General features: G+C 36.5%; 2 protein-coding genes across 2 annotated transcripts; one reads left to right on the top strand and one right to left on the bottom strand.

Moving 5' to 3' along the window:
• The first annotated feature begins 2,821 nt into the window (after nt 1-2,821).
• On the top strand, nt 2,822-36,463 carry LOC132095207 (transmembrane protein 163a-like). Its single transcript, XM_059500010.1, has 8 exons — nt 2,822-3,150; nt 7,773-7,892; nt 28,865-28,908; nt 29,308-29,399; nt 30,922-31,018; nt 33,697-33,808; nt 35,618-35,759; nt 35,854-36,463. Exons 1-8 carry the CDS (start codon nt 2,949-2,951, stop codon nt 35,912-35,914), a joined length of 870 nt encoding a protein of 289 aa, XP_059355993.1. The 5' UTR covers nt 2,822-2,948; the 3' UTR covers nt 35,915-36,463.
• Nucleotides 36,464-55,865: 19,402 nt separating this feature from the next.
• Nucleotides 55,866-57,231, bottom strand: LOC132095206 (ADP-ribosylation factor-like protein 4C). Its single transcript, XM_059500009.1, has one exon. The coding sequence runs from the start codon at nt 56,888-56,890 to the stop codon at nt 56,312-56,314; it is 579 nt and encodes a 192-aa protein (XP_059355992.1). The 5' UTR covers nt 56,891-57,231; the 3' UTR covers nt 55,866-56,311.
• Between the last annotated feature and the right edge of the window lie 4,491 nt (nt 57,232-61,722).

Here is a 61,722-nt window from a genome sequence, read left to right as displayed (position 1 = left end):
TTCCCAAAAATCATGTGGTTATAACTCACATTATCAGTTATTGTTTGGTTTATTCCTCGCCTTGAATTTGAGGGACCAGATCTGTCAATTTGTGCCAACCTGCCTGTATCCTATAGGCCTACCTCTCAGAGATGATCAGATCATAAAAAATCATTAGTCATCCTGCCACTGCTTTCCCCATTGTGACTGACCTGCCTAAGTTTAAAAGAGCAAGGTGACCAAAATAATAAAATTATGTAGAGGGTTGAATGCAATACAATTGTGATATTGACAAGGAACTAGCGTCAACTATGGCGTCGCTCCTACAGTGTTGTGACCGTTTCGGAGTGATATATGATAAGTCTGATTTTGAAGATCTAATTTCAAAATGTTACTGCATATTGTAGTGTTTTTTTGCAAATTCAGTGACTACTCCACACAGCTGATCAACACAGGACCAGTTGACCATGTTCTTGGCCTCCGTCACCTTGACACGAATTAGGGTTACTCATTTTTGGAGGTGCACACCAAAGGAGAAGCTTGTTTATTTTGGAACTGTCTTTCACGTGGATATTTTGGTGGTACATTTTGTAAATTTTTATAAAATATTATGTGAATCCTAACTTTGAATTTAAATGTTTTCATGAATGTAAAAAGAAAATTGATAATTTTTAAATCTGAAAAAATTCTGTTAGCTAAATGTATTCACAAATGTAAATTTTATGCAGCCCTTTTTTTAAAGATTTAAACATGAAATGAAAATATATTTTGAGTATTGAGTTCTATAAGAAAAACTTAAAAGCCATACAGGCTGCGCAGTGTTTAAGGACCTTAATCTGGAATGAAAGACTTTAGGAAATTGGACTGAGGGACTCTGGAAATGTTATAACAATGATGATGGTTGTTTTTTTTAACAGCCTTTTGATTATAGTGGGCAGGCCACAGTGGCCGGCCTTTAACATATTTTCAATCATTAAATCTGGATGTTTACGAATGTTTAGATTGTGGCAAAATTGGATATCTTTATTCACATAATTTGTCGAATAATTCTGGATGTCAACGTACAGATTATAACCATATGAACGTATTTCCTCAACTAGTTCTGGCTGTCAGTGGACGTTTAGATTATGGCCAGATTGAACATCTTTATTCACATTTATGGACCGTTTCTGGATTTTGTTGTAGTTTCAGTCTTTCAATCAATCTTTCAGGCAAAATGACTTCAGAGATCTTTGATGCCAGAAACAATTAGACTTTATTTGAACAAACAAAGCCGAGCGCCTCCTGCAGAAAGGACACTCCAGTTCTGTGGGGTTTCACAGATAATATACCCACATCCCTTCCAAATATGGTCACCTCCTTTAGATTATTTTTGGGTGAGACTTTGTACCAGGTGTCTTTACTGAAATAACATTCTCAGGCCTTGGTTTTCAGGCCTTTGCTACCAAAGTCAACCAAAGTCATACACACAAAGGGAATAAATAATAGTGTACAAATGTAGGCCTATAAGTAAATTGCTTATTTTCTAAATAATAAAATCTTCAACATTGTCAACGGACGTCCAGATTATAGCCTATGAACGTCTGTTCAGTGGACGTTTAGATTATGGCCGGATTGGACATCTTTATTCACGTCATTTATGGACTGTTTCTGGATGTCAACGGACGTCCAGATTATAGCCAGTATGAACGTCTTTTCTGAACTAGTTCTGGCTGTCAGTGGACGTTTAGATTATGGCCAGATTGGACATCTTTATTTGCGTCATTTATGGACTGTTTCTGGATGTCAACGGACGTCCAGATTATAGTCAGAATGAACGTCTTTTCTGAACTAGTTCTGGCTGTCAGTGGACGTTTAGATTATGGCCGGATTGGACATCTTTATTTGCGTCATTTATGGACTGTTTCTGGATGTCAACGGACGTCCAGATTATAGTCAGAATGAACGTCTTTTCTGAACTAGTTCTGGCTGTCAGTGGACGTTTAGATTATGGCCGGATTGGACATCTTTATTTGCGTCATTTATGGACTGTTTCTGGATGTCAACGGACGTCCAGATTATAGTCAGAATGAACGTCTTTTCTGAACTAGTTCTGGCTGTCAGTGGACGTTTAGATTATGGCCGGATTGGACATCTTTATTTGCGTCATTTATGGACTGTTTCTGGATGTCAACGGACGTCCAGATTATAGTCAGAATGAACGTCTTTTCTGAACTAGTTCTGGCTGTCTGTGGACGTTTAGATTATGGCCGGATTGGACATCTTTATTTGCGTCATTTATGGACTGTTTCTGGATGTCAACGGACGTCCAGATTATAGTCAGTATGAACGTCTTTTCTGAACTACTTCTGGCTGTCAGTGGACGTTTAAATTATGGCCAGATTGGACATAAATTCACAGTGTCATGAATCGACTAATTCTGGCTGTCAATGGACGTTCAAATCATGGCCTGGACGGACGGACGTGATATCAACCTGTTTTGTACGTCCACAGACGTCGCTTGCTCAGTGGGAAGTGGGGAGATATTGCTGTTAGCCTAAGACTTGAATGAACAGAAAAAAAGGAAAACAAAATCATTATAATATAAGGTTATCCGACTGAAGGTTGGAGACAGCTAGGCTGTGGCAGGTACCCTGTCAATGGCACCTGAAAAGATCGTTTCTCAAGTCACAGGCTATGCAGCTTTATCGCCTCGATCAGATGTTGTGCAAAAGTCATATGTTGAAACCAGACAGCGATAAAAAAATCTTCCTCATCCGCACGTCAAATTACATTTGGGTGGCTGCAATTCTTGCGCTCGGATTGGAGTTGTTCTCGGTGGGAGGGTGTGGTGGGGGTCCGTTGCTGATGCTGGGCAGATTGCGTTTATCTCCGCATCTCTGCTCCACTACCCTTAATGCTGCCACTGGATGGCTGCGCGTCGCACTTCGACGTGAGATCATAAATTGAGGGCTTCATCTGATTAGAGAATGCAAACAAACATGACAGACAGTACGACTTCTGATCCATGCCCTGTTCCTAATCCGACTATTGTTGACCCGTCGGCTGTGCGAAACGGACAATGCGCCGCTGCCCAGGATCCGAACCTACCCAAAAGAGGGAGCCAGGACGATCCTTTCAACATGGACCGGGACCAGGAGATGAAAATCACAGATAGCGTTGAGGGCCAAGGTAAACGCACCTCATCTCTCTAACATACAACAGATCGAGCTGCACTTTTTTGGAGTTGTTTCAGAAATGCATTTAAAACAAAACGAGATTCTTTAAAGTAATTTATTTGGAATGCATGTGAATAAAACTGAAAGGCTGGAGAAGGTTGCGGTCCAGTGGAGCACGCAGGCGCACTCTTGAATATAGCCTATTAATAATTCAGGTGAGCACAAAACACTCGCAGTTTAACTTAAAAACAGAACAGAGAGAGACTAAGCATCCTTATAGTATAACAAAAAAGGTTTAGCTCGTAAGTGAATAGATGGACATTGTTTATTATATAAAATATTGTTCTGTCTGTTTCAATGGAACAGCTTAATTTGTTTCATTCAGTTTCGTCGTCGCGCTCTGTTTCTCATTGAGTCTGTTTGACACTGCATCACAAGCGGCTCCATAAGTTTCATGTTTACAAAAAATTTTTTTGTGGATATTGTAATGTATCGCATAGGCTATATTTCGTTCCTTATGTTATTATCATAAACTTTGTTACTATATAAATCAATGTTGTTTTCAGGAGTGACGTGACTTGGCATGCTTGTAGGCTGCGCCACGGTGCGATTTTCTCCGGTATTTCGGACAATACTTTGGCTACGACAAAATGTGACTTTTATTATCAATTTCTGTGTAACTAATTAGTATATATACATATGAATCTTTATAAGAAGTAGTTTATTTTATATTCTCATACCTTTGTTTACTGTGTTTGTGTTGACATGAAAGTGGTTAGAAATTTGTAGTTCAAAATTAGGGTAGTTGTAGTCAAGATTAAAGTAAATGAAAATCGTATGTGTGTGTATTTTCATCAAATTTCTGAATTTTATACAAAATGTTTTTTTATTTTTTTGCAACAAACGTATGCATTCTTAAGTGACGTGACAGTCAGCCAAGTAGGCTATGACCCATACTCAGAATTCGTGCTCTTCATTTAACCCATCCAAAGTGCACACACACAGAGTGGTGAAAACGCACACACTGTAAACACACACCTGGAGCAGTGGGCAGCCATTCATGCTGCGACGCCCGGGGAGCAGTTGGGGTTTCGATGCATTGCTCAAGGGCACCTAAGCCGTGGTATTGCCGGCACGAGATTTGAACTCACAACCCTAGGGTTAGGAGTCAAAATCCCTAACCACTATGCCACAACTTCCCCTTAAAGGGTTAGTTCACCCAAAAATGATAATTAGCCTGTGTTGTACTCACCCTCGAGGCATCCTAGGTGCATACGACTTTCTTCTTTCAGACAGATCCGATCTGAGTTATATAAAAAATTGTCCTGGCTGTTCCAAGCGTTATCATTGCAGTGGGCAGGTGTTTCTGTTCAACAGTCCACAAGACGTCAAATAAAGCACATGCATCCATAGTAAAACATGACTCCGGAGGGTAAATAAAGGCCTCCTATAGTGAATCCATTTTTTTTTTCTAATCCAAGTATTCTCTCACTTCATTTAACTGTGGTACGCGGAAGCCATTCTGCAGATAACGTAGGACGTCGGCGTTACGTGATTAATGATGAACATGGAGAGAGAACAACACAAAATGCCGGTCATAAACTAGAAGTACATACTTTGATTTGTAAAGAAAAATGGTGGAGGATTTCAGTATAAGCCAAGAGGAGACTGGTTTTACTTTGCTAAAGTAAGGAAACTTTGCTTCCTTTGCTCCTGTAAACAAACCAGCGAAACTAGCATATCTCCGCGGCATGTGCTGCGCATACATGCTGCATCATCCGCCTGGAACGACTTCCATGTACAACAGATACCGGAAGTGAGAGAAAAGTGTTTTTTATGTTTGAAATATGGATATTTTAGGAAGATATTTATAGATATTTTAGAAAAACTCATGGATTTGCTACAGGAGGCCTTTATTCATTCCCCAAAGGCACTTTTTTATTATGGATGCGCATGCTTTTTTTGATGTCTTGTGGACTGTTGAACAGAAACACCCACCCACTGCAATGATAACACAGAACAATTTTTTTATATAACTCAGATTGGATTCGTCTAAAAAGAAGAAAGTCTTATACACCTAAGATGCCTCGAGGGTGAGTAAAACACAACCGTTTAAGCTTTTGTTAACCTGCATGTTGACAAAACTCTAACCATTTGGAGTAAACAAATATTGTAGTTTCCAGTCTGGCCATCTATGATGGTTACGTCTTTGCTGTATCTACACCGACTCACCTCCAGTGGAGCTGTTCAAAGGTGCATCTGATCTCATATCAGCACTTCTACTCTTGAAGCAGCATTCGTCTCTGCACCTGCAGGATCTGAGTGTGGCTGTATGTTGCAGCACCCCCTGTGCAATCAGTTTGAGCCACTGAATAATTTATAAAACCTTTAAATTCCGATGAAATTGTGGGGGCATTAGAATGAGACTAAGAAGCCTAAGAAAAAGACAATTAAATGAAGAAGCAAAGACAGGAGTTTTAATTAAAAGCAGCAGTCTGTAGTTTACAGTCTCAGCACTTGGATTATTTAATTATATTTTGAAAATGTATGCTAGTTTACTATTTTGGTATCATGTCTACATTTCAGATAAGATCTGTCTGCTCAAGACTTTCAGTTACTTTCAGTTACCACCAGCAGTGGCAGCCATCAGGATGGACAGCTAGTTTAGGATAGAAATGAATTGGCAGCCTTCAGTAAATTCTTGGCACATAAAGCAAGTATAAACTTTACAATTGTTGGCAGTGCTGTCTTATATGTTTTATGAACACAATCTGATTTTTATAATTTTTCTACTTAATCCCAGTGATATACAAAAGGGGTCACAATTGATTAATAAAATAATATGGATTAAAAACAGTTTCTTCATATTTATTAATTGCATTTTGACATGCATCCCTTTTGTCAAAAAAATCTGTTTATAAAGAGAAGCATATCCTGTTTTTCTAAGTAACATCATTAATGCCAAAAATGGCTAAATTCCACTTACAGCTTTTCCTACAAGTTGAATCAAAAGCTAATCTTTTAGCCGACATCCTTTAACCACTAAAAAGAATGTTTCTCTCTTTCATGCAAACCCTATTAAGCATGGATGAAATGCTGGGTCATGTGGATGTCCTTCTTCCACATGATTAACAGACAGACGGAGTTGGAGCAAGACCTTTATGTTGAGTTGTGGCTCATTTTATGTGTCTATGGTCTAGAGTTTGCATGGGAAAATACAAACTGAGCACTGTGTGTAAAGGTTTCTAATAGATCAGTAAGAACAAAGTTCAGCTTAACTGGAGTGTGTTTTTGGTTCAGAAATAAAATAGTTTGGAACTTATGGGTTACATTTGTGTGAGAGCAAAATATGCTTGCGATCCTGACTGATGAAATAAATCATGTGAGTGGACACATTCCCCAGCTCTGTTTTTCAGTTCCTACAGTCACACTGACTGACCACCTATTGACTCTGTGCTCATGACCCTCAACATGTGACTTCCACAGGCCGACAGATCAGTTTGGTGAGCATAGGGGAAGATAAACACAGCCACCAACTGTCACCATGACATAGCTGCCATTCATTTAGAACAGATGAAAGAGGCATATTTGAATTTCACCTCTTTTTTGCAAACACAGCACAATATAAACATTGCTTGGAGGCTATACAATAGACAGTCAACAGATTCTGCTGATTCTGTTCACTTATTCATAATTACACTCATGGTTTAAATTTGTGACCTGTGGTGGAGAATTTATCTCTAATAATATCTTGATAAAGACTGTATTGAGGGACACAGATGTAGTTTCCCACACTATGGGAACTGCATGTCAAAGCTGTTTATGTTTATGCCTCAGAGTGAAATAAAAAAGATAAGTGAGAGCCAAAGTTTTAAATATTGAGACATTCAACATTTTGGGGTCAGTAAGATTTAATACTTCTATTTAAAGATGTGGTAAATTTATCAAAAGTGACAATAAATACATTTATAATATTACAAAAGGTTTCTGTTTCAGGAATAATCTATGTTTTAAAACATATTAAATATTAAATAAAAAAAGTTGAAATTTTGCAATATTTTGAATTTCAGTGTATCTTGATCAAATAAAGGCAGCCTTGGTGAGCATAACATACTTCTGTCAAAAACAAACAAATCAATTCCAAACCACTGTACAAAACTGGCATGTGATATGAAGTCAAACAGCAAGATATAAATTCATTCTGATATATAATGTCCTAAATACATTTTAATATGTTTAATTGACTCTTTGTTATTTGACTTTGAGGTGGAAACAGGCTTTCATCGTTGTCTCATTTTCCAATAGCTAAAGATCTCCCAGGGCTGCTCGCGAACAGCATTTATAGTCATATCTTTTGTGACTTGATACATGATAAACATAATTTAGTGGCATCTAAATCTTGTTGAAACCATTTTGCTCTGCTGATTAAACCGATCCAATGCCCCTCTGACAGTGCAGATTAATTTCTGCTCATCTTTGCGTCTGACACAAAGCTCTTTAATATTGCTACCCTCAGGCTCAATGCCTGTCACGGTCCAGTAAGTAAATAATCAGCCCCTGTTGTTTGTTCTCCTAGTGCACTTAATTTAAATGTATAATGGCCTTTAACTAGTGTTTTATTTACTCTTTTGACAGGACTCTTGGAGAGCAGCATGCGCCTGAAGCCTCACGAAGCTCAGAATTACAGGAAGAAAGCTTTGTGGGTGTCCTGGATCTCCATTGTGGTGACGCTCATCCTGGCTGTGGCAGGCTTCAGTAAGTCCATGGTGATTCTTTTCCTGTCTGTGGCAGGCAGCTGTCAGGATGTTCAGCTAGTTTTAGTTAGAAATATATTCAATCACCCACAGACCACCCACAGTCGGTTCACTAACTGTCTGGAGCATATTACACACAAAACTGAAAAATACTACTTTCTCAGTCTGGCAAGCTTCAGTCTGATTGGCTGACTCAATTATGATTACTCTGATTACACATTTTCTTTACAACCATTAGCAGTAAATTTGTTCATGTCTAGTTTTAAGTCTTTTACTGTGGTCTAAAGTATTTATGATAAATGAAAAGGACTAAATGAAGTATTACATTTGAGTTGAATCCCTGCCTGTCTAACTGGGCCATTTTTGGCCTAAATAAGCTGCAATGTGGACCGGACCTTATGCTGTTGAGTCAAAGCCCTGGCTTTGTGATACTTGCTTCAACTGCCAGTGGCATCCATCAGGATGGTCAGCTAGCTGAGACTAGAACTGGCAGAGACAGTCCTTAATAAATTCAAGTGTAGGCTAGAACTGGCCACTGTGGTGTGTAGGCGGTCAGATTGTTGGCACTATTGAGTCATAGTTCTTAAATATTTTAGGTTTTGCTAGTATTTGAGGTACGTTTTGGTAATTACAGGAAACTTTTCTTCCATTGTTTTCATAATGTTAGAAGACATTTTCATGATAAAGATTTCAGAGGTGTTTGCTGTCATAGTAGAGTTAAACATTTTTGTATTTTGTATTTTTTGGTCAGAAATTGACACAGTTACATATCTTTAATTTTTAATATATAATAAAAAGATTTATTAATTTTAAAGATTTATTTTATGTACTAATTTATTTATTTATTTTTATGTATTTTTATGCATTTATAAATGTTATGCAATAAAGTAACTGAAAAACTATTAATAAAGCATCCAAAGTGTCTGTGAAACATATCTAATTTATCTCAAATTATTTGGAAAGAAGCAGAATAGGCTGTGCTTACATTTTAGCAGTCTTGCAGATGACTTGTGCTTTTTTGTCAGGTAAAACATTTTAAAGCAGAAAACATCAGCACCTCTGCTGCTATTTAAAGCTGATGTGTTTAATTTATTCAGTGTTGAAGCACTCTTGCTATGCAAGATTAATAAATAGAGACAACTAAGCCATTCATAGATTGAATCGCAATAGAGTTGAAGTTGTGGCAGTATGGCGCAACTAAGCGGTCTGATCGGTCCAGCACTGGCATTCTCAGAAATACATTACACAACGTATTGTAAAAGATTTATATTGTAGTGTTTATTCTTTGTTTTTTTTAGTATGTATATCTCTCTCTTTTTTTTTTTTTTTTTTTTTTTTACATATATTCAGTAATGGTTTGCATTGATTTTTTTAGTGGGATTTTTTTTCTTGTCAATCTTGCCTTTTCTATGTTCTGTTAAGCTGCTAAATAAATAGCTTTATACCTTTAAAATAGGAGAGAGTCATTCTCAATAGGCTCCTTGGCATTAAAACATTTAGACAATAGCTTCATAACTCCTCACAAGACAGCATGAGGCAATTTGCAGCAAATGAATTTTGTTCATTTTAAAAGAGGTGTAACATTTGTGCAGCAGATACTCATTTAAAATGCCAAAGATCTGAGAATTTATGAGCAACTTTGCTTCTTTGATGCTTTTTCTGTCTTCACACCCTTGATTTAGAGATAACAATGACAAAGAGGTCTTCCACAGTTCTTCATTATAATAGCTTAAATGTGGTTTCAATATATCAAATTGATACACAGTATAGAGTATATAAAGTTAAAGCCTTTTTTTGCACATGCACAAAGATGAAGTCAAGGAGACACTAAATGTAAAGGGTTTACAGGATGTTTCAGTATTTGGTTACCAGATGACGATGACTCCCCAGCTGAGTCTTGGTTCCTGCCAAGGTTTCTTCCTCATTCTGACTTATCATCTTAATTTTGCCTTTGTCTCAGTCATTAAAGATTGGAAGGCATTATTCTATGTAAAGCTGCTTTGGAGGCATACATCTTGTGGAAAGAGCAATTTAAATTAAATTGAGAAGGAATTATTTGAGGATGTAAGCTGAGAGAAATGAAGATTTATGCTACGGCACTGAAATGAAGAAGAAAAGGAATTTCTCATGCTGTAGCTTTAGTGTTTTTATATTTATATTTAACACACACACACACACACAAAACACATTTCCACATGCTCTTTCATTATACCATCTCTGTCTATTGTAATCTTTATGTCGTAACATGATGATTAACAGAGAAGAGGAAGTTGGCATTTGGCCCATATGAAGCACACAGTGTGTTTATCACGAGTTGTCTCCAGTGATAAAGCATATGGTTGTTGGACATCTGACATGACAATACTCAGTGTGTTATCAGAGTCCGTAAAATTTCAGTTTTGAATTTAACATTAACTGTGACTTCAGTTTGTACCAATTGATTTTCTTTGCCTCCGTACCCTTAATTTATGTAAAGCCCATAGCTCAGCTGTCTGTGAGCACTCTGAATGTCTCATGCTCATGCACGATTGACGTGTCCTCTGTGTTTTGAAACCTATAATGATGTGGCATAACTACACTTTCTCTCTATAGAACAGTCACACTTACAATGTAAATAATCATTGGTAACTCTTTGTTAATGTTACTTAATGAAAATACAGTTATTCACTGTTTGTTCATGCTAATTCACAGTGCATTAACTAATGTTATTACATGGCTCTGTGGAATACTTGATTCTGATTGGTCAGTCGTGACATTCCAAGGTATGTTATCCCTCAATAACAACCTGTAAAAGCTGATAACACAGGCTCATTCGGGTAACAGCAGTCGGCGCTGTACTCTTGTTTGAACAATTTTTTCTATCTGGAAGTTTTGTGTTTGTTTAGCTAATAAAATATTAAAACTCGATTCAAATTGGTGTACAATTGTTTAATTATGTCATCCTGGTATCGCGGACTAACTCTCGTTTCATACAAACGCAGCCGCTGCCATTTTGCTACGATTGTTTTGTACGCTGTAATGTATTATAAGAGAACTAACAAACTCTTTAAAATTTTATCAACTTAATTATTTTGAAAGTGACGTGACATTCAGCCAAGTATGGTGACCCATACTCAGAATTCGTGCTCTGCTTTTAACCCATCCAAAGTACACACACACAGCAGTGAACACACACACACACACTGTGAACACACACCCGGAGCAGTGGGCAGCCATTTATGCTGCGGCGCCCAGGGAGCAGTTGGGGGTTCGATGCCTTGCTCAAGGGCACCTAAGTCGTGGTATTGCAGGTGGAGAGAGAACTGTACATGCACTCCCCCCACCCACAATTCCTGCCGGCCCGGGACTCGAACTCACAACCTTTCGATTGGGAGTCCGACTCTCTAACCATTAGGTCTGGGGCTTGTGACCATCTTTGGATTTATTACCTTAATTATTTGTGGTGAAATGTTGTGTAATAAATGGTTTGATTGCACCATTTCCCTTAAATGTCCGTCTTTACAGAAGCTTTGCATTCAAATATTTCAACTCAAATCAATATTTTGCATCTAATTATTTACTTATGTGGCAAGTAGCCATGTAATTAGTGGGATAATGTACATCCAGCCGGTTGTTCTTGCAGAATAAACCATTTCAGGCTGATACAAGACCCCTACGCTTCATATCGGGGTTCTGATCTCCCTGTCGGGGTTTATTCTGTGAGAACAACCGGCTGGATGTACATTATCCCTTACTTAACAAGCACAACTTTTGATTGGAATAATGCATTAGTAAATGTTGAAATTAACATTAGATTAATAAATCCTGTAGAAGGATTGTTCTTGCTTAGTTCATGTTAACTAAAGTAGTTAACTAACATTAACTAATGGAACCTTATTCTAAAGTGTTACTAAATCGTTCTTCACCGAACTGACATGACTCTTGTGATGCCAGGGTGTGGGGCTTGTGACCATCTTTGGATTCAGAGGAGATGAACAACACCCAGCTGTTTTTGTGATTTGGCCTGAATACTTTTCCAGATATTTCATGCAAGTGAGTTGGGAATTGATAACATATGCTGAATCTGAAAACATTCTTACAGAATCTCATGGGAAAAAAATAATAATAACTATGTTTAGGCAATGCATCTTACTGGGAAAGCTCAGAGATTTTTTGGGTGTTACAGCAGGAACTGTTTGCTTGCTCTACTGACTTTTTCAATCAGTGTTAGTCAGAATATTCTCTAGTCTAGTGGAACTGTATTGGCTGTAAGTGATAGTTAAAATAATTTGAGTGATGTGAGGACTGGAGCTTTCAAGCTTCAAAAATGATGCACAAGCACCATAATTATAATCGTAATCATTAACGTGACCTATCTTAAATACAGTCTTCTGAAACCATATGGTAGCTTTGTGTGATGAATAGTTGTTATTCACTCATAACCTTCTTTTCTGGTGAGATATGTTGTTGACCACTGAAATGACTTTTAGCAATGAATTGGTCTGATTCAGAATGTTTTTTTTTTTTTGACAAGACTTCACTCAAAAGAAATATTTTTTATTAATTGTACATTGCAACTTCTCCTAAGTAAACGTCTTTTTACTGTAATACTGGAAAGTATTTAATAAGACATTGTTTCTCTCAGATCATCCTAAATTACTTACAGTTAATTAACACTATTTGAAACAGTTTTTTGAATAATTTTTATTACAGATTTTTCCATGACTGATTCATCTGATCTTTTAAGAAACACAAATATACAACAGCACAAGCCATTTGTTCTGCTTAAATGTCTAATTTGTTCTCATATATTTTTAAAGAAAGCTAATAAACTCTCATCTAGGGTAGTATTTCTGTGAAAAAGATTAAGGTCTTCCTTTGTAGTTATTTAAGATTCAGTGTAATATATACATGATATTTCTTAGAAGGAAATTGTATTCTCCAGTCCAGTCTTGTTCAGAGGTTCAGCCGAATAGACTAGCATGAAAATGCATGGTTAACATTCCCTTAACATACAATATGTGTGAAAGTTTTTACTTGTATGTTTGACATAAAGGATTATTAAAGCTAAAAAATCTATTTGATTGGCATTTAGAAATAATAAATCTGCATATGTCACAGGTTTACCGCCATACTATGAGGTGTCTGCATTAAATAATTGCACAGTTTCTTTGGTCAGATACTGCTTAATTAGATGCCGTGTACAAGATTTGTGTTGTCAAAGAAACATGCTATCAACATATCAGATACCTTTTCATAAGATGGATGTCATGTGAACATTAAGCAAAATGTACCCATAACTCCATGTCTTAATAGTTCCACCTAATTACTTTTTACAATGTGATGCACTGATCAGCAAAATAGCTTTGTGTTTTATTTCTGCTCTTATCAGTCACTGTCATGATTAGTGGTTTTGTATCTCTACCCAGCAGTGATTTCACAATAAGGGCATGTCTTAAAACTTGCCTTACCTTGCTAAAAATATTATATTTAATTCCAATCTTTTGAACGATATAATTTCAGTGTGCCTTTCAGTACTTTACATTGACTTAAGTCAATCCATTATGTGTACTGAGAAATGTATCTGTATCTGTGAAGGCTTTAATTCAATCAGGTCAATGTGGAAAGTCGAGATGTTCATTTGCACTTTATTTTTTTAGGATATATCTTATTACCCTATTATCATTCTTATTATTCTGTTATGACATTTACTTTTAATGATTAGAAGGCAATATTATGAAATCATTATCCATTTATTCCTGAGTTCATTTAGTTACAGTGCAGACAGCAGATCAAGTGCTTGTTGGAAAGCTTGACAAAATAACTAGTAGGTGAAAAGAGCTTATTAATGAAGGGTCAGTATAATTCAGCTGGTGATGTGATACATGCTTTGTGTTTTAAACCGCTTGTACCAGTTATTAATGGCATAGCAACATTAATATTTTGCATTTGGTTTTAGGTGAAGCATAACAACACAGCACAAATGAAATCTGTATTTTCACACTAACTAAATGCCAGATATGTGCTCAGAGAACATTTGCTCTTTATGCAAATTATTATCTCTTTCATTCCTTCAATGTCACCTTCCTCATACTGCAGTAGCTACATTCACTATATTCACACATAAAAAAACAGGTTATTTATATGAGGTTCCAAACAGTTTGGGAGGAACCTTATCCTTTAGTCCTGTCAATTATCATTACGAGCCTATATAATCAGCAGTCTTTGTGCTGTCTCAACAACAATTCTTCTGGCATCCCTCCACCTCACAATCTCCTCTTCTATTTTTGTTAATTTCCCTGTAGTACTGCAAATAAATAAGAAATGCTGCATACATTGTAGCCTGTAAAGTAATCAAATATATAAAAACACTGCATATTTTTCAGTGTGTATATGAAATATATATTTCTTCTTATTAAACAAAGGTCAAAGTCTGCTTAAATTTTTCCACGTACTGCACATGCATACATAGAATTGAAATTACATTACTCTCAGACCCTTAGTGCATACAGATAACACTAACAACAGAGAATAAAAATGCTTAAAAAAATTGAAAGGTAAATAAAGCAGCAAAAGGTACATGGCAGATAGAGTGCAAATCAGTGAATTAAACAAACAGTGCAGATAAAATGTTGAATGAGGTAGTGAGTTGACCGATGCTGCACAAAGTGTCTGGTGCAGGTCACAGTATGTTAGTGGGAGTGGAAGGACCTGGGGATGTGGGAGCTGGGGGCAAAAAAGGGGAGGGGGGGGCAAGGTCGGGAGGAAGTTCAGCTTCCTGACAGACTGATGAATGAAGCCTTCCTTCAGTCTGCTGGTCCTGGCCTGGAGACACCGCAGTGTCCTCCCTGATGTTAGTAGACTGAAGAAGCTGTATGTCAGGTGGGTGGGATTACCTGCAATGCAGAGGGCTTTGCGGGTGAGACGGGTTCCATAAATGTCCTGGAGGGAGGGGAGAGAGACACCAACAATCTTCTCTGCTGCTCTCACTATTCGTTGAAGGGTCTTCTGGCAGGATGTGTTGCAGGTGCCATACCACACAGTGATGCAGCTAGTCAGGATGCTCTCGATGGTGCCTCTGTAGAAGGTGCACATGATGGGGGCCGGGGCTCTGGCTCTTCTCAGTTTGTGGAGGAAGTAGAGACACTGCTGTGCTTTCTTGGCCAGTGGTGTGGTGTTGTTAGTCCAGGAGAGGTCCTCTGTGATGTAAACAACAGGAATTTGGTGCTGTTCACTCTCCACAATCGCACCATTGATGGTCAGAGGAACATGTTAAGTGTGCACTCTCCTGAAGTCAACAACAATCTCCTTCATCTTCTCCACATTCAGAGAGAGATTGTTGTCACTGCATCACCTGGCCAGGTGGCTCACCTTGCTCTTGTAGTTTGTCTCATCTCTGTTGCTAATGAGACCCACTACAGTTGTGTCATCTGCAAACTTAATGAAGAGGTTGGAATTGTGTGATGGTGTGCAGTTGTGGGTCAGCAGAGTGAAGAGGAGCGGGCTCAGCACACATCCTTGGGGTACCCCAGTGTTCGGTGTGATGGTGCTGGATGTGTTACTGCCGAACTGTACTGCTGAGTTCTTCCAGTCAGAAAGTCTAACAGCCAGTTGGACAGTGAAATTTTGAGCCCCAGCTGGACCAGTTTGTGAATGAGCTGTTGAGGGATGATTGTGTTGAATGCTGAACTGAAGTCTAGGAACTGTGTTCTGACCTATGAGTCTTTTTTGTCTAGATGTGTGAGTGCTGAGTTTAGGGCAGTGGTGATGGCGTCATCGGTCGAGCGGATATGGTGCATGACTAGCCGTTCAAAGCGCTTAATGAACTTCCCTGTTTTTCACGGCTTCTGGTTGACCCGGACAGTAATGGTCTTTCTGACTGTTACATCACCAATATACTCTTGATGTAGTCAAGAGCGGTGAGAGATTTTCTCTTTTGTTGTTTAATTAAAATGAATAACAGATGGCAGGAATATTGGACTGGTGTCACTTTAAGAGCTGCAAATTACTACTGGTTAATCATGTCTACTGGTATATAGCAGACGCTATAAAAAGTATTAAAAAGCCATAAATGGATGGTATTATCATAAAAGTATTTCGCATGATTCATATATTCCACATCTTCAAAATATTCTTTAAAAGTCAAATTTAGTTTTCATGGTATAAAGTACAGCAAAAAAGTTGAACTATTCTAATAAATAAATGTTTAAGTTATTTATTTATTTATTTATTTTTTTTACAAATGACTTAATTAAGAAGCTGGCAGGGAGGAAATTCAGATGTATTATAATGACCTATGTCACCTGAATTACAGTACACTCGTGAATTAGTGATCATCATTTTCATTCCTGAAAATGTGGTGTGGATATGTATTGTAGGGTGTGCAATTAAGTTTTTAATGATTTTACACGAAGAACGGCATTCATAGTCAAAAATGAGACAGTGGTGGAATGTAGCCCTCATGGGAAATCAGTATTCTAGCTTTCAAGTCATTCTATGTGGCATAATAACTAGATTCTTGAGACTTCTATTTTAATTAAGCCCTTCCAATGTGACCCATGTTTCTTGCTACCAAAATAATCCTGTAAATGAGAAGTGATAATGAGGAGTCATTAGTTTGTAATTTCAGCCTTTTTAGTGAACTGAAGTAATGTGCAGTGCTTTATAACTGCAGCAGTCACTCTGCTTTTCAACCTCATCAGTGTCTTCAGTTTTATTACTTACAAAGATCCAATATCTCATGATGTTAATTTTACATTTCAAATGGGATTCTAGGCAACATCAGATCCAAATTTAGAACTGTTTAATTGAATTGACATTTAGCCAACTGAGGCCAAGTTCTCCAGATACATGCAGCACTGGTCAGAGTTAATTAATAGTTATGAAAATAGTGTATGTGTGTGTGTGCTTGTGTGTGTGAAATATATTATCGCCCATTATGGCAGCTTCAATGAGAGGTTGTTGGGTCTTGTGCTGTATCTTTACACTGGGACTGTCTTTATCAGCCTCATCCTGACATGTGCTACAGCTATTTGTTTCACAGTATAATGGATTATATCCATGCACACAGTGCCAAAACACAGAGAAGATTTATTCACTGCAGTTGAACTTTATTCCCAGCTGTCTGTCTTTATTCCTGTCCTGATGACAGGCATCTTATATCAAGTTCAACCAAGCTTTTAGGAGGACATTTTCACTTACTTATTCTGATTTTATTTAAATTTTATTGCGATTATGATTAATCTGGTTTCTCACATGTAAGCCCAGTTTCTTTAAAATCATTAGACACTCCCTTTTCACTTGTGGATCTTCGCTGAGATATGACATCACCTTTAAAAGACTGTGGTTGGTGACATCTTCAGTGTGGCAACACATTTCAACTAAAGTCACAGTCCATTTTCTGCACATACAGTAGTTAATGTTCTTCTCTCATCTTCTCAACGTGTTCTGCTACCTGGGGCTATTTGAACATGTTGTCATAAGATAAAGATTGGTCATTGTCTAGTCCTAGTATTATCATCCCCACTGTTGTTAACTGATTATGTTTTTGTTCCTCTGCAAGACCTACTTAAAACATCAAGAAAGGTTTGGCTAAATGAGTTGCATGTATTTTACTGGCCCTGTAACCTGAGCAGAGCGCTGCAGATGTCTGCCGTTCAGTTCCATTAGAAAACTGTCTAAACACATTAAGTATTGGTGTTGAGTTCTCTTTCCAGTCCACTTAGGCAGGATCGGCATCACAAAATTGTTCTCTAATAATGGAACTAGCGTCCTGATGGCAGCCATGCTGCTGGTGTTTATGGGACACATCATCAGTTACTCTGAAACTCTGCACCTTTTTTTATCTACCTGTCTATGTTTCTATCTGTCCATCTGAAATAATATAATTTGTCTATATTGAGTTTCTTTACAAAAATTACAATAATCCCTTCTTTTATTTGTACTGCGTACTTTTCTTTCTGCATGTCTTTCTACATTTCTTTCTGCATTTCCTGATTGAAATACCATTTGTCTACTAAGTTTCTTTACAAAATTGTAATACATCTTTCTTTCTTTCTTTCTTTCTTTCTTTCTTTCTTTCTTTCTTTCTTTCTTTCTTTCTTTCTTTCTTTCTTTCTGCATTTCTTACTTTCTGCATTTCTTTCTTTCTGAATTCTTTCTAAAATATATTTAATTTCTTGAGTTTCTTTTTCCTCATTCAATCCCTAGTAATGCCTCAAGATGTTTGTTAATGGAATACAGAGTGTGGTGGTCTATTTGGTACATATAATATCTCAGCTTCTAAATTAATTTCTGGTTCTAAATCACCTGGTGTGCTGATGCTGTCCATGGTCCTGAATTCCTCCTGGCTATTACAGTTTAGAAAGCCTGGATTAAGTTTGAATTAACTAATTATAATAGCCTGTGAAAAACATGAGTTATTGTGCCCCTGAAAAAAATGGTGGTTAAAATAACTGGATATGTCATGTTAGAATGCATGAAAGGACACCATATTGAACTCTAGGACATTACAGTCTATTTCACCTGAACTCCTGTACTGCTCATGTTAAAATATGGACAGGAACAGCTGCTGCTCTGGTATCTTGTTGTCAGGGCCTCAGACATGTGTTCATGTACAGCACACAAACATGCATTAGCAGGTGTCCCTAAAGCATGTCAGCTTATCAGGTCAGCTTTCAACCTGTACCACAGTCTGTAGGCAACTGTAATGTAGAGAAATTTTTTTTTTAAAACTAAAAAGTGTATTTTTTTATGTTAAAGCACTGTCTATAATATGCAGCCATAGGTAAGATATTTGTAGGATCATTCCACTGAAAAGTGTAAACACTGTAGTTCTGTGGCACTTTAAACATTATTATGCCATTTCTAGCATCCCACCCAGCTTGACCAAAGACTTTGGAAATTCCAAGATGGTGCAAATACACTCACCGGCCACATTATTAGGTACATCTGTTCAATTGCTTGGTAACACAAATTGCTAATCAGCCAATCACATGGCAACAACTCATTGCATTAGGCATTTAGATGTGGTGAAGTAGTGGTCAACAGTAACTCAAATAACCACTCGTTACAACCAATTTAAGCAGAATACCATCTCTGAATGCACAACACCATGAATCCTGAAGCAGATGGGCTACAGCAGCAGAAGACCACACTGGGTGCCGCTCCTGTCAGCTAAGAACAGGAAATGGAGGCTACAACTTGCACAGGCTAACCAAAATTAGACAATAGAAGGCTGGAAAAATGTTGCCTGGTCTGATGAGTCTCGATTTCTGCTGGGACATTATCGAATGCGATTCATCTAATAAATGTGATATAGCATAGCTTGTCAGTGATCTACGGTTCTGTGTATTAAATGCATCTGAATAATTTGCATCTGAAAGCATGTGATGGAGATTTACCGGTAGTATTAATCACAGAACCCGCTTTACTGATGAGATGTGTATGGCAATCACATGCTATTTATCGTGCAGCCCTTGTTTGTTGATCACAATGTACAAAGTGGATGAGGAAAACAGGGATGCAGAGTGTATTCAGAACGCCCCCATTACTGTCTAGAGTGCGTAGAATGGTGCGCTGTGATTGGTTGAGCGGATATATTGCATTCTGCAGAAAATGGAGACTGGCATTTTTCGCAGTTTGAAAAAAAAAAGACAAAACATGACCCAATAACTCTGCGAATATCGCATTTTTTAAGGTGATTAAATATTAATCTAGTGATGTAATTATAGTTTCACTGTGCTACAGTCTAATAGACTTTTCTAAAATTAACCAGAGAGGTTTTTGAGTAATATGAAGTCATTATACCAATAAAGCAGGCCTCTTTATTTAGTTAATTTCTGATTAAACTTTAAACAGGTTAAAACTGTAAACAGAAATCTTTAGTATCAAAGGCTGCAAGCCATATTTACTAACAGCTTGCACCAGAGCAAACCATCCTTTGGCATTAAAATATTACTGTCAAGATTAACTGAAAATGCGCAGTGAAGAATTGGCACTGAAAAGGCATGGACAGTTATTTTTGCGCCTGACATTAGAGTTTAGAGTTCCATAAGAGTTTCCCTTTCAGACGCAAAATTTATGGGAGGAGCGTATTTAAATGATTCACGCAACGCAAATTACAAACATTTGTGCTTGTCAAATTACTGGTATTTGTGCCATTATTTAACACCCCCCAAAAATGTATGTCTTACAGCAGGCGGTAATTTGCGCTGCTCTTGGTAGATTGTCCTGGTCATTATGGAAATGATCTGGCTGCGTCTGTGTTCTTATGTACGCATTGTTAGTTAATCACCCGAATAAATTTATGTAACTGTGCTATAACACTAATTTGCCCTGTTTTGTAAACCTGGCTCTGTTTTTTTTTTTGCTACCCAAATATGTCAAAATAGCAATTATAATAGATTACTTCAGTCCAGTTAAATTTTTAATATCTGTTAGCAGTGCCTATTAAATTAATTTGTTCAGCTTCATGCAGTAAAAATAATAAGCTTCTGCTGTCGAGAAGAGGTTAAACAATTAAAATATTTAATGTTCCAGCTTTCTTTTTTCCAGAAATATTTCAAGTCTCTTTATTATTAATGTTTTCTGTGTACTGATGTAAATTTTTCTTTTCAGTCCTGCAGAATGTATTCAGTTATTCAGTCAGTCGAATGCCATTGGGGTGTTTATGTGAGCTCTGACTGGGAATCAGATGTGTCTGTGGGCATGCCAATCCTGTCACATGCTTATTCACATATACCACAATAAATAGAAATGCCTTGAAACATGCAAACCATAAAACTTCCTTAGAAACACTGTCAATCTGGCATGTCCTGAAGCCTATATCAGTATTTTATAGTGTTCTGCAGCAGAAAGCAGGTGCAGCTCTCTTCCTGTTAACAGCGAAACGGCAGCCAAGCAAATCTGCTCAACCGGCCATATTGGCGGGGAGTCTCTGGTCTCAAGGGGCTCCTGGAAGCCGAGCTCAGACGTGAGCTGCATGTGCTGTGAGTGTGACCTCAATAAATCAGCCTAGATTAGGTCTCTGAAACCTGGATGCAGTACCACAGATTCTGAGGGTGAGGAGGCGGGTCGGACGTGTGACTGGTCCCACAGGAGGGAATACCAGGAATCTGGGAATAATTCTGGGAATAAGGGGAATTCTTTCTTGATATTTGCCTTAAAAGAGATTTATCTCCAACTTGTTAAAATTATTAAATGAATGCCTTTTTTTATTGGAATGTCACACTTTGTACTATTACATGAAATTTAATATTTCCTAAAAATATGTGGAAGATTCTATTTTGTTGTTGTCAAAGGACTATATAACGTCTCCACATTATAACAGTATGATTTATAATCTAATCTAATAGTCATAATCTAATACTCTTTTAAAACTTTTTTTTTCCTACAGACTATCAAAGTCCTTAGAAATCTCCTCTATCAATATTTTTTTCAATATTATTATAATATTAAGAACTGATGTATCAATATCAACAACAACAATAAAACAATACAATTGATTATTTATTTGCATTATTTACTGACTTAATAACCATCACCCTGTCCCGTATACGGCACGCCTACGTTTACTTCACTAAATCTTTATCTAATCATGACAAACTATATATCGTTGGAAAGGTCTAAGACTCCTAAATAGATATTTTACCAATCTTTTTTGTTAAAAATTATGTAGGAAAAGTAATAGATTAATTTATGGCAAGAGTGCACCCCAAAAACCTACATCATAACAGGAGTTCTGACCTTTGTCAAAAAAAAGTCTTCTTCCACTCGAAAACATAAAATCTCAAAATTCATCCTTTGAAACCCATTTTAAATTCAAACTTTGCATTACCATGACAATGGTACATCAAAATCATGTAACAAAATGTTTTCAGTCATGAATTATAAAAATGTAAGTTTGTATCATGCACATTCAAGTCTATCTTCAAAAATGTGAGTGACAGTTAAGGGGTTAAAGTAAATCAAAAGTACCATATAAAATTCAAATTTGGCATTGTAAGCAGACTAAAGCATTTTGGTTTATAGTCTTATAAAGTGCAGATTAATATGCCTGCATTTTTCTTTCTTATGCGAAATGTTTTAGAAATGCATTGAAGTATTTTAGGTGCCACTGTGTGCAAGGCAGTGTGTAAATTCTTTTGTGGAAAAACACATCAATTTTAAAGTCACACTTTTCCACCAGCTCACAGCTGAACAGTAATCTAAGAAAACAGTCAAGCCACTGGGGCAGTGAGTCACTGATATACTGCTTCACTGTTCCGTCTGCTTATTTGTCCTTTGACTAAAGCTCTTAGCAGTACAAATATTCTACTGAAGTCCAATAATGGTGTGAATCACAGCATACTTTATGAATGTGCAAAGTGCCTTATACCTTTTCTGGAATTTGGTTGGTTTATATGTTTGTTTGTGGTGAGAAACTAATCAGGTTATGTGAAACATAATTTAAAAAATGTGCACTTTTAAACTTCTTCATTAAATTCTAGTCTCAACAATAGAGCACATGGCTTGAGCTCCCTTGGACTGTATGATGATCATATTTTAAATGAAGTCTAAACTCCACCGTTTCTCGAACAAAATTCCCTAAATTTGATGGCAGCACTGGTGAACTGCACTGAGGGTTGGGAGTGCAGTAAACTCCACTGCATGTGGCAAATGGCTGAGCGCTGTAGGTTGTGAATTATTAAAGGCAACATATTGCAGCAGAGCTGAGGAAGAGCATTGTTGTGATAGCCAGCGTCCCCTAATGTGCTACACGAGGTCAAGGAATTTGCATTAATTTCCATTGGAATTGGCGATGAAATCCTTTGCATATGCACACAGACTAATGTTAAATTCACACATGTGGGGTGACTTTGTCACTTAGGTTTTAAGAGCATGTTATGTATTGATATCTGCTTAGGCCAACTGACTCTTTTAAAGTGATGATTTCTGCTTTGCTCCTAAAATTGATTTCAGATAGATTACAGTAGAATTAGCGAGACACTGGCTATTGATTTACCCATTCAGTTATAAATATACTGGATTTCCACTGCAGATGGATGGAAGATTCTCCCTTTCTTAACAACAAATTAGCTGCACTGCACCACAAATAAAGCATTGAAAAGACCTGTGACATCTCTAGTCACAACCTTAAATAAGCGATGATGCTTTCACGAATATTTGTGACAGTTCAAAGCTTTTAATGTATTCTTCCTTTAGAAATCTGATCAACAGGAAGCAGCAAATTCTACTTTCTGTTTTGCTGACGTCTCTGTCCTCCTTTGAAATTCATAGCATACACAGTCTAACAAGAGGACGACATCCTCAGTCAGCTCGTCTCCTCTGAGACAGGGATTAATGTGATGAAAAGCAGGAGCGGTGGCCATTATCAGCCCGAAGCTCTCAGAGAGGGGTTCTCCCACCATTCATTACAAAGATATTGTATTGACAATCTAATTAAACAAACAGTTCTCCCCAAAAATAAAATAGTATCATCATTTACACAGCCTCTTGTAATTTGAAACCCATGTTTTTTTTTTGCTTTTTTTTTGTGGAACACATATGAACAAATTTTGAATAACTACCTTTTTAATTTTTCCATGCAATTACAATTACTAGCTATATTAAATGAGATTTAGTGCCACAAAAGAATAAAAGTGCCACAAAAGTATAACATGATCATACAAGTGTTTTCATTTTTGGGTGAGCTATCCATTTAACTGCTGCTCTAAGATCTGCTGCTGATTCAGTGAGTTTAGCTGAAGAAACCATTCAGAGAGTTTTTTTAATTGGATTAGCTGATTCATAAAAAAAAAAAAAAAAGATTAAAAATACAAATAAAATTTCAGGCACATTTCACAGGCATGCAGAGATGTATAAAGCACCAAACACACAGAAGTCACATTTAAAACAGGCAAATCATTCACCCTCAGGCGAAATTCCTATTTTCAAATGTTGTAATTTTGTGAGAAATTCAAACAATAAATAACGTTTTGTGGCTCTTTAATGTGTCATGCCTCAGTTCAAGTGGAACGTGAACTTATCATCGCTTCCTCTTTACTATAGCATGAAATAAACATGAATGAACATCCAGTGTTGGGGAGTAACTAGTTACATGTAACAGCGTTACGTAATTTATTTACAAAATTATTGTAACTGTAATTAGTTACAGTTACTACGAAAAAATGAGTAATTACATTACAGTTACTTATGAAATCTTTAACGATTACAAAGGGGATTACATTTGAATATTTACACACATCCACATACAGATTTAATTGATTTCTTTCCCAAATTGCACTGACTATTCTGAGACATACCGCCCTAATCATTTCCGGGATGCGGAAATACAGTCTGGTTCGTAGAATCCCTTCATAAAAACGAAATGCCTAACGCGGACGGAATATGCCACATTTTGGATGACTAAATCAAAAGTAGGTCAGTACAGTTGAATCAAAACATGACATCAACTAGTGTCTGTGAATATAAAGCCCCAAAAATGCAATAGCTATATGACTTGCACATTCTGCCTGTCTGTGGAAATCAGGCGCGGACTGGACACCGGGAGAACCGGGACAATTCCCGGTGGCCTGGCAGCCGATTTTGCCCCACTATTTAATATCATTATTAATTGCCTGCCGAATGTACTAAAGCGATCATTTGCGAATCCGCCATTTGATAATTAAATCTCTAATAAGTCATGAAGTGTTAGTCATGACTCGCGCGCTCTCCGCGCCTCCGCCAAACGGTTTGGATCAGACTCAGAGTAATCAATGCGAGAGAGAGAGAGAGAGAGAGAGAGAGAGAGAGAGAGAGAGAGAGAGAGAGAAGACTGTGGAAGCGCACAGCTGGAGCAGAGAAGCAGAACTATTGTTTAGGGTTTCAGGTCAGTTTCATCTGTAAAGATGCTTTTTTGTCTTTGTTTTTTTTATTTATTTAATCAAGCAGCAGCACGTTGCTCATCAGTCATCACTCAAAATACTATATAAAGGACATCATTATTATCAGTTGTAATGTTACAGTAGGAATTTATCTGAAAAAAAGTCCGATTTTTTTATAGGTTTAGGGGGAGCTACGACAGACAACAACACAACCCTTACAAAAATTTACATTTTAATATTTAACTATAAATCCAGAGAAAATGGTTACTATTGTTTAAATGTGGTAACCAAAAATGTAAAATTAATTTACAAATGTATTTATTTAAAAATAAATACAAATCCATTTGCAAAAAAACAAAAACAAAACAAGGTTATTTTACTTTTATATAGGCTAATAAAAGCATGGTTAATTTTTGTAAGGGAAAAACATGACTCGTGTACAGTATTAGGATTTTTCTATAAAGATATTGTAGTATTGTAGAGTATTGTATTGTAAAGTATAGTTTTGTTCAATCTTGAGTATTAAAGTCATGAGAGAGATGGATAACAGGGCAAAATAAAGAGACTGAAGAGAAAAATAGAAGTGAAGGTGCCGTTCAGGAGAGAACTTTAAATTATTTTGCATATCCCCAAATTAAAGATTTAAACCTTTTTTTATGTCAGGTCCATACAAAAAAATAGTTTTGTCCATGAATTTGTTTGTATGAGTTTGAATTTTCCATTCTGAATTTTTTTCCCAGTCCGCCCCTCCTGTAAATTAATGGCAAAGACGTGGTTTCATTTACTACACATAGGCCTACTGAAGCTCGCAGTGTTTTCAACCTCTGCTGCCTCAATATAGGAGTACACAAGCACATAAACACAATTTCTAGAACTGCTTTGTGTCACTTCATGTGCATTTTACTTATTTTGAGAAAACTATCATCATATAAAGAGACAGCAGTTTAAAAAAACACCAATGTTTAGGAGTTTATCACACAGAATACGTCACATGCTTATTAGATAACTGTATTTAAGTTAATGTATATGCTTTTATTTATTATTCTTTAATTTTCACAAATTTAGAAAAGTAATCAAAAAGTACTCAAAAGTAATTAGTTACATTACTTTAATAAAGTAATTGAAAAAGTTACACTACTATTACATTTTAAACAGGGTAACTTGTAATCTGTAACCTATTACATTTCCAAAGTAACCTTCCCAACACTGTGAACATCACAATGTATCTTGTTTCAAGTGCGGAAAGACATCAATATACACAATTTTTCAAGTTTAAGTACACCAACGTTAATCTACACTCCTGTCTAGTTTGATTGTCGGACAAAATGGCAGATTTGTCATTATGATGGGTCAGATTGCATTAACAGTCAAACTCCCTGCAATGGGTGAATTGCAAGGATCCCCATTGAAATGATTGGTTTCCACCCATGAAAATTTCACCTTTCACCTTTCACCTTTCTAAATAAATTGGTAAAATCATTGCATCACTGAAGATTCTGTTAGAAACTCTGATTCTTAGAGAAACCTGAGATTCCCTTAGAACTGCAATTGTGTTTTGACTGGACTGGACCAACCTGTAATATATATATACACTATATACTACTATTTACTATTTGAGCATTTGAAACAACATTTATGAGACATTTCATGTCTGATTTTGTTGCTGATTTATCTGACAGTCTCTCCTGGTCCACAAATACAACAGCGGCTGTTAAAAAGGCACAGCCGCCTCTGCACTTCCTGCGAGTCCTAAAGAAAAAAAGTTTGTTTCAAAATCTACTGGTGGCATTCTGCCGCTCTGCCATAGAGAGTGTTTTAACTGTCTTATGATGTGGTATGGGGGCTGTTCAGGAGCTAACAAAAAAGCTCTACAGAGGGTTATTAAGCCTGTGCAGAATATCACCGGCTGACCCTCTCCCCTTACTACAGGACATTGCAAACACTCAGTACCCATTCAGAGCAAAAAACATTAAGGACTCCTCTCACCCTGGTCATCATCTGTTTTCCCTCCTACCTTCGGGAAGGCAATATAGGTAAATCAAAACACGCACGGCCAGATTTTCAAATAGTTTTTATCCGAGAGCCATGCAGTCCCTGAACTAAGGGGTGTTTTGGACTATTTATTTATGGTAATCCTTGTGGACTGTGCAATAATTTCTGTACTTAGAACTGCACTTTATTGTCTTACCTGCATCATTCTGATTTTTTTACATGGACTTTGATCATGTTATTGTGGTCTGTGTATGTGGTTATGATATTGTAGCACCTCTGTGTGAAATTTCATTGCATTCCGATGCAACGACAATAAAAGCTTGAAATTGAAGTTGAAAATTGATATTTGTGATGTTATTTAAATGTGAGGAAGGCATTTTTGGAGATTTTACTATTTCCCTGTTCAATAAGATAAGAGTTGATCTTACCTGAAATAGCTATCCAGAGACATTGTGAACAGAGCTTCTGCGTGAACTGAGATTCATTGAACCATACACTCGAGGCTAGGAGAGACTGAAAGTGAAATAGTGACTAAGTGCAAATTTAGAGAAGACACCCATCTTCCTCTGTCTTCTCTTTTTCTTCCTCTACAGCTTTTCTCCTGTTAATAGGTGTCTTGTGTCTTGTTAGCAAACACTCAACAAGTAGTTTTCGTTTTGTGCTCCGACTTGGAAATTTTAAGTATAAATTGTCACAGTTCAGATCTGCTGTTTGTCAAAAGATCTGGACCAACCTACACTTTCCACCTCCAGTTTCCACCTGAGCCTTAAGACAATGGTAAACCAATCAAAGTATGCTGATTGCTGACACCTGAACACCAAAACTATGTGCTTATTGAACATTTCAAAACCATGGATTTACATAAACAGAAAAAAAAAATGTTTCTTGTTAATACTAATATGGATGTAATGCAGGACTGGAGACATTCACACTGATTTTGACCTACTTCCTCAGGCATTTTTCCTACATTCAAGTTAGAGTTCTTTGATCATCACATTCCTTCTTATGTGCTCTGTTTTTTGGAGGAATATTTCATATGCATATATATAGGCCAGGAAGATAGATCTGTACATTTTATTCTGCTCATATTGCCAAGTTCACAAAATCTATAGTTCATAGTTATTAAAGACTGTCAGCTGTTTCTCTGATTTTTATTATGACCCCTCAGCCACAATTTTGTTTTTTATTGATCGAGAGAGTTGAGAAAAAAAATGAAGAGAGAGAATGTGATGGAAACACGATCTGGGCCAAACTTGAACTAAACCACTGATTTACACTTGTACTGACTCGTTGGATATTATATATTACAATGCATCAACATTTGTCATAGGCTCTGAAGAGTCCTCAGTTGTTTTATCATTTGATTTAATAAACCAAAAAATCTTTTGTTTTTCATACATAATAACAGCTCCTGAGCAGAAGTGTTGTTCTGTTTCAAGGGCAGTGTGGGATATCATGCAATGTGCAGCCCCTCTGTTGCTATGACACATGGTGGTCGAGTCTGTCTTTAAAGTTGGAGATCAATAGAACAGTGAGCGTTCTCCACTCAAGAGGGGGGCAGCAAATAGAGCCTCTCAAATGCAAGCTCACGCTCGGTAAAATGGAGAGCCTCATTTCTCTACAGCTTTGTCAAAAAAGTCAAAACACAGTGGGCAGCCTTTTTCAATTCACATTTTAATAGATGCAAATAGAGGGGTGAGTTGACTGTGCATTCTGTTACTGATAAATGAAACATAATGTGGAGTTGAATAGAATAGAATAGAATAGAATAGAATAGAATAGAATAGAATAGAATAGAATAGAATAATGCATATTATATAATACAGATGATATTTACATGAAAATATGCTGCTCAGAAAAAAATAAAATACAAAGTATTGTCACTGTACCATTTCCAAGAACAATTATAATACTGTTATTTTTATGTTATTTTAATGTTTTGTTACTAAACATTAGTTCAGAATAATAATTTAAAAAAATAATAATAATAAAAACAGCTTAACAGCCATCAGACGCTCCTTTACATTAGTCAGTGCTGTACTGTGTATTATTTATCCTTTGTGACGCAATATGTAAATACATTAATTTATAAGTGTCTTTCTGTCTTTTTTTCTGTTGTTTTGTCTTCCCCCAATAGCTGCATCCTTCATGAGACACAGCGCATCAGCTTTTGGATTTGCCGTAAGTATAATCTTCAGTGTTAATGAACTACATTTTATTTTTATGCAAAATTTTCTGGAAATATGTGCAGTTGTTTTTGCCTAATGTTCAGTTGTCAAGCTATGTGCTGATAACATTAAATGGTGTCCGTGTTAAGAATATCCCAACACCTAATGTATGATATGAGAGATGATTGCTAATGACTGCTAAAAAAATACAACAATCTGCTTAACAGGATATTTTTATGATCCAGGTTTTGTTTTTGATTTATTACATTTACATTCATTACATTCTTGTGCTCAAGGCAGCCGTGGGAGGGTTTCATTAGACTAAATGTATCACTGGACCTAAGTTTGTGACAGTGAGATGATTTAATGAGCATTATTTCTGTAGCACTGATGAATCACTGTTGTTTTTCAGTTTGATGCATCGTTAGATGTTCTTTCCTCCATTATAGTGCTGTGGCGCTATAGCAACGCTGCAGCAGTGCACTCTGCCCATAGAGAATACATGTAAGTAAACAAAAGCCAAGCTGTCTGTGTGGTATGTAGGGCACTGCATAGTATAAAAAACCTGCAGCAAAACACTAAAAAGCATGAATAATGCTTCCTCTGTGACCAACACTAAAAAAACAAAACTTCCAAACATTTTAAAATATGAGTCAACAATTCACTGTCAGTTCTATTCTTAGTAAAGCTAGTGCATTTGGAATTGTGGTGGAGCATTGTCGAAAACTTAATCGACTAGATCATACCAGCATTCAGTGCAACACGTTTTAGGTCTGAACATGTTCGATTTATCAGGTTTGTTGAGTGATCTGCCATGTTTCAGGTTTTTTCCCCTTGACTGTCTCTATTGGAGACGTATTACGTTGATGAAGGCCTGTGCTGCTGGTTTCATCCTAAGTCTGTGGGGGCTTGTGAATCTCATTTCTCTGGTCGATGTGTCAGAAAGGGAGATTTATAGTGCAATACTAGAGAAGAATTGCAGGTCTCTGTAGGTGTACCGGTGGCCGCTTGTCATACAGAGAATCTGAACGTGCATTGTGGGCACTCTTCATATTTTTCAAAGTGGATCAGGTTTCTGCAGGTTTACTATAAAAAGCGAAGCATTTGTAAATCAGTTGAGGCCAGTGTTTCCCAGGTGCACCTTTGTGAAACTGTCAGCTTCAACCTTGAATCAACATCAGCTACCAAAAAATATACGAAGTATAGAAGAGGTATAATAATATATACACTACCATTAAAATGTTTGATTTTAATAAAGTCTCTTATGCTAACCAATGCTGCATAAAACAGTGGTAACACTTTAGTTTAGGGACCAATTCTCACTATTAACTATAGTTGCTCATTAGCCTGCCTATTATTAAAATATTGGCTGTTTATTAGTACTCATAAAGCACATATTCTGCAAGATTATATTCTACATCCATAATCCCAAACTTAACAACTACCTTATTATCTATAAGTAAGCAGTAATAAGGAGTTTATTGAGACAAAAGTTGTAGTTCATAGCTAGTTAATAGTGAGAATTGGGCCTTAAAATACAGTGTGACCTAAACGGTAATCTTGTAAAACAGTATTACAATTTAAAATATTATTTGAATATGTTTTAAAATGTAGTTTATGTCTGTGCTAATAAACTGAATTTTTGGCATCATTACGCCATTCTTCCGTGTCACGTGATCCTGATTTGGTGTTCAAGAAACATTTCAGTTATTATTATTAATATTGAAAAAGTTTATACAATGATGTGTTTTTTTAGGATTCTTTGATGAATAGAAAGTTCAAAAGAACAGCACTTATTTGATATGTGAATCTTTTGTAACTTTATAAATGTATTAACTGTCACTTTTAATTAATTGAATGCATCTTTGCTAAATATTTATATCTTTAAAATGACTCTTACTGACCCCAAACATGTGAACGATAAAGTAACTCAAATCATATAAACTCAAACCATGTAAACTAATTCAAGATTTGATTAAATGTATTATTTTATCAGCATATTTGTTCTGGTTTTCTCCATCAACAGAGCATGTGTGATCCTGGGAGTGATTTTCATCTTGTCTTCTATGTGTATTTTGGGGAAGGCCATCCATGATCTGGCCACCAAACTTCTTCCTGAAGTGGTGAGTTCAATGGCATTGTCTCATATTTATCATTTTAAGATGAATGTTCCTACATTGAATATAATAGATAGAATACAATCATCTTCACAACTTAAAACAATCAAATGATAAATATTTAGCATAAGGACCTCGTTCTACCTATTTTAATCGTTAAAAATGACTTTAGGTTAGCTGCAAACTTTTTCTACACTGCAGTATTTAAACTCACAGACAGTTGTGGATTTTAACAGCAGTCACAGCTAACAGCAATGTGTTCACTATTTATCCATTAATTAGTAAAAGACTGGCACCTATCCAAAGAGCTGCAGGATAATCATTTCAGAGGTGGTGATTAATGGGATTGCGATTTTAATCTCTCTCTGTTTCCATCTCTTTTACACTGCTGATAAATCTCTGAGCACTGATACATCCCTACTCTAACATTACTGAACATTATTTTTCTGATCATCTATCAACAAAATGTTAACTGATATCCAGGCCTGGAGACTTGCAGTTATCGGTGCATCACAAAATACTCTCTCTGTTTATGCTGAGTGAGGAGACATGTAAGGAGGGGAGAAGGAATAACATAGAGAAAAAATGGCTATACTCAAAATAAATAAATTTAAATAATAATGACAACCAACAATATATTTTTCCATTTGTTTGCCATTGACAGCCTAAAGGCACCTCTCTAATCAAAGAAAATCTAAATGTAAATCAGTGTTTTCACTCAGTGTTTATTTTTTTCTAGCTGGGAAATAGCAATTCACACCCTTTTCATCTTCCCAGACTATAAAATGCTAATGAGCACGAGGAAATGGCAGTAATCACACATAGATGCTGCTGACAGGAATAATAGGTGTCAGAGGTCTGTTATGATTCACTCCAGCAGCACAGCAGGAGGGTCAAGATTGAGTTTTTATCACTGTCTTCTGCGGTTTATTTGATGCATTTATAATGTGCAGAAAATTATATTAAATATGTCTTTTTAGATGAAAAATGTTGCCAGAATCTGGTGTGGAATGCGTTACTTGCACCCAAGATATTTATTAACTAGTCAACTAATACTAAAACTATATATAAAAAAATTTATTAATTTAAATGAAGCTAAAATACAATATTTTATAAGTATCAGATGAAAAACTTTAATGAAAAATGTTGCTTTGGCAACTAACTGAAATAAAGTTAAACATGCTAAATTTACTAAAACTGAAATAAAGTCAATTAAAGCTAAAACTGAAATGAAAATGAAAACATAAAAATAAATGCAAATTTAAAACATTCACAAATGCTACAATATCATTAGCATATAAATAATACTGAAATAACACTGGTTGCACCAAATAAACTTATTTACTAAGAGTTTATTAAATGGCACGTTTTATATTTTTGCTTAACCTAATACATCTATATAAATGCACATATAATGATAGCTGATTTATATTGAGATTTTCCGTTATATACTGACATCTAAGTGTGTGTGTGTATCGTGTCATCACTCAACAAGTCACTAGTGAATGTCACCTCTGATGTAAATATTTACTGTCATCACAGACAGTTTAATTTATTCATATGTTCTCTCAAGCCTTGTTTAGTCCCACAAGTGCTAATGAAACATCACAGCAGCAGCTTTAATGATGGATTTGTGCGGGCCAGAAGCCATCGGTTCTGTCGGCCCTCTCCTATTGCATTAGGATGGATGATTCGGAAATGGGCTTTCACCTTCTTTAATGTGCTTCTTTCAGTCTATCAGCCTGCAGTTCCACATTCATTAGACCTGGACTCTTCATGTCAGCACCCTTCATTGGCAAATGGCCATCACTCTGAATCCCTAAGGTGGCCTTATTGAAAACTGTGTGATCCTATTCATCCAAATTAACAGTCTTACCTAGTCAGTCTACAGCTTAAAAGATGAAAGTCTGAATTTAAACACATTCTTTGTCTCTCAGCTGTTCCTCAGGGATGAAGGTCTCTGAACAAACTGTCTTTTTAGAAATGTAAGAGAAATGCTTCTAGATGTCGTGTGAGTGGAAAAGCAGACATTCTTAGTTTGGAGAGAAAAGTGAAAAGCAAAAGAGACACAAACAGCTGTAGTTCATCTATGATGCACCTGAAAATGTCCTCAAGACTGATACAAGTCATTTATGCAGTTTTATTATTTATAATAGCTATTTTTGTACCTTTCGTTTTCCTTTTTCTTGTGTCTTTGGTTTTGTATCTTGTCATGTCTTTTTATTGTGATGCCTTTGTGATCAGTTTCACTGACCTTGTATGTTTAGTTTTTGTCCATATTTCTGGTACAAACGTTAATTTTTCATATATATTAGAATAGTTCTGTTAACTGTTTGTTGTGTAAATCAGTTTGTGTGAGTCTTATATCTAGTCTAGTCCTCTTATCATGCTTTTTCAATTCCTTATTAAATATTAAGCATACTTTTTCGCTTGTGCTTAAAATGAACTGCACTTCATCTCTCTATCGCCTCAATAACCGACAAGACATAAATGAAAGACAGACTGATATTGCTGTTATATTTTTATACATTTATCCCTCTTCCACAGGAGTTCAGGCTTTAATATCTCCATATTGGTATTGCCTGTGCCACCCTCCCAATGTAAGATTCAACCATATGGACCCTGCATCATTTCTACTGTGAACAATTCTGCTTTCTGTCTGTTACTGTCTGTTTCTCTGCCAGGGTGACTTCCTGTTCAGCGTTTCTATCATCAGTGGCCTCATGTGTGTCATTCTTGCTGTTGCCAAGTTCATGCTGGGAAGGATTTTGACCAGCAGAGCTCTAATCACTGATGGTATGACACACACACACACACACACACACACACACACACACACACACACACACACACACACACACACACACACACACACACACACACACATGTACCATGCACCATTTCACTGTTTCTCATTAAGTTCATATTATTATGTCACAATGTCATGGTGCCACCTGCCTCTGTGACTATTAATATATTACAAGCACCAATTTCTCACTTTTTCTGTCATTTTTTCTAAACTCTTCACATAGTGAGCACAACAGCAATCTATGTGGGTTTAACTGTGGATCATTTTTTATTGCTTTGGCTCCAAATGCATTCGATGGCTACATCTTTAAAATTACATTAAATCTTTTTCTCAATTAGGCACAACCAAATGCCTGTGTATCTACAGGCCAGCCTTGCAATTGAAATGCTATGTTCAAAACTGTTAAACTTTAATTCAAAACGCAAAATAACAAAGGTAGAAATTTGCTACATTTCTACAGGAATCTCATTTTCTAATATAGTAGGTTTAACATGTATACATTTAACATCTTTTGTTGTTTGATTAACATTAATGAGACAGACAGGTAGTTAATTAAGCTGCAAAATACTGACACATACCCGGTTTCCACCCACCTGTTTATGTTCGCTTAGCTATGTTCTGTGCAATTGTTTTGATTGAGGGAAATAAGATACAATTCTAATTTTAACATTATTTCTTCTTCAGACTCTTTTCTTTAAATAAACTAAGAATCAGCTGCATACAAAGTGACCAAATCTGGTTTTCGACCACTGAAAATGGGTAATATCTATAAGAAATGTTATGATATCTTTTGTACTTCTTGATTTATAGGCATGCAAACGTTGTCACTTACAGAAAGGGAACAAGATACATCTCATATTTCAACATTATTTGTTCTGCAGACATTCCTCTTTTTAAAAAAAGAAGTATATTTGCAAACTGACCAACATTTAGTTTTTGACCACTGATTATATGTGCATTTTAAAGATTTACTCCTGGAGCCAAATTCACATTTCTCTGGAACTGAACCATATAAGGCCTTAAAAATAAATATGCTAAAAGGAAAGTTTGTTAAAACCCAATAATATCTAAAAGGACATTTAGATATCTTTAATAGTTTTTGATTTACAGGCACGCAAACTTTGGAGGAAAAAAACTTGCTATTTCCCCATTTTTGAATGGTCACCATTGGCACAGAATGCAATAAAGATGGATAAAGTCAACAGGTTTTTTTCTAACAGACCTACCACTCTCTGTGTAAAAGTAACTTATGATGCTGCTATCTTTCTGAAGTCATCTTTACCCCCCTGTAATTTGACTCTGAATCTCAGGTGGAAACTGCCATTTTGACCTCCCGTCTACAAAACAGTGGACTAGTCAGTAAATATTCATCCATGACATTTAATATTTTGGCTTTCATCACTATACATGTCTATCTTTCTTCAGGAAAAAATATTAGCAAAATCAAAAATTTGAGCTGGGGACTCTGGAATGACCCTATAGCAATTCAAAACAATAATAATAAATGTATGGTCATAAATGTAAATAAATATTTGCTTTCGTTAACTTTGATTTCAATTTTTGGTTTTAGTAATTTTAATAAATATTAGCTTATTTCAGGCAATATTTCTAATTTTCATTCAAGTTAATTTTTTAACTCTTTCGTCTAATTTTCAAGCTTTATTTCAATGAATGAAAATAATTAGTTGACAGTAACAACACTGCTGTTTATAAACCTTAAATGAAGGTGTCATGAAGATGAAATTCATAGCGACACATAAAATGTAATTGCTCTCTGTTCATTTATTTTTCGGAAGGATTTAATTCTATGGTTGGAGGCGTCATGGGATTTTCCATCCTCATCAGTGCTGAGGTGTTTAAACATCATCCCACCATCTGGTACCTGGACGGAACCACTGGGGTCCTGATTGGACTCATCATTCTAGCTTATGGGGTCAAGTAAGTGTATTCACTGAGAACATACTGATAGTTTCTGCCATTCACGCTATCATGTCTCTAATGTGAATCTTTCCATTCTTCATTTCTCCTGCAGGCTGTTGATCGACATGGTGCCACGAGTAAGACAAACTCGAAACTATGAGCGCTTTGAGTAACGCTGGTTCAGAAAAACAAAAAAGGCATCATATGGATCCAGTTAGCCCTCTCTCAACTCACACGATACCCAAATACATCCAGGAATGAAGTCTGCTGGCAGCCAATCAGCATCATGTATTGTAGAATCACCACTCTGACCAGCTCCTGATGTCCTCTTTCACTCAGCACAACATTTAAGAGAAGGAAGGAGGAAGAAGAAAGAGCTGATCAGTGGATTGGTGTCACTCCTAGCACTCAAGATATCATCCTGAAGGGAGTCACTGGTTTTAAACAGAGATCAGCATTTATTGGTCACATCCATGAAATTCTATTATGCCACAAGTTATGTTTTTGTTTCTTAAATTATGGTGGAAGACATTGACTTACACTATATTATACTCTATGTTTAATGAAAAATCACGTGAATTTGTATGTGAAACCACACGACTATAATTCATTTTAGGTCAGTTTTAGAGATCATCTTTCTGTTACATCACATCGTCCCACCTGTTGTCCACCAGAATGATTGAATTATATGGTATGTTTGTTTATTAGTGTATAATATGGTTTATATCCACAGTGTCGAGGTGATACTTATTTAAATGAAGAAAGCACACAGAAATGTCCTGAATTAGTCATAACTATACTATAGGTTAAAGACCACAGTTCAGAGTCAGTAGGATAATTATATGAAATATCGATATTGGAAAAATAGCTTCAGATATTTACAGGAAAGGCCCATAATGCATCAGTGATCTGTCAGTAGTCAAAATGACTAACCAGCACAGAAAGCAGCTTGAACTTCCTGACCGTTTAGCTATTTCTAGCACCACAACCAGGAAAAAATACAAAAACTGAAATAGTCCTAGATCTATGTACTCTTGTGTTTTACTACTTTTAATTTTTCAGTTGTACTGCACACTGTGCAATCCAATGCTAAATATCTTTATTCATGTTTTTAGCTGCACTGTTGTATTGTTTTATTTTTTATTTTTTATAGCAGTTGATTAATCTGACCTTTACTGATTTCTGTGGTATGCATTGCTGTGTCTGTTTGCCACTTGCTATTGAATTTATCAGATATTGTTTTTGTGCCAAGACAGAATGAGATTAGAATGGCCTGAAGTATCGTCTGATGTAGAAATGATTGATTTGGGCTCCAGCAGACAGAATGAATCATTGGTGTATTATGAAGGGGTTTGTGAGGCAGGGCAGCTTATTCCACAATGGAGCGCAAATCATTGGAAAAACAAAGCACATTTTAGTTTCTTACCACACTAACAAAACTAATTTATAGTATAATGGGGGTTTCACCTTTCGTTTCTGTTTCCACAAAGATTGAAGCATAAATCCAAATGTTTGTCATTTCTGACTTTGAATCTTTACCTACATGACCTACATTTTATAAAATGTTATATTTTTCTGGAAAAACAATATTTTCACAAGGATCCGGTAAATTAATTTAATCAGTAATCAGTAAAACATTTATGTTACAAAAGATTTTTATTTCAAATACATGCTATTTCTTTGAACTTTCTATTCATCAGGGGATCCTGAAAAATCAGCATATTAGAATGATTTCTGAAGGATCATGTGACACTGAAGACTGGAGTAATGATGCTGAAAATTCAGCTTTGCCATCACAATAAATAACATTTTTAAATAGAAAACAGTCCTTTAAATCGGTAATAATTCACACTATTAGTATTTCTATGTTATCTTTGATCAAATAAATTCAGCCTTCTTGAGCACAAAAGACTTCTTTCAAAAACTTTTTTTTAAATCTTACCGATCCCAACCTTGTGAACCGTAGTCCGTTTTAAAATTAATTTATTTTATTCATGTATAAAACACATCAGTGACTATAAAAATGCACATATTTTTTTATTATTTATTTATTTGCACATTTGAGTTGCTTCCTAAGCAAAAAGATGTGTTTTCAAATCTAATGCTTTTGTCACTGACCATCCCAAATATAATTAACTCTAATTCCTGTTACATATAAACTGTGTGTTTGATGTGTTATGCAAATGAGCTTCAGTGGAAGATCTTTTTACTGTCTCACAAGCACAGTGTCCCACAAAGAGTACCTCTTTTTTATCATCAATATTGAAAATCAGCAATCATATTTCCCTCACTTTTAAACATAACTTATTTTTGCTTCTGTGTCTCATAATGGGGACATAAATGTAACTGAATGTAAAAGACTGCGATCGGTTCACAGATCATCTACTGCACACTGATTTATGTATCTCACTGATATTACCAGACAATCACGAGTCGACCAATAACTGCAGCACAGACTCCCAAAGCCTTTTGTCTACTGATCAATGTGATCTGAAGAGGGAAACTTTAAAGCAGGACATTTTATATTCATGTTCTTTTACATCACAGCAAAGTTGTTTTTATTTATTATTGATTTGTACTCAAGTGATTGCGTGTTTGTGCTGTAATACAATAGCGTCATTCCATATACCTATACAGTGGAAGTCCTTGCGTTATAACTTGAATATTTCTTCTAATTCAGTGTTCCATATATAAACTGTACTGACTAGACTGTATATTTGTGTGTAGACTACCCATGGTAATGTGCCGAATTTATGCTGTAGTATGTTTACAAAATTTGGTATTGAGTACTTATAATATTCATATGTCAGGTCACATCTGCCAGATATAGGCAGTTGCTTTATTCATTCATTTTCATCAGGCATATTGTGCTAGTTTTGTAGATTTAGGCATGTGTTAGGCTGTAATGTACCATCAGCTGACACATAGGAGAACAGTGCTGTCTGTTCATAGACTTCAGTGGCTGCAGCTGCTTATCCATTACTGTAAAGATAATCAGGGTCACACAAATGTTACATTAGTATAGTTTAGGTGGTGATGACTGTATAAATATATTCCAAAGACAAACTGACAGCTGGACCCTGTATTAGTTGGCTCAGGCCTGAAGTCTGTACTTATGCTGTAGTTTAGTCGTAAGCAATAGCCTAGGCCTACTCACTGCTACGCTTTGCATGAAAACAACCACGTTCCCACAAAATGTTGCACAAACACACACTGATACACACATGCACAGCACAGGCAAATACATACACAACACATTTCTAATGTCTTGCACATAGACAAGAGGTTCTGAATGTACATTTATTTCAAAACTAATACTGATCTATATTTCTGTAGAACATGTGAAATATGGCTTGACCTAAAGGTTGTACAAAAATAAAATCTCTTAAGAAAACACTGCTTATGATTATGTCTAATTGTCCATAGTTTGGACTGTGTACAATAGTGTGCTATACTTATTTTGTAGGCCTATCATTTTATCAGTCAGTTTGTCATATTTATTGTGACATTACTCGGTATACTGTAACAGTACCAGCTGTACAGTCTATGTTAATGAATATCTGAGTGAATATAATTTAATCTGTCAGACATGTATGATGAAGTATAAACATGTTTAGGTTACAACAAGTGGTTACAAAAACGAAATCTAAATTAGGAAAAAAAAGTCAAACGTGTGACAACTTGCCCCTGTGACTTTTATTGTTGCATTATTTTTTAGAAGGAGGTGTTTTGCATTTTAAATGTATGGCCACTAGATGGCGAGCTGTTACAGTGACAGGTAGTTACACCGAAACGAAAATTCAACAGGACACAACAGATCAACCGACAAGCTAACTTGTGTCCCTGTTTATACCGATTTGTTGACAAACAACTGTATACTGATTCCTACTGATCCTACTACTCTTTTTCTCTTTATTCTTCTTTCATCTAAACAAAAGCTATACAATTTTAAATGTATATAAACATCTTATTAATTACCAGTAGGTTATAGTACTATTTTATTCATTTTATTAAGTAATACAATTACACGTTGATGAGTTTGTAATTAAGGGCTTTATGGGGTGATTTTATATGTTTGAAGTTTTTAGGTGCATGTTGGAGAAGTGATTGTGTGTAATACTTTATACAACCAGTAGGAGGCAGGAAAACAAGATTTGTTTCTCAAGTAACCTCTGCAGGTAAACAATGGTAATGCCATGGTATTTTGGTACCTTTTGATGGTTAAAGATTATCTGAGTAAGATGAAGCAGGGATGTTTACCTAAACCTTGACCATCTAAAGTTAAAGTAGTGTTACTACATTACATTTTTAACATCGCATCTAACAATGAGTTAGATCCGTTGTCTATGTCACATGTAAATATAATTAATTCCCATTACAGATTCAGTGTGATTTCAGCCTAATCTAATATAAAGCACATGCGAAAACTACTGTCTGCCTTTTCAGCTGACAGCAATTGGATTTCAGAGCACTTCTGCGTTCAGAGAAACTCTGACTGCGAGACCCTGGAGTCAGACTGTGCGGAATGAACAGATTTCACACTGGATGCAGGCGCAGAGTCAAACTCAAGCTTGGAGCCATGGTGACAGACAGACCACAACAGCCCAATTCTCTTGGGCAGTTTAAAGTGGGGTTCAGAGGGGAGTCGAGCTTTCAAATGTTGCCCCAAAGCCAGAGGGAATGGCTGGAATCTCCTGATCCATTCCTCCCCCGCAAGACCCGCCTCGAGTGTAAATCCCAGACTGACATGTTTGAAATGACAGTTACAGCTGTTCAGTGTTGCTTTTGGACTCTAAGTCTATATCTAAAATGGACTTTGAATTATCCTCTTACATGTCAAGGACACCTACTTTAGAAACAATGTTGTGTGTATATATATATATATTTGTACACACACACACACACACACACACACACATACACACACACACACACACACACACACACACACACACACACACACACACACACACACACACACACACACACACACACACACATATATATATATATACATACACACACAAAAATGTGAACCGGTAAGAAAGAGGCCTATGGGTGACAAAGTCTCTTGTTCTGTAGTACATACTTTTGGATCTGACTAATAAGAAGATGGTTCACATTTCTCATTCCAGCATGTTCCCAGGCTGGTTAGTCTGCTCCAGAAACAGAACATATTCGAAGCTCTCCTCCCCTCTGAGGTGGATGAGCCTTAAAGCAGGGGTGAAGCTTTGTTCACTGAATGGAGTAGCATTCCAGAGGTGATGTGAACATACCACAACACAAGATCCTATGAGCTACAGCTCACAGCTGCAGATCTTCATCTCCTGACCTTGCTTTGGCCTCCATGGCCACAGAGCAAAAGAGTATCAGCTTCTACATGCAGGGTCTTTATGATTACATTGATACGGTATATGCCAATGTGTGAAATTTTCAATTGTATTATTACTTAATAAAATTAGTAAAGCTGTACAAAAAGCTATTTGTAATTATTAAGTTATACATTTTTAAGTTGAATTGAAGACTTAGATTAACTGTTTTATTAGTGGTTGGCTAATAATTCATGATCTGTTTTACATGGTCACCTCTTTGGATATTTATGAACACTTTAAATTAATCTTGACTGTATAAAGGTAAGGTCGTCTGTCTTCCACCAAACGATGCAGTTTCCTTGATGAAAATCAGGTATCATGGGGTTAGAACCCAGACAGAAGACAGCACTGTATCGATTCAGAGGCCTGGAGGGTCATGCTAATGGAAACTGGTGTTGTGCTGCAGCAAATTTATACATATTAATATAAACAGTGGTCCAGACACATGAACAATATACACAAATGCATGCACATCAGTACACACTGACACTGACACTGACTGATAGAGACCTCAGGATTTGCTGCTTATGGAATGTCTGTATCAGCCAATGGGAGACAGGAGAGGGGAGCAGCTGTTGCCATGACAACAGCCATATGCTTGCCATATGGAGGAGGAGGGGGAAAACAGGCTAATAAATGCCAATGAGCGGTGGATGGAGACGTCTGCAGTGTTGGCAGATGGACTCAATTTACCACAGGGAACATTCACATATACAAACCTGAGAAATTGTTGAACTGGCAGAAAAAGTTCAAGTTCAAAAAAGTATTTTTTTTTTTTTTTTTTTTTTTTTTTTTTTTTTACGGGAAGTCGTGGCCTAATGGTTAGAGAGTCGGACTCCCAATCGAAAGGTTGTGAGTTCGAGTCCCGGGCCGGCAGGAATTGTGGGTGGGGGGAGTGCATGTACAGTTCTCTCTCCACCTTCAATACCACGACTTAGGTGCCCTTGAGCAAGGCATTGAACCCCCAACTGCTCCCCGGGCGCCACAGCATAAATGGCTGCCCACTGCTCCGGGTGTGTGCTCACAGTGTGTGTGTGTGTTCACTGCTCTGTGTGTGTGCATTTCGGATGGGTTAAATGCAGAGCACAAATTCTGAGTATGGGTCACCATACTTGGCTGAATGTCACTTCACTTCACTTCACTTCAAAAAGCCTTTCAGCTGAAGTGCCAGTATATTTTGAGAACTGTCAGTATTCTGAATCTGTTCAGCCTTGCTATCACAAAAATGAAGCTGAATACAAGGGAAGACACAAGTGATGTTGAATAGAAAATAATTGAACTGGCAGATGTTTACATTTATTTCTGCTGAAGTATTTTGAGAAATGTTTGGGAGATTTCTGTTGAGCTTTAATGTAAAATAAAAGAAACTGAAAGCAAGGGAGGAAAAAAAACATACACATTCAGATGGCCTCCGAATATACAGTGCATACTAGTATGTCTGAATTCAAACTTTCATAAAACAAGTGCCAAAAATTACGCGGATGACCTACTACCTTCAGTGAGATTCTGAATTCCCATGAGGCCACGGGAGAGGGTTTGTGAATGGCAGTGAACTGACAACTGATGCTACAGGTCAACAATCTGCCATTTTTGTCTGGCAAACAAACCACACAGGACAGAAGATTAACTTCAGTCGATTTAAACTTGAAAAGTAGTGTGTACTGATGTCTTTCCATGGTTGAAACAAGATACCTTCCGATGTTCATTCATATTTATTTCATGCTATTTCATGCAACTGCTGCTTAAACAGGGGTGCTACAGTGGGCCACAGAACACTATTTATTGTTTTAATCTTATAAAAATGACAAATTTGAAAGCTGAGACTTTGTTTCATACCAAAAGTTACCTGCTCCATCTTGTCTGTCAGCAAATTGTCACTGTCCTCTTTGCTCCTCGTGAGAGAGAGAGTGCCATGGCTTGTCAGACATAGCAACAGTAAAGAAGAGGGAATGGGGTTTTAGGAAGGTTCAACTGTGTCATAAAATGGTAGTTTTGTATCTCATATAGGCACCAGAGGTTGGTGTGTGAAGGCATCATTGTGTAAACGTTATCACAGAGTAAATGTTTCACCAGTGTCCTTCATTTCCAGAATTAGGGACCATTCAGAGAGAGTAGGCTATTCCTCTGTTTAAAAACAGGAGATGCAGAGAGTGGAACGCGAGAAAAGTGACAATTGTCAAGCACATCTGTCTAACGCATGTTTACCAAGAAAATCATTGGGAAAAACAGCATAGTGGAATACAACAATGCTTTCTGTGTAAATGGCCACTTAGAGTGCATAACTCTTGGTTTCCAAAGCACTGTTTACAAGCAAATTAAATGAAGGGAGGACACAGAGATTCAAGTAATTAAATGTATGGCAAACACCCAAAGATTCCAGTCTGACCTCAACAGACAGAATTCCTTAAACATAATGAATGAACACAGCACAGGCGTGGTCTGGATTTGTGCCTAGATAATACGCAATAAATAAACACACTTTTGTGTTACGACATGCCATTGTAATAACTGCGTCAATGGTGCAATGAACAGAGAAATAATTGACTATAAAGTATAAGCAGTCTAAACTTATTAATATTTGTTCAAGACAAACCAGTTGGTACAATCCTACCAAGATTGAAACATGCTTTCTTCTCAGGCCAGTCATGAGAATTTATGTAACAGTGAATTTGTGTGCAAGCTAACAAGAACTGGAATGGAAAAATACAAAGAAGTCAAGAATAGTTTATCTGTCCTGCTGGGGATTTGTAGAACAGCTTGTGTGGATATATCACTTAGTATGTCTCCTTGTCTTTAATCTTTTCTATCTCCTTCAAAACAGGCTTTAACGTGCCATTTTGGGCTTATCAGCTTTATCACTTATACGTATCTGTAAATATACTTGCTATTTTTGGACAGTCTGCAGGTTGAGGTAAATCAGACATTATCATTCAGCCTTTGCTTTAGAACGGTTTACAGTAAAGGAGCAGCTGCGGGGTTGATGTGATCATGGTTGGATCTCCTGCTGCAACATGATCTCATAAACCACATTCTCATAAACATGTGATTTACAAATCCCTACCCTTATCTTTTATGCAAATCTGACAACATATTTAATAGACAAATAGTATTTATGTGGGAAAAAAGGTGTAACTGTTTACATAGCTAATGGAAATGCTAATTAAGTATAAAAATGTGCAAGAGTTTTCTGAACTTTACCTCAAATATATGTGTCAATAATTCTTTGTGAATAAAAATGTTCTGTACTGACAAAATTCTTCATCAGATGTACATTAACGTTCATTTTAGCTAGCTAGCTATTATCTAATTTCTTGACAGCTTGTGCACCTAATTTCCCTAAATAATGGTAAATTATGTTTAAAATAACTGTAAAGGTTAGCTAATAATAAGCTGTTTTCTGATTTAAAAGGGCAGATCTTTTCAGAAATCATACATTCATGATAACGTACATCATGAAACCCAAAACTGCACTTAGTTACTGTTTGCTGCTATAAACAAAATGTCAACTGTGTGTTTCTGTCAGGCTTGTTTGTTAAATGTAAACAACACGTGTGCTCGTGAAAGTCAAGCTCTTATGATGTCTACACCCTGTTATTGAGAAACACCCAGAGTGCTTGTTCAGACTGGAAAATGTTTGACTCAGAACACAAACACTACAGGAGCAAGCTAAGACATGTCTGAGTGCTCTCACAATCTCACTACACTGACGTGAAGATATTCTACAAATCATATTTACATCTTACAAGGTCAAAGTATGTAACGTGTTGTGTATTAAATCTGCATTTTAAGGCATATTTAACACTGTTTGATTGAGAACATGTAGCCCAGTGCAAACCAAAACAGAGAAAAGCTAATTAACCAAGCAGCCCAGAAGACAGGCAGTCAAAGCTTGTCTGGATTTACGCTCTCCAGCTGGGGACCCCTCAAGACCACCTCTGACCCTCCGGTCACACAAAGACCAGGGCTGTAGTCTCAGTAAGGCTGTCCGTGTGTGGGAATTGCTTCCTGAGAAGGAGTGGTTGAAAACAGAGAAGAACAAAGAGAAGGACAAAGAACTCTTTGTTGTAATTCCCAAAACCACCCATCATTTAATCTAATGTGGCAAGATACTGTTTCTCCAATGTCTAAGGTGTTTTTTCAGGGATAATGGTGTAGATTTTAGTTTCCCGACTTTTTTTTAAAGCTTAGACATTATTACCAGCGCTCCCTATTAATATAATAAGGACAAAAATATTACATAACTCTTTAAGTCCTTAAATTGCATTTCTCATGCAAGCTTTCTACTATAATATAGTTGTTCTAAGACTTTATAAGAGGACACAAAGATGAGTTTGAGCTCCTGTGACATTACCTGGCACCACCTCCCAGCTTTCATCAGGGTGAAGTTGTTCTTCTATTACTGACTAATAATGTCTCAGCCATGAATCAACCTTTGTACAAGAAGCGGCTCTCTCTCTTTCACTCTCTCTCTGTCTGTCTAATTTTCGCTCTTGTTGTTTTTTGTAGTTGTGCAAAGAAAGGCCATTCTACCTGCTTTAGAAGGAACAATGAATGACTTGGTCCTTTTCTCCATGAGGAATGTTTGCCTGTGAGGGCCTGTAAAGGAGACTTGAATTTGACTTGACTTGAGACTTAGAATTTACTTCAGTAGTCAGCAGCTTTGGATATTTATTTGTATGATGCTTGAGAAATGCCTTTCAGCCCTTTTGATTAAATGTAAAAGTTCTATTTAGCTTGACTCATAAATATGTCCGACCATGTTGCTTGCATTCTATAGAATGGCATTATTCCTTCTTAGTTTTCTTAGTTTTAAATGTTAGAATGTTAATTCATCAATTAATTCACCATAATATTCATCAACCTATATTGGATTCATTGGAATTTTGTCATACATTCGCTGTTATCCAATCGTATGTTCTGAATCAACTGCATAATGTCTCAATCTTTCAAGCACACAGATTAGTTACAGTACTTGCACCAGTAATGAACCTCTGACTCATGCTATTGATTTAGCAATGCTAACAGCCTAGCGCTCTCACTATTTTTCACAGAATTTGCTAAATAATGTTCAGAGTCATCAAAAAGTGTGGATGAATGGTCAGCATTTGACTAATGACATTTAAGATGCCGAATGAATCACATTCCCACACACAATTCTGTCACAGCTAAAGATAACAAATGATGCTCAGCGCAAAACATGTCTAGTGGGGGAGAATAAATGGTTGGGAAAGCCTTTAAAACTCACAGTCCAGATAGTTTTGAGGCAAAAAATAGATTGTTCATGTAAGATCAAACATTCAATTTAGAAAATGTGCTTGAAGATTCTACTGTTTAATTGAAGAGGGAATTAAAAAAAAGTTGTTCCATGTTCATGATCATTACTTGATTTTAGAATCTGTAAAGTTGACATAAAAGTGCATAAATAGTACATATGCAACCTAAATGATATTAAGACCTTTTATATGAGTACTGCCCCATAACAGCTTTTGTATCTTTTTTTCTGAGAGGTTATGACTATGTCTTTATTGGTCTGAAACATAATCGCTGATACAGAATGCATCTTTGTACAAAGAAACAACTGCAAACTATACAGCATGGAGCAGAAGAAACAACTGTTGACCATGACCAATGAAAACGGGAAAAACCACAAGAGAGTCAGTCAAATAGATCCCTGTGAAGATGTAATCTGTGCTCATGGAAGCAAGATGGCATGACAGATGTTGACCACAGAAGACCTTTCCTTTCCTAACAGTCACTAGAAGAATGGCAGCAGACTATATATCAACTTTTTGTGGTGAAGAGAAGTGGAAAGGAGTGTAAACAGAAGCATGTGGTGTCATATATTATGCAAAAATGTATTAAAATCATATTGAGGAATCAGTTAGGAGTTTAAAGCTGACATCACATTACAATGAAATAGATTCTGTTTTTGCAAGATGCCTATTGTGTCTTTATTTTGTTGAAGTGTTATCTGTGGCTTTAGAAGTTCAGAGTTTCACATTCAAGGCGTTCTTGTGAATAGTTTCCCCCATGCACTGAAACCCAGACGATTCTCTCAAGACAGCTGGAGTGTGACCAGATGGACTGGTTGCCATGTCAACCTCTTGATTCCCTCTCACTCTTGTGAAATTGGGCTGATCATAAACAAAGCTGCATGTCATTACCAGATTCTTTGGCCTCTCTCTTACATTTTGGCTGATGGGAATCAAGTTGGTCAATATGAATGAAAGCCACTCATGGATCAATCACCTGCACGGGCAACTTAGTAGTAATTTATATATATTACCATTTCTGAAATGATTTTTATTTTAAGGATGAATTAAAAAGGTTACTGTTTCAAATGAATGCTGTTATTTTGAACTTTCTGCTTATTAAAGAATCTTGAAGAATGTTAAGCATCACATTTTTTTTTAAATATTGATAATAATAGGAAAAACATACTAGTAAAATATAAATCATCATATTAGAACGATTTCTGAAGGATCATGTGACACTGAAGTCTGGAGTAATGGCTGCTGAAAATTCAGGTTTTTAAAGAAATAAATTACATTTAACATTAAATAGAAAACAGTCGTGTTACTGTTTGACAGTGTTTATTGAATACTGCAGCCTTGGTGATCATATGAGACTTATTTTTACAAAATTTTCAGTCTTACCAATGCCAAACTTATGAACAGTAGTACTTGGATATTAAATACAACATTTAACCTTGGCTCCCTAACAAATGCTGTGCCAGTAACCAAAAAAACGTACTTTTTGTTATTGTTTAGATGCAGAAATACAAGGAATAGTAAGTCAGGAGCAGCTTTTAAAGGTTTCACACCTTCAGAGACACCCATCCTGAGAAATGTTAGCACGTCCTTTAGCTGAAATGAGCTGATTATTTATTTTTGGGTGTTTTTTAAAAGAAAGGGATAAGACTTATGTGAAGGATATTCTCCACACATACTTTGTGTTCTAGGGTTCTGAGCCGGAGCGGTTTTAAATATTTTATGCCTTGAATGAAGAAATCCCAGATCATCTTTATTACTTACAACATCTCTCCTCCCCTTTAAAACATTCAAAGTCTTCTGTATCAAAGTGCCTTTCTTGCTCACTTGCACTTCTTTTCACTCAGTTTGCACCACGCTGTGAGGTCATGTGGAAGAGTTTAGATGAAGATAATGAGGCAGACCAGTGCAATCATTAATCACGCATTTATAACTAAGTTCGTGGAGACTTGATGCTTTATGGCTCCATGCAAGATCAGAAAAGAATCCAGAGAAGAATTTATTTTTCCTTAGAATGCTAGGTAATTTTCTTGCTTTGGACTAAAACCTACTGAACCCCAGTTGTTGGTGTTGTTTTTTTGTGTTTTTTTTTAGCTTCATTTTGCTGAGAATTTCAGCCTCTGTCATCACCTTTCTGTCATTTCACCTCTGTTAAGTTTAATAAAAGTTTTACAAAGTGTAATAAACGTAGGCCTGGCTTCTGTGGAAGCCATTATTGTTTTGTATGTATGTCTTGTATTTCTCTCATCTTACTATCACTCTCTTAGTTCAGCTAGTCAAAAAATTTTAAAAAATAAATAAAAAGAAAAAGAAAGAAAAAAAAAATTAAAAAATCAGTCAAAAAAAATGTTGCATTAACATACATTTTTCTGTTTAAGTCACTGGCAATAGAAAGCTCAATATTCTGTCCTTTACCTTAAAATAAACTCCAATCTTATGTGAAGTACTGTATGGCATTATTGAACTCTGGAAATAGTTGCAAATAATGCAGTCATGACATTTCTGTTTCTAAAACAGACCAAGAAAAATATACTATTTCTTATTTTGTCTTAAAATAAAAAGTAATACATTTCAAACCTTTAAAGCACTTATTATACAATACATTTTAACGAAAATCATGTCCGGCACTTAGATGTTTCTAATTTATCTCTGTCTTTTTTTTTTTTTGCAATTCCTCAAAACAGAGGCTTGTTGAGCTTAACGAATGATTATATTTTTCCAGGATGTCATGTCATGGCTCTGTCTTTCTTTCATGCATTAGTGTGACTTATGTGCTCCAAGCCGGTTTGTTTACTCAACCATGCGCAGACTCATAGAACTTTAACCTTTGACCTGTGACACTTCCTACAAACGTCTTCTCCGAGCAAATAGTGCTGCTTGGCCTTTAACCCCAAACTAAGTGGCATTTTTTTGCAGATCTCTAACCATCCCCCTCCTCAACTCAAATCCTGACTTTATAGTTCCAAGAAGAAGCTGAGAATGGGCACTGAACACTCTGAAGTCATGACGATCATTAAATGCATTATGTCACGTAACGTTATACAATATTAAACAGTTCATAGCCACAGTTATGCACTAAAGAAGAAAGACAGGTTTTCTGTGTTTTTTTTAAATATCTGAAAGAATCTTGTACACGTCATGGAGATTTAACTGACAGGTTTGCATCACCCCACCTACAACAGTGCTTTTGGTGAGAAATCTATCACAATGGTGTTTGTGAAATGGCATGGACCTCACTGCAGGGCTTTTGACTGTCTGTCATATTGGCTGTGAGGCAGAATAACTTAGAAATAACGTTTTCTTCTTGACATATATGGTTCCATGAGGAACCTTTAACTTTACCAGAACCTTTTGATTACACTAAATGTTCTTAAAGTGGAAAATGTTTCTTCAAATTAAAATGTTCTTCACACATCAAAAGAGTGGTTCTTTTAAGAACAGTTTACTGAAAGGTTCTTTGGGGACCCCAAAATGGTTCTTTTACATTTCACTACGAAACCCCCCTTTTCTGTATTGTGCAGTTGAACTATTGCTATACTTTTGGTTGATATTGCACATGTTGAGACATAACCTCTAAAATAACTTTCTAATGTACTCATATCAAGTCAGATAGATGGTAAATGTCAGGTCAAGTTTGTTTCCAAATTTTAAACACAGACCTGTGCAGAGTTTGGTTGCAACACGTCAATGGACATGCGTCATCATGGGGAAGTTTCCCAACTCTGCAATTTCCTTTGCACTAAAACTGTCTTGGAACAGACAGAATGAATGAATTAGCAGCACTACGTGAGATTATAAATGCTTTGTGACTATATCATATTTAGCACTTTTTTTAACCAAGCAATTTAAATATACGCTACTGCAAAGGAAGGATTTCTGAAAGATCATGTGACACTGAAGACTGGACTAATGGCTATAGTGAAAATTCAGCTTTGTCAAAACAAGAATAAATTGCAATTGAAACAGAAGAACAGAGAACAATAAAAAGCTATTTTAAATGGAAAATGTAAATGGACGTTTAGTGACACTGTATTAATATACAAGGCATTTTATACAAAGCATTCCTAAGATAATACGTATTTTGACTATACCAGGGTAATCATCTAATAACAAACCGGACCAGCACAACCTCTAGCTAGATTTGATTGGTTTGGTGCTTGTTCATTGTGTAATGAGTTTATATTAATGAATGTAAAGGGGAAAAGGAAGTTCTTGTTAAACAATGAAAAAAAAATGTTTAAGTGCAAATATACTGCCTAGAGTTCAGAAATACTGGGTGGGAAATGCTATTTTAGTGTCAGATAGGAAATATCCAGCTAATGTGCTACAACATTGTGTTGCTGAATTTGATTCAGGAGAACAAGGGAACATGAGGAGCAAGAATAGAAGAGAGTCAGATTGGGTGGGACAGAGAAAGAGAGAGAGGGAACAATAGAGTGCAGGGCAACAGAAAGTCACTCCATTTCCATCTGAAAGGAGTTCCCCAGCTTGGGCTGCTGAGAATTGAAGCTGAAAATCATTTTCACTTCAGTGGCCGTCTCTCATTCTCAAGGAAAGTGGAGGTGGCATCGAAATGTCTATTTTAAGAAGAAAAATCGACAGAATTTGTGGAAAAATGTTGATTATAACACAAAATAATTTTAACTAGCAAAAAAAAAAAAAATCTATGTTACAGTGATGCACTTACAATGTAAATTTTATAAAAGTTCTTACATTATTCCTTCTGTTAAAACTATTGTTTGAACTGTAGATGGGCTCGTGATTTTTTTTTAAATTTTTTTAGGTGATTTTAAGATTTTAGGCATTACATGGTGACAAAATAGTAAAACCAGATAAAACTGCATACAAAAAAGGATAGTAAACATGTTTTTCCCCTGCTTAAATCCTTTTAACATACATATTGTTTATATCTTGCTGCTAAAAGAGAGTATTTTAATGATTACAGATTGGCCCCATCACATCAACTTAATACCTCTCAGTAACCTAGATATTTTCTTTTAAAGAAAATAAGACATATCATAATATTTATATATAACAGAAAAGTGATGATGATTTAATTTAGGGCTAAAATATTCCTTATTTTTTTCCACAAGGGTTTTATATTCCATGCCAACATATAAATTCAGCTTAATCTTCTTGTTCTATAGTTCTACAGCCTCATCTCACTAAGCACAAATAATTCAATTATTGTATAATGACCTAAAAACATAAACCATTAGAAGAGGTGGCTGTGGGATTATGACCCAGATTTCTCCCCAGAACAAAAAGTCTGTTGGGTGCAGCTGCAGTTTCACACTTATCAAACATCCATTTGTGGTTTCTGTTACGATGGTACAAAGTCAAGACATGAGAGAAGGAAGCTTTTCAAAAGCCTTTTATGCCTGAAGCATGCACGTAAGCTATTATTTCATAACCAGCTTTCTGAATAAAGAATAAAGTCATGTATCATAGACGGTTTCTTCATTGCCCTGTTTTTCAAAGGGCCTTGTGGATCTCCAGCGGTTCAGTTCTGCTCATGGGTTGCAGTGGACTGCTGATGTCAAACGCCTGTTTATTTATTCTGAGTCTGACAGGTGCCCTTTGTCATTAGATTAAAGACCTAATTAATTTGTCTCTACATGACTGCTGATGCAATGTGATTTAGATCGTTTACACACTTTGTTTCTCATAGATAAATTATGCTATATTTTGTAGGGTGGGGGTGGGATGGAGTGTTCCAGAAGCCTACAGTGAGCAAGAGAGCAACATGTTAATCAAGCGAAGGCCCTGAATGAACTCTGTGCTTGACAATGCTGCCTTTCATAGACTGAAAATACAGTAAACTCAGTCATAGTTAAATCTTATTACCGTTTATGATATTGAAAGATTAAATTATTTTAAAGATTTGAAAATGTAAATTCTCTTTTTTTATTTTTGCTGTGATGTGATGGCAAGTTTGAATTATCAGCAGTCATTCAATGTCACATGATCCTTCAGTAATCATTTTAATATGCTGATTGCTGCTCAAGAAAGCTTCTTATTATTATCAGTGTTGAAAACAGTTGTTCTGTTTAATATTTTTGTGGAAACCATTATATATATATAATTATATATATACATTATATATATATATATTTTTTCTTTTTAAGGTTTCTTGAATCGATAAATAGTTTAAATGAATTATTTGAAATTAATAATTTGAAACATAGATCTTTGGAACATTATACATGTTTTTCTCACATTTGATCAATTAAACACATCCTTGCTAAGTGAAGTATTAATAATAATAATAATAAAAAGTATTACACAAACTTTTGAAAGGTATAATAGCTTAAATGTTAGAAGACATATGTGATCTAAAGGCATTGTAAAAGTATAATTTTTAAGAGTAGTGCCGAGTTTACTCAAGATTTTTCATTTCATATTATCTGACAAATGCCTCTCTTATTCAACACAGAATCAGACACAACGTCCCCGAACAAAGTCTGCATGTGCAGCCAAGCATGCTGGGAAAAGAGGGTGGCCTGACCCTAAATCCAATGGGAGACTCCCATTCACAGAGCCCAAGAAGGTAATGGGCAAATTAAGTGATTTGGAATCTGTTGTTTTAGGATTGTTAATGCTTGTTCAGATACATTTGATACTGTTCTGCAGCTCTACTGACACTGTACTGAAAATCAATTAAAAAAGCTAAATGCCAATAATGCTTCTTTATACTTGAATTGTGGTGAAACAGGCCTGATGGGCATGGCTTGGGTTGTGGCTCTCATTCTGTACTTCTCTCTCCTGTGAGAGGGAGGATTGATTTGCAGCCATTTGCTGCGGGTTTCTTCTTTCTGTTGTGCTATTCCCTCAAGGAACCTGGAGATATCCACCCACAAACCCCTGCCCCCGGCACTGACTCTCACCATAGACAGTAAAAGAAATGGACACAGCGACCCCATTGGATTCAACGGAGAAAAATGAAGTCAATTAGAAGCACGCACTTCCTGGGGGTCGGGCGTACTGCGCAGACTCAAACTGAGCTTTATGATGTACATGTCACGTGAGCAACCTGTAAATCTTCTAATCGCTGTGCCAAGAAAAATCTGATTCACCCACCGAATCTTGCAGAGATTAATTTTTCTGATTAATTATCTCCCTTGACTTTATGCCTCCACGTCCCCCCTATAGCCTCATAGACAGAAAAAGATTTCCTGCGAGCTTCTCCTCCTGTCCATACGGTAATTTATCTACTGTGCGACAGAGAGTCGCTGGTTATGACGCAATCGTTAGCCTATTTTTTTTTACAAAAACTGCTTCTACGGGACCATAACGTAAGATACAAGGTAATGGAGCCTTTTATAAATTTTCGTGTTTCTTAAGAAATAATTAATGGACAAATGGAGTCTTTAAACACCTCAGATGTAAAGTTATTCGCTGTCAAAGTGACGCCAAAATTAATGGGAGTCAATGGAATGCTAACAGCAGGTGGGGGTCCGCTAGCCAATGGAGTCCGCTAGCCAAAATGAAACCCTGCCCCCCTGACTCTCACCCATTATGTGTCTCTGTTCCCATCCCCCTCTCCAGGGAAATGTAAACAGCTTTTCCCTCCTCCGTAGGTTTCTCAAACACATCTCACACTTTTCTTGTTTGCATTTGATTGACAGGAAGGTCACACTTGCTTCTCACACTGAGATAAGATGGGCTGTTTAATATGCATTTTATACAAATACTAACCTATATATATATATATAAAGTCAACCTTCAAAACAGTAAGATTCAACAGAAGCTGCAGCTGAGAAAACAGAGCATCAGCATATTCCACAGGTGGAGGAACACAAAATCAAAAATGTTCCTAAATAATTTCTAGGTTTCTTCTGATTTGGAAACATTTTGGCATTATTATTATTTTCTTTTTCACCACAGTTTTAGTTAAAACATATATGCAGAATAGCAATGTGAGTGTGTAACTGGACTGCAATATGGAAACATCAAAATGCTTTGCTGCAATATTTTTAGCTTTACCTTCTGACTCAACAGTTGCTTAATTTTGTCACCATTTCTATCTTTGTTATAGGAAAGTCTTCAGTTTAATCACGTGTGACCAAGAAAGAACCTGTTAAAAATACATCTTAGCTGAAGCAGTTTCCAACAGAACTGTGCAAAAGAAAAGCTTTTGCTGAACTCAAATGTTCTAATTTTTTTTATCTTTATGAAGATGTGTTTAATCCTAAATGACTTGAATGTATACCTTGCATTTAAAGTATTATACATGTGTGAGTCAATATTCCTAATGTGCATCATGGATTTTGTTTAATATGACATTTACTGGATAGTCTTAATCCATTATGAACACAAAACACAGTATTGAAGTTAGAGATTAGAAATGTTGGATTCGTTTTTATTAGACAAGACAGATGTAAAGATTGCCTTGATGACCTCACTGATGACCTCATTGCTGTCCATTTGGAGGTACTCAGGGAATCGCCTTCTGTCTCCATAAAAGCTCTGTGTGAAACCTGATCTTCATCAAAGTTTCATGTGGCTCTTATCATCTCACGTATCTAATCAAGACAAATGTCTTTTACTAACTACACCCTCTAATTAGGAATAAATTATCTTAACATTATATATATATATATATATATATATATATATATATATATATATATATACATATATATTCACAGTCTGTAACAACAAAAAGACATCATTAAATCTGTGTTTATTTAGTTTGACTTTGGTTTGATGTATGGGTCTGATGAATAAAGACCAAATTTTAAAAACAAGACACATAATATTATATGATTATTTCCTGGAGAGTTAAAATGTAGTCAAATTCCAAATTTCAGGTCAGACCACAACCTATCGCTATAAATATGGTTGGTCATGACCAGCCAGGGTTTTTTTTTTTTTGGTATAGACTGACCATCTCTCTCCTCTTGGGATGAAACCCTAGAGTTATATGGGATAGAAAGACACCATTGTCAGCATGTCTGGAAAGGGGGCTTATTCTCTTAATATAACAAAGAGGGCATGGTTATCCAAACACACACTGTTTTTACAAAAATTTGTAAAATATATAGGTATATTTTTGAAAATATGTATATTTATAAATCTATAATAATTTAGATAACATTGAAATATAATTTGTTCAATTCAAGTGTGCTGAAGGTAAAACACCCAACCTAGTACAATTGAAAAGTGATCTGTCGGATTTAGCTCCTTTCAATATTTACAGAAAGCTTTGCAGATTGAAAACTACCTCCCCTTTGAACAAAGCTCAAATGATTACTAAAACAGTACAGAAGACTTACCCTGATATCACCCCGATAAAGGACATTAGATAAGGTGTTTGCTTTAACACATTTTATTTGAAAAATACTTCAGGATTCATTGCGACTTTATAATGCACCGACAGTCTAATATCTGATCTACAGTGTTGTACACTACTATCTTGGTAAGAAAAAAAGTGCTTAGAGCTGGACCGTGTCACAGGAGGTAATGCCTGTAGTCCATAACTTCAGAGTTCCTGTAAATCTAGACGTCTTCATGAGGCCTCATATACTCATTCGGGCACACTGAAGTTACAGTAATTTAGTAAATTACAAGGTCCTCAAACCCCAGTTTCATTCTGGAATTTTGAAGCAACAGTTCTTGATAATGTTCTTAGAAGTTTACTCTATATTCCATAAGAGTCAAAATAAGATATCAAGCATTCCATGAAATGTCACAGCGTTTTTTCACAGTGCTTCAGTACAGAGAACTCCTTCAAACGGCAGCTTAATCGGGACCAGCCCTTTAATTGTATTTTTATTTTGGTTCACCCGCGCCATCACGATCACATGCAACATGAATCCAACTCGACAACAAACAACCATTCAGATGAATGTCAACAGTGCAACGTTGAAATGGCAAACGCAATTGCCATCAGCAATGGGAAAAGGCAGGTGCAGGCTTTGTAGAGTTATCGCTTTTTCTTCTGTTTGAGGCTTTTTCGTCGTTTGACTATCATTTCGTACAGTTTGTCCATGCCTTCGTGAAGCCCCTCGCCGATGATGGCACAGGCCGGTTGGATGTGGTAGGTGGTGGCAGGCGTGAGCTCCTGGAGCGCCAGCTGCTTCTCTATATCCGCCACGGACAGAGATCTCGGCAGGTCCTGTTTATTAGCTATGACCAACAGCGGCGTTCCTTGGTTTTCAGCGAATTTGGTGACTTTGTGTAGCTCCGTCTTGGCCTCCTCCAGTCGATCCACGTCTACAGAGTCCACCACATAAATAATGCCATCCGTGCACCTACTGTACGATTTCCACAAGGGCCGGAGTTTCTCCTGACCACCAACGTCCCAGAAATGACAGCTTATTCCTTTGGCCGTGCCGTTACTCAGCTTGATTTTTTCCGTGTTGAATCCTATTGTAGGCACAGTGTTGACAAACTCGTTGAATTTCAGTCTGTAAAGGACCGTGGTTTTCCCTGCGGAGTCCAAGCCAAGCATCACTATATGGAGAGACTGAAACGCAGATATGTTGGAGAAACTGTTCCCCATTTTGATCTCCTCGTTAGCAGGGGTAAAACGAATGCAGTCCCCTCGACACCACAGATTCGTCCAGATTCAGACTGGATGTGATGAAGCTATCATTGCAGTGCTGGTGATCGGTAAACACTCCTCTATGAGCGGAGAGTCTCCGCAGTAACCGCTCACATCAACATCACCACCGCAAACTGATGGAAATTCCTCCCGACGGCGCTCGTCCACATAAGCGATGAATGAATGTGATCAGAAAGGTATTCTAGGTGTAAGATGAACGAGTCTACTCACGCGGTGATGGACACAAGCGAATGTATGGTAATGAATGGAAGCCAGCAGTGGCCCTCCTCAAGTTGGAGAAACTCCGCCCGCTTTCATGTGAAAAGTGAAAAACAAACCCCTCTTATGGCAAGCTATATGTTCCTTAAACTAGCTCGTATAATTTTTGCTACTAGTAATAGTAAATTAAAGTTCTTTCTTTTTATTCTTCACTAATAAATATAGGGCCAATTGTTACTTAAATATGAAATTAATTACAAACCCGATTCCAAAAAAGTTGGGACACTGTACAAATTGTGAGTAATAAAGGGATAGAATGATTTACAAATCTTATAAACTTATATTTTATTCCAAATAGAATATAGATAACATAATCAAATGTCTTTTTGAGATGTGTTGATGCCATGAAACTTATTTTTCCTTTTTTTGTAATAAAATGGACAGAACCTGAGAGCTGAGAATTTTAAATGTCATTTATAGATCAGTGAGTGGTGGCATAGTAGCCTACGTGTATCATTACATTTCTGTCTCACCTCAGCATGTCAGCAAGTCCCGCCCTGCTGACGCCTTCACTTAAGTCTTTTGCTTTCCAGCAAATAATTTATTTATCTTGACACATTTGGTGGCATCTGCCTCAAGTGCTTGTAGTTTTCTCTCTCTCAACTTTTGGCCCCTCCTTTACGCTTAGATATTTTATTATTTAACATATTGAATTTCATTGCAGTTGTAAAGTGGCCGCTTTTCAAGGCTAGAACTTGATTCTGATTGGCCAATGAGCAGTGAACACTTCACGTGTGTTCATCACAGGTTAGACCTGTCAGTCTCGCAGCTCCCATCAGCATAAAGGCCCTTTCACACCGGATGCGTAACGAAAAAGCGAAACGAAAAAGCGAATAGTTTGCGTGCGAATAGTTCGCGTCAAAACCATTCACATCAGCCGCGACGCGAATTTGCGATGTCTGTGACGTCCAGAGAGCTTCAACATTCCAAAACTTTCGCGCCGACAGTTGAGAAAATGGACACTTCAACATCATCATCCAGTGAAGACGAGCTTTTCATTTTCTTTAAAAGACAGAAAATAAGGTTTTGGGTGCACCCAGTCCTAAAGAACAGAGTCTGAAGGGGAGTATGCCAATCTTGTACAGGAGCTAAAACTTTATCATGGCCGGTTCCGCACTTACTTTCGGATGTCTGTGGGACAATTCGAGGAGCTCCTTCAGATAGTGGCACCGCATCTGACGAGACAAACCACAAACTTCAGGGAACCAATTGATCCGGAGCAGCGTCTGCAGTAGGCAGCGTCTGGCAGTCTGCTTAAGGTGAGCTGTCCTCTTAAAAACATCAGCCCATAGAACTACTGCTAAAATTCGCGCTCTGCAGCGTCTGTGAACACAAAGCCCGCCTACTTTGATTTTATTAGTCATCTCAAATATTCTGACACTTTGACGGGCAATGATAGGCCAATGAGACTCAGATGAAGCCTTTTTGTCGCCTCAAAAGTAAAAAAAAATCGACATCGAAGCGAAAAAAATAAAAGTCGTTTTTTCGCCTCAGCACATTCGCGTTCGGTGTGAAAGCACTCATTACACAAACAGCTGATCAAAAAATAATACCATCGCGCGAATTATTTGCGCGTCAAAATCACGTCCAGTGTGAAAGGACCTTAATGCGGCTTCATGAGAGAGACACATAAGGCCGGAATTGGACTATACAACAATATACTAACAAATATTTGCGATTAATAATGATTTAAAAACAAAATACATAACGCACCGGCCCAACCAGACCGTGGCCCACCGGGAATCTCCCGGTAGTCCCGATGGCCAGTACATGCCTGATGTCATCTATGTTGTATTCTGAATAAAATATTGACATTTGTTTTAATTCACAATTTGTACAGTGTCCCAACTTTTTTGGAATCGGGTTTGTATATGATATACAGTGGTGGCCAAAATTATTAGAACACTAGTATTTTCACCAGCTAAAAATGTTATTTTTATTTAGATTTTTGTTTGCACAAGGAGAGATCTGTTCTCATCATTATCCAGTCTGTCTGGAGTGACATGAAGAAACAGAACACACTGAGAGACTAAATCCAGAAGAACTGTCTCCAAGAGACTTACCTGCAAAACTACCTGAAAAAATATGTGCCAGTGCACGAGGGCAAAAGCTGCTTTAAAAACAAAGGATGGTCACACCAAATGTGTAAATTTGTCAACCTCATTTTACAGTATTTTTATTTAGTGCCTAAAACTTTTAACAGTACTGTAGCTTTGCATGTAGGTTTCTTGAAGCATCTTGGAGACATTGCCACAGTTCTTCTGGATTTATTCTGTCTCAGTGTGTTCTGTTTCTTCATGTCACTCCAGACAAACTGGATGATGATGAGAACAGATCTCTTCTTGCGTAAATCTCACTGGATTATTATAATTAATGGGAAAATTAATTTTTGGACATGTAAACTGACATTTCCTACTGTCATACTACAGCAAAATATTAGAGATTTTAGTTGGTGAAAATACTGCTGTTCTAATAATTTTGGCCACCACTGTATACATAATAGTTTCAAATTAACATTTTAATGACAATATGTTTATTAGACAAAATGTATTTTATTTATCAAAATAACCATAAAATATTTAATATTTAAATTAACTTTAGCTTAAGTATTTTTTTATTTTTTAATTAATACTGCCTTCATCCCAATTCTGGTTAGCCTTTTACACTGAGTGTAGGGCAAAAGGCCCTTCCTGTTCACCTCATACATTTATAAGATTGTTTTTAAACAGACAACTTTTATGGTTTATTTTCCAAACAAAAATGTATTGTTTCACCAGTGTTCAATAAAACATTTATATTTTCTGTAGTCATACACAATGGGAGTAGTGAAAAGCACATTTTCCTTAAAGCAGACCCATTGTATCCTTGCTGGCCAGTGTGGTAGTTTTGAAATTATTATAGTGGGCTATACATTTTAGTGATATTTAAAATTATCTTGAAGTAATAAAAATAAGTTATAGTTACTTAGCCCTAGTAAAAAATAAAACAAATAAATAAATCTAGTAAAATAGATAGTAGTTAACTTAAATGATTAAATGGCTTTCCACACAAGCCCCCTCAGCAGTCTTTGCACAGGTTATAGTGTTCTCTAATTTTCGTGGAAAACCAGAGGCATTCGAATAGAAGCTAAAGTGCGTCAACGAGATTGTACCGATTTGACCTGTAACACGTAAGGAACAAATGAAAATTTTAGACACACAATTTCACACCACACTAAAATCATTTAAATGGGTTAATATGTCCCCACATCACCAGATATACTTAAAAAAGCCTACTAACTCAAAACTTCTAACTTTTACCCGAAAGGCAGTTTGGTAAGCCGTCTGGCTAAAAAAAAATTCTCAAACGTTATATTTCAGATAAATTTAGTCATACCTGCCTTAAATGTGGCTATTTTTTCTATCTATCTATCTATCTATCTATCTATCTATCTATCTATCTATCTATCTATCTATCTATCTATCTATCTATCTATCTATCTATCTATCTATCTATCTATATCGCCACCTGGCGTCCATAGTAGGTATTTTTTCTATATCCGTGTTTTTAAAAAAAAAAAAAAGAAGTAGCTGCTTTTGACAAATCAATACGCCAAAGTATTCCAAACCACTGATCAGTGGTGTTACTATTTGCTAATCTATCATCCTATACGAATATTTAACCATGGTTTTACTACAAAAACAAAACAAAACAAAAAAACAATTGCCTAATATGTAACCACAAATTAACCATGATCTTGCTACAGTAACCATACACAGGTTTCTTGTATACAAACAATACCGGATGCGCGCGCATCCAGGAGGCAGAAAACCGCTATCTGTTATGCCGAGTTCAGTAAAAGAACATTGTAATTAACGTAGATTTCGCATTGTTTGTAATTTCTTGTTGACTCAATAATAAATTGCAATTTCAGAGTTGGATCTGTTTGTTTGTGTTTCATATTAATATAACATTATGTAAAACGTCCAACTGTTTACGAATCAAAATCCGGACATACTGTGAACATGACACCCAGCACTGGCTCGGTTAGTACAACTGACCACGCAACAACTCATTGGCATTTTGACTAGCGACAACACCACCACTATGCTACTAGCCTAAACCCTTTACTCTGGTACGAAGAGCGCGGGTCTTTTGCCTCCTGGTTGCGTGCGCAAGCAGTGATGACGTCGCCGAGAAATCCATGTATAGTTTAACCATGATATTTGTAGTAAAACTATGGTTATACAAATGGTAATCAATGTGTAAAAAAATTACTATAAAAAAAACATGGTTAATTACAGACTGAAAAGTTACAAGATTTTTCCAAACTTTAAATCAGTTAAAAGAATAAGAGCTAGCCAACTAAAGAAAAACTCACGGACGTCTTATCTTAAACATAACAACAATCGTTAATGTTAGTTTTAAATATAGCATATTATTCAATCACCGTCTGCTAAGTTTGACAACACATATTCGGATGTTTCGAGGGATTGATTGTCTTTACACTGAGTAAAACTTGATCCTTTATG

This window comes from Carassius carassius, chromosome 19 (genome assembly GCF_963082965.1).
Source record: "Carassius carassius chromosome 19, fCarCar2.1, whole genome shotgun sequence".
In the NCBI taxonomy this organism is placed as follows: Eukaryota; Metazoa; Chordata; class Actinopteri; order Cypriniformes; family Cyprinidae; genus Carassius; species Carassius carassius.
This window is presented reverse-complemented; position numbering and strand designations above follow the sequence as displayed.

Excerpts from the sequence above, each read along its gene's own strand:
- LOC132095206 (XM_059500009.1), bottom strand. The coding sequence starts at position 56,890 with ATGGGGAACAGTTTCTCCAACATATCTGCGTTTCAGTCTCTCCATATA.
- LOC132095207 (XM_059500010.1), top strand. The coding sequence starts at position 2,949 with ATGCAAACAAACATGACAGACAGTACGACTTCTGATCCATGCCCTGTT. Across the intron at positions 31,019-33,696 it reads CCAAACTTCTTCCTGAAGTG|GGTGACTTCCTGTTCAGCGT; the intron begins GTGAGTTCAATG and ends TTTCTCTGCCAG. Across the intron at positions 35,760-35,853 it reads ATTCTAGCTTATGGGGTCAA|GCTGTTGATCGACATGGTGC; the intron begins GTAAGTGTATTC and ends TTTCTCCTGCAG.